The sequence below is a fragment of the Cyanistes caeruleus genome, chromosome 1 (genome assembly GCF_971803275.1).
Source record: "Cyanistes caeruleus chromosome 1, bCyaCae1.hap1.1, whole genome shotgun sequence".
Lineage (NCBI taxonomy): Eukaryota > Metazoa > Chordata > Aves > Passeriformes > Paridae > Cyanistes > Cyanistes caeruleus.
Genome location: NC_141701.1, coordinates 47,290,622 through 47,362,710, shown reverse-complemented (window position 1 = coordinate 47,362,710; position 72,089 = coordinate 47,290,622). Strand labels below are relative to the sequence as shown.

Genomic DNA, 72,089 nt, shown 5'->3' with positions numbered 1-72,089 from the left:
GAGTGGAAACCCCTAAGGTGGTGATCACCTGAAACACTGTGATACAGAAGACCTTGAGGTGATTGTTTCCAGCTACACGTTTTCCAGAAAATTATCAAAGTGCAAATTATTAAGTTAAAATAATTGCAACAGAGCTTCAAAGAATGTCATGATTAAGTTTACAGGAGATGTGGAAAAGTGACTTAAAATGTTATTTCCAGCTGACAAGATGTTACTATTTTAAATGGATTTTTTCTGATAGCAGTGTAGAGTCAAGAAGTCATCCACAGGAAGGACTATTTGATAGCCATTTCTTTCCTTCAGGATTTAGAAGCTTGTGACTCGGCATGAAAAGCAACAATAAATTTGAATATTTCTTGAATTTGGTTTTAGATGGGGTTGTATTAACCGTTGCAGCTGGTTGGTAGAGTTAATGATAATAATAGGTACACTACTGAACTACTTCATCTGTCCTGAGCAAATGCTCAGGTGGAAAACTGCACTAGCAAGGGCTAGCAGGAATCTGGAAAACAGCTCTGTGTCCTTGAGATGGCACTTGGGGACCTCAGAGCAATGGAAAGTTTATTTTTGTTCCTCAGGCCGGACTATTTTCAGGCAAAGAGGTTTTTATACTCTACACATCCATTATTGGTGGGCAAGGCAGCACAGTGTGTACTGCTGACAGATTTCTGCTCTTCTAGTGGGATGGGCAAAGAGATGAGGAAAGACATGTTTAAAAGCATAGGTATTGATTAGCATAACTGTTTTGCAGCATTACAGCAAGCAGCAAAGCCAGGTGATGAAATGAAATGAAATGAAATGAAATGAAATGAAATGAAATGAAATGAAATGAAATGAAATGAAATGAAATGAAATGAAATGAAATGAAAGTGCTAATGAAATCAGAGTTGAATATTTTGAAGCTTTTTCCTGCCATGTGATGCCATGGGATTTCAGGATATATTGTATAATTTTTGAAAGCAACCCACAGAATTAACTAGCTAGAAGAATATTTGGCATGTACTCAGCAAGGACATGTGGGAAACTCATGTCAACTTACATGTGGGTAAGTTGCAAGTGGACAACCTAGTCTCCCTGGTCCTGGCATAGTTTAAGTCCCAAAACTAAAGGAGAGCAATTTGTATTTCACATTCCTGGACACCGAGGTTATTCTTTGATGAGTAGGGTGTGTCACACTATGAGTGTGACATTGCTGGATTCACACACAGTAAGAAAAAGAGTTTCAAACTCTTCACTTTCATGTTCTCTCCATCCTTTCTCCAGCATTTTGCAATCTTTCAGTGATCTCTTACATACAGGCTTGTTCACATCATTATTTCACAAAACCTTTTTAATCAAGGAGAGAGGAGGGTTGGATAAGGGAAACTAGAAGCAAGTTGTCCTGGACGCAGACTGCAAAACATCAGCCTCCATTTTCACCAAGAGACGAGCGGAAATACCAGGGAAAAGCAGCTAAAGGTCATGGAATGGCACATTTTTTGTGTAGTTTACCAGAAGTATATGAAAAGAGCTGTAGAGAGAATGGATAAATTATGTTTTAACTTTGGATTGAACTCAGAATTTTGAACAAAAATGTATCTACCTAACCTATTTATAGCTAGTTCTGTCACAATATTGTATGCTATTGCAAATTTATTAGCTGGCAATGTTTTCTAATAAATCAGTGCACAAGCCATCCTTGTAATAAGGATGCTATAACGAGAAAGATTTTTGATTGAGTTCCTTGTTCTTTTTTTTCCTTGTGACTGTTTATCTCCTGTTGTATTAGGAAATGTCTAAGTTTATATGCCCATATGCTGAGAGAATGAAATACCAACATGCCAGTGGAAAGTTTTTGTTCATGTGGACAATGTTTCAGTGCTGGTGGCCTCTGCAAAAGATAGGGTCATATTTTTTTGACATACAATTGCTCAGCTGCCACCAGAGCATGAAACAATAATGAATTATTATATATTATGTATGGCAAAACAGCTTTTAGCCAGACACGGACTTAGTCACATGAAAATTTAGCTTAGAAGAAGTTTTGCATTCATTATTTTGCCAGTAATATTTGAGAGAAAATAAAATGTTACTAAAAAGCATTGTAATTGTAAATAAAAAATCTTGCAAATTTATATACAAGCAAATCTGGGTACTCCCTTTTGTCACCATGAGTTTTTATCAATCTTAAAAGATTTAATAAAAATAATAATACGAAGAAAGAAATCGCCCCTCAGTGCAAATATTTAAAGAATATAAGACCATGAACAGGCTCATCAGTGAACTTAACTCTTAATTTGAACTATTTTGTGAACTCTTAGAAGTCCTGTTACAAGAAAGGGCTTAGGAAAATGCTCATATTTGAATCCAAAGTCAAATTTTAATTCAAGTATTTTCACAGCTATGAGTTGCCATTCATTTCTAATAATACTGTCTTCTTTTCTTCTCCTTTTCAGAACACTACAAAAAATGAGTATTAAATTTGAATATGCCACTGGCAAACAAAGGATATTAACTATCAAATAAAATTCATGGTTCAAAAGTCAAGTTTTCTTTTGTATTTTTTTTACACCACTTCTACCCGCCTAACTTACATAATTAGCAAACATTGATTGCCTGCAGAGTTTCACTACTGAATGTGGATCATTCATTGTTGTTGGCAAACTACATATTAAACAGGCAGATTAATGAAAAAAGTTCAATAAATAATTTCAAATTTCCCAGAAGGGAGATGTCAATCTTAACAAATGGGTTTTCTCAAATTGCTTGCTCAGATACATATGCGGGATATAAGACAAATGAGCACTGTGCTTCCCCTATCACATCTCTTACTTCCTTTTTTTGCTTTGATTACCAAGCCAACAGAGCTCTCAACTGCAAAAGATACAGTGGCTGATGGAGCCCAGCAGGGCACAGTCTTTTTGTACAAGATGTAAAAGACACCAACCTTCTCATAGAAGGATCTTGACTTCAGTTCCCAGACACTTCATGGAAGAAGAACTCACTCCACATCTTCATAGAAACATCAATATGTTTCCTTTGTTTCATTTCTTACAGACTGGTAATTCAATAAAATTCCATCTGTACACAGAATTGAATGTAATCAGCCAGAAATGTACTGTGTGTATCAAAGAAAGGCAAGTAACTGTAAAGTGCATTACATTTCAAAGTCATGATTACATTCACTAAACCCTGACCTTCACCAGCAGAGCTCCACTGATGACAATAATTGTTTCAGTTTCAAATGAAGATCAGAACCAGATCTGGGCTGATTTAATTCTTCAGGGTGCTACTCAGTGCTAGATTGAGTAACTGAGCAAGAGGATAGGTAGACAAAGGGGGACAAGTCAGATCCCTGTGGTGGTGATAATAAATGTGTTCAACTGCAATGGTGAAAGGGTTAATGTTTCCCTGCTCATGTACTATCAATAATTTTATTAACTTGTTTTCATTCCTTTCTAATGTTTTTGTTCATTTTTAGATTCCATTTTTAATATTTAAATTCAGTTTTAATATTCTCCACAGGAATTTAAAAACAATCTTCTCTTTAAAACTTAATTGTAGCATTTGTTATGCCATAAAAATACATTTTATGTTTTCAGAGCCAATTTTGTGAAGTAATTGGATAATAAATGAATAATAAGAACAACCAGACCCTTATTAACTTTTTAGTCATTAAAGTGACCTAACATTTTAGAAAGAACAATAACTTTTCCAATAATGTTCCAGAATGGTGATTATAATTATAGGGTACCAAAACAAATGTATAAAATGATGCTGTCTTTCTTGGACAGTAGGATGGAAATTTGTAATTATTTACATTTTCCCCAAGCAGCATAAATTACCAGCGTTTCTGTCCCAGAAGGAACTGTGCTCCCTCCCTCTGTAAGGAACACAAACATCCATCTAAGCATTAATAGCATTGATCCCTTGTCCCCCTGCAACGAATCCCCTTCTCCTGAGCAAGTGGATGAGGCACTGGTCAGTACTCTGGGTGCCTACCCTGGGGTCAGCCCGATCCAAACCCCCTACCCATTTCTGCTATTGGAATAAGGCCCCATAGAAGCTCAGGAGGTGCCACCAGCTCAGCTGTCAGCAGTGTTTCAGCAGCACTCTGCACCAAGCACAAAAGGCAGCCTTCACACAGTTTCCCTGGTGCCAGCTCAGGATAAGGGGAGATGCCCAAAGCACTGAAGAGCCTCTTCCATCGCTTTCCTTCTAACAAAGATCTTCCATGCAGGGGCTTGGCCTGAGCCAGGGTGCCTCAGAGAGCTGAGGCATGGCTGGGCTCTCGGTGCCCAGGGGAACCCAGGCAGCCGATACTGCGGGACACCCATGCTCCTTCCCAAATGTAGATGTTAGCAGTGGTCCCACACCCCTGGGACCTCCCACACCACTTAGTACAATTTATTGTGATGGGTTTGGTCCTGGCTGGGGTCAGGAGAGCCTCATCTGGAGCAGACCAGAGCAGCCCTGCCTGGCAGTGGCCGTGCCACTGCTTGTACCTGCAGAATGGCCACAAGTGATACCAGAAAACATACTGCTATGTGGTCAAGTCCAGGCCTTAACATTGTACAAAGTACCACTTTGGCACCTCACACCACTTATCAGCTTATTCAGATCTATCAATCCATCATCCCAATCCTAATGCTCTCTCCCTAATTAAAACAGTACAGGTGAAATCTGGAGGGCAAGAGACTTGAGCAGAACTGTGGAGCCCCCAAATTATTTGTAACACCTTACAACCAAACATAAGTGGGTGCTCTGACAAAGTGTTGACTAAACTTTTCCTGTCACCCAAGCAACAGTAGAATTTTTGTACTGGAAATCTTACAGTACAGAATATCTTCTGCCTGAGCAAGAGCTTGTTTTCAGTCTTCTCAAGCAGTCCATGAGGAATGGACTTCAGCCTGGTTTCTCATCCCAGTTCTCATCCCTCATGCTGCCAATGCAGTTCAGGAGGAGACTTTAAATGCATGCTAACCCTTAATCAAGCCAGCAGAGCCATTGAAATTACAGAGGACTTAATTTTAAACACTTCTCTCCCACAGTTCTAAAATAGCCACTGATACGATAAGCAATGAATGACCACGGCGTTTCAGCAGCACAGAGTACAGGGGTATGCCTCAGGCAACACAAACTTTGGAGAAGCTTGTTTTCAATGGGAGAAAAAACACTGGAAAGAGCACTGCCCCGACTGCACAGAGCAGGACTTGGTTTTTTAAGATCAAGTAAATACAGTTCATCTCTTTGAAAAAATAAAAACAAAAAAAAAAAGCAGCAGTCGTCCATGGGCTTTCCTTTTCATACTTAGGTATAGTAGGTTGAAAACCAAGAGACAAAAAAGGACAGGTGACAACAATCTCAGCCCAGGACTATTGTGTTGGACCCAGCTCTGCTGCCCCAGCCACAACACTTGGAGGAAGTGCCACACAAACAGAGGAAGCAGGATTCGGGCTGAGAAGGATTTAGTAACTGCATTACTACGCTCTCAGCACTGATGCCTGTAAAAGATAAAACCTGGGAAAAGACCTCGGGTTCCTACTCCTTATTGTTGCTGCCTGGGATTTAGCTTGTATGTCTGAACTATGTACATATTTCACTGATTTAGGTGGGGCGCCATGAACATATTTATACGGGCTGAGACAGTGACAGGACTGCTGATGTTTACAGTAACAGGTTAGAGAGGCTTTGCCAAAGCATTCTTAGTTTTTAAAAGGATTGGTCCGACCCAGCTCCCTTCCCCCTCTCCATTGTTATTTTGTCTGCTGGATTTACGGAAGAAGGAAATGGTAAATTACAAGAAAAAAAATAGCATTTATCTTGCCAGGACGTGTTGCTTTGAACTTGGATGATATTAACATATCAATCAGATTCAGTGATATGTTAAACAAGGTTGTCCCTGGTTTATGGTTCACCAAAGCTGGGAGTTGAACCATAGCTTTGTCTGCATGGTGAGTAGGGGAGCTTAACTCCACCCGTCCAAATCCTTCACATGGCCACACAGCACTGACACTGGGCACAGGGCACCATTTATTTCATCTGAGTTATCTTGACCCAAAATAATTTTTTACAGTTAAATTTGGACTGAAAATTGGCCCAAATGAAGCAATTATATAGCAACAAATACAATGACTATGGCTGAAAATCCTTGAAGGATAAAAACACAGAACATAATATAATGTTCTGGGAATAAACTGGGATTATAATGACAGATTACAATCACTCTGCTTGGAGTAGTCATGTAAGAGGAAATATTTTTGGATGACATTTCCAGTTCCCAATCAGAGCTTGGCCAATTAGATGGAAAATTAATTCAGAAAGGAAACATTAATTAGGTCTTGATACAGATGCTAATTCCAACATTTCATGAGGCTTCAAATATTTGTCTTGTCCTCTCCACCATTTCCTTACTATGGAATATTCATTATTTTACAATAACTCTTCAGGCTGGGGACAGCTTAATTTAACTACATTGCTTCCTCTGGGGACAGCTAAGGACTTGCTATTTAAGTGTTAAATGGCAGTACTGAACTGGATGCTGATTTGAACTGGACTGAATTTGATTTACCATACAAAGAAGCATGCCATGCACCGACCAACTTGCTGCATGGAATTCAGAACAGAAGAAAGAGTGAATAAATTAAGTAATTCACACAATTAATAGCTTAAAGAAAGAAGTCTTACCCTCTCCCTCCTTGCCTCTTTTAGGAAATGACACTGAAATGAAAAAACATATATAAACAATGTTTAATCTTGCTTGTTACTGCTTTTCCTACCATATGTAAGCCAAGAGTGAAAACAGATCTCACTAAATAAATGCTATAAAACCAAATAAATAATTTCATAAACAGTTAAAAATGCCTCCAAAGTAAATTAATCCTTGGGGCTTTAAATAAACACAGACAATTTAACTCAAAAGTACATTTTTTTTCCCTCAAGGAATTGTAAGCCAAGAGCTATAGCAAAATCTTGATGTAACCGTAACCATTGCATCTACTATAAATAAGTTGCACACACGCTATTGTTTGGAAAATTAAATCAGCCCTTGGAAAAGTACTTTTACTTACTATGTTTACAAGTAGTAAAACTCTACAGTTAATCAGCAGACAGACGTCACAAATACATTTTGAATACTCAGACTTACTAGCCACACTTTTACAATTAACTTTTACATTCATGAAGTATTACAAAGTAATAGAAAAAGAGCTGCAGTTAAAAAATAAAAATGCTGTAAGTTCAAAGCACAAGATCATAGCACAGTAATAATTCTTTGGAAGTGAAGAGAGGGGAAAACCCCAAATATTCTGATTTAAGAAAACAACTAGCTACAGAAAATGAAGTCAAATTTCCTGTGGCTTTGTGTCTTGTGGTTGAATTATCTTTTGCCTAATAAGATGCAAACTCTGATTGAAACTTTTCCTGAGTTTGAGACATCTATCGTCTCCTTTTCTCTTCCATGGAGATTTCTTGATGTCCAGTAATAATCTTTGACTCATAATGAAGTCTTTCCCTCAGCATAAAAATAAGTCAGACTCCTCAACTCTGCTCAGCTACTAATTTTCACTAAACACAGAAGAAATTATTGTCAACCTTCCTACATCAAATAAACAGAAATTATTCAGCAAATTAAAGGATTGCACCAGAGAGGTTCAGATTAGATTAGATCAGATTAGATTTCAGAAAAAAATTTTCTCTGCAAGAGCAGCTAGGCATTGGAACACACTGTCCAGGGAGGTGGCAGAGTCATCAGCTCCAGAAGTGTCCAAGAGGCATCTGGATGTGGCCCTTGGGGATATGGTTTAGGGTTGATTATAGTGGTACCACCTTGATGGTTGGACTAGATGAACTTGAGGATCTCTTCCAACCTTGACAAGTCTGTGATTCTGCAAGATTCAAAAGTTACAGAGGCCTGAAAGATAGGCACCTGAGCAACATGACAACAATATGCATTTCTTTATGGAGCAGACAGAAAGTGAAAGTAATTTGGGTGCATTTTCTTTTGTCTCAGATCAAGTTTTCTCTCTCTAAATACCAAGTTTTTTCCTCATATGCCAATTTTATATAAACAAGGTGCATGTTCTCTCTGTAAGAAAAGCTAGTAATAGTGGGGGAAAGGAATCCAGCAGAGGTACATCAAGAGAGCAGGGTAAAAGATCTGTGAAACTGCTACTCAGTATAGGTAATTCTGGTAATGAGGTTAAGAAAATATTTTTTAGAACATATTCTGATGTGCATTAATGCCATCAAAAATCAGGGCTCAAATAACTAAATCTTAATTCTACACTCTTCAGGAGCTCTTTTGTTCTTAAAGAAAACTCTCTTTAAGTGGAGAACAAGGTTTCTAGGGCAATGCCGAAAAGGATAAAGGAGGATGTATTTTCTGCTTCAGCCTTTCCTTATCTCTATATTCAAATCATCACTTTGGTATTTTTGACTTGGGGAAAAAACTTCTCCTTGCTTAGCTTTTGCCTAAAATGCAGCTACATCCTTTATTGAGAAGAGCATGCAGAAGGATGAACAGCTATATTAAATTCTGAAAGTGCTTTAATAAAACATCTCACAGCAGGGTAAAGGCTGTACAGCCAAACCTTGCCAGCAGCTCCTCTGCTATTGCAGGGCAGCAGTGGCACTGCCCCTCCTGCTCTCTGCGCCAGATCATCCAGAGGGTGAATATCAATCTACTGTTAAGTGTGGATGAGGCCTCAAAGACCTTCCATGACCAGTCAAAGCAACACCACAGTGTTATTTGCCTACTCAAAAAAAAAAATTAGAGTACACTTTTAAAACTGAAGTCATCTGATTCATTCTGATGAATGTAAAGATGTATTTCATCTGATGAGACAAGTTTTACAACAGGGAAGGATTAGCAAACTTTTAAGAATACCTCTTTGTCACAAAAATTTCCACTCCTGTCTAACAGATTTTGTCTGTGTTCCCCCCCAGAAAAAGCACTAGAGGTCATGTATATTGCAACAATGGTTTACCTCAGCCAGTTAAACCAATTATTCTTTGCATCCCTCTCTTCACATTTTCCTAGGGAGATAAATTCTTCTGGGACTCTTCACTCATGGCATCTGGCTGGGATCTAGGGATAAGTTTGAAAGTCCTTTATATGAATCCTCAAGTCAAAATTAGCTTGCACAGGGATACAGAAGTAACCCACCAGATACAAAAAGCTTTAATCATCAGCTCAACTCTGTGGACAACACTTTTTCATCAAGCTTTCTTTGAGAAGAAAGGATCTGATGAGTTAAGGCACAAGTTTGAGCTGAGTCTGCCACAAGTCTGAGACCCAGGATCCCAAAGTTGTACTCTCTTCCTGAGTATGAGAAGCATACACGGGAATACACATTTAGGCAGGAATATATATTTAGGAATATACAAGTCTTCTCTCTGATGAATCTCAGCTGGTACTTGGGTCTCCATTCAGAAACATCTAAAACACATCTCTTATGGCATTTGATCCTTCCTGAGGCAAGTACATCTGGTACCTTCAGTACGAAAGACCAAATGGGGTATTCTAAATTCCATCAACTTAAACCTACTTGGCCTCAGTAGCCCAGAAAGATCATGGATAAAATTTGAACTCTTCACATACTTATTGCTGAGGTTTTGAAACCAGTTGTTGGAAATGAGCACCTGAAGGACTGTGCTTTTCATATGCTGTCTGCAAACAACCAGCAAGTACCAGTGACAACCTCCATAGTCTTTGATGGCTCTCATCTGACTGGAAGACACCTCTTGATCCACCTGGACTACCTAAACCATGAGAGGAATCAGCCAGCACAAATTTTCCATGTAATTTACCCAAGATTTTAATTACCAGCCAAACCAAACAGCAGAGAGGTCAAGAATTACACAATCCACTTGGGAATTCACCATCTGCCTGGTTCAAAAGGCACACACAAAACCACATTGTTTTATAGGTTTCAAAAAGAGGAGGATGAAAAATAGTGGGCATTTGATTGCTTTTTTTCCAGAAAATCTCTCTTTCCAGAAAATTCCTCTTGTAGCTGGATTTACCAGAACTACTATAGCAAACTGAAGCTTTTCAGTGGCCCAGACTGTAACTTTGGGTCTATCCTCCGCATTTTCCCAGAGGTAAGACTGACAGAATCTTGATATTTTTTTCTGATAAGATAGCCCATACTGTGCAATTAAGGACTTTACGGGGGGGAAAAAAAAAATATGTAAATATCATGAACATGGAAGAGACAATGTAACAGTGACAACTTATTTCTGATATTTTGTTACTTTGCAGTGCTTGACTTGCAAGCTGAATAATGTAGGTTTTATATGCAATTCCATTAAAGGGAAAAAAAATAAGGGACAGAGTACTGGAAAACTTCATGAGTAGTCATCAGGTCCCAAAAGCTAAGATCCACAGCACAGCCTACGATTGTCCTAATCTGGTTGAGCATTTGGTGACACAGTAGAAGACTATTGTCTATGCCCAGCCAGGGGAGGGAGACAAGACAGAACATTAATGAGTATATTTCAAAGCTATTTGTTAGACAGCAAATGAAAGATGAAAGTTGGGAAAGCACAGTTCAATCACAGAAGAAAAATGTATTTTCTCTTTGGAAAACTCTGCTGTTCTTGTTCTCCCTGGCTTCTCTCTCCATCCCCACATCTGTTCCCACTTAGTCTGCGCTCATTTTCTCACTGGGAAGCATCAGACAATCTTTACTGCAGGCACAAATACCCGTTCCAAGTGTCTTCGAGGGAATACATTCTTAGTCATGCTTCTACTCTACTGGGTGTCCTTACTTTACATGCAAGTCTGGGTCCACATGTGTCCCAGGCTTCGACTCAGCAAAACACTTATGCAGGGATCTCACAGTACAGAAGTGCTTAACCCCCCCAAATGTTTAGCACGCATTTAATTTTGAGAATTCATTCCACTGAAGCAGGCGAAAGTGCAGTGTTTGTCACTGTCTTCTCCTAGACTGGAGCTTGGGACTTGCATATTGCACTTATTTGTGACACTAGCAGCCAAAAATGACCATTAATTATATAGCAAATGTAACATTTCTGTTTGGTTTTTTAAAATGTAAGTTGGCAAGAAAGATTATTTCCCCCACATTTTCTCCACACGAGTTAGTAATTTTGCCCCTTATTTTGTTACACACTCAAATCCCAGAGCAAGACTTTACTTGTCTGACTTGTGACACTGCTGTGAGTTCTCTTGTGTCCTTTATGTGTCCCCAAGAAGAACCAGCAAGCCCTTGGGGGCCCCCTTCTCATTCCTTCACTGACCTTCTCCCAGAGATGGCTCCTTACCCTCAGCCCTCTAGGTGGCTCAGGTATCCTTCACAGACAAAGCAGACCACAAACACTTTGATGAAGGGGGGAAAGATTCCCAAAAACACAACACCACCCTTATTTGCCTATCACTTGTGGATAAATGATTGTGATCCACAGGAGGAATAGAGAACTGGCACAGATAGGGAAGCAACATCACGGAGCCAACAGGTTGCTATGCAAAATAATGACTTAATAGGCAATGTCTGTAAGGATTTGTTATATTAAATAATTGCAACTAATCTGTTTCAGCTACCAGGAAGATTTTCATTCAGTTAGAAATGCAAGTGTTCAGCATGCAGTAAAGCCACTAAATGTAGAAAATCATTGCTCAGAAAATCATAGTTGTGCAAGAAAAGAGCATTGTTGCCAACTTTTTTTTTCCCCCCAAGGAGAAAAGCAGCAAAGCAAAGCAGCTGATATAACAAGATGGGACATTTTCCACTTAGAAAACATGCATGCTCAGGCAGGCTGGAGGACTGTGTAAAACAGGCAGCTGTGGAGAGATGAGTAAGTCCCATCCATTCAGAGATAAAACAACCTTTCTTTTTTTTTTTTCCTTTTTTTTTTTTTTTTTTAACATAGGCTAGTCTAATGTGGAAACTGCCAATCCTTCTCCTCTCACTACTTCTTTGATGTTCATTTGCTTTAAAATTTTTCCCCGTGATGAACAACAGAGATTGCCAGCAAGTATTTGCAAGCTCAGCAGCAAAGCAGAAGGAACTGAAGTCTTGTTGCTCCGAACGAATCCTTGAAAATGACTGTCTACAATCATCCTCTTCTGTTTGCTTCACTTAGTAAGTTATGGGATAAAGGAAAGCAAATAAAGTATGATGGCAATAGCAATAATAATAATAATAATAATAATAATAATAATAATAATAATAAATTACTGTTTGTAAAACCTCTGTTGGAGGCATGTAAGTGTGCAAAGTGCACACTGTGCACTCTGAAAGGGATACTGAAGAAGGAACATTTATTCCCTCACAGGCTGCTTCTTTTTACTAATACATTTTGGGTTTTGATAGCATCATTGATTTTTATAGCAAATTTCAATGCCATAAAAAATACCACAAGAACTGCGAATAGTGTACCTAAAGCAATACAGCGTCCATGAGGGTGGGATTCTTGGGGAGGAGTGCAAGAACAGACTTAGAATATTGAAATGTGGTAATATTTCCTTCTGACAGACTCCCCATCATAGACCATCAGCTGTGTTGCACATGATGAACACAGAGAGCATAGCGTGCTCCTTCAGAAATCAGCATTCTGGGAGCTCCCCTTGCCTGAGATGTCCCTTGTCCGAAGCAGGAGGGTAGGTGGCGGCACTAGGTGGCACTTGAAGCCCTGCGGTTAAAGCAATTTTAGTGTTATTTTGGGCTTTAAGCGCCATCTGGCGTTACTGTCGCCTTTTCTTGAAAAGTCTGGTCATGAGACCCCGACAATGGCAACCTCCACTTTTCATGCTTTACAATAAATATACATAACTAGATATTAAAATACAGTACCATTGAGGTTTTTCTGAACGGATTAGTATTTCCCCTCCTTTCTTGTAATACTTTTGGAAAGGAGTTCAATATGCAATCCACTTATCAATTCTGATTTTTAGCCAAAAACATTTAATCAGAGAAGTTTTGGCTTAAAGGCATGAATGTGCTGCCAGATGCACTCCTGCTTCTGGATGCAAGAGCATTTCAATGCCCTTTCCTTCACAGCTCCTTGGCTTCTCCTCCTTTAGGCTTCCTCTTGAAAAACTCAACCAAACAGGTAAGACAAATCAGAGAGACTGCCATGGGAGGCAAGAGCACAAAGATCAAACAAAAGCACACATCCGTTCTTCCAACTCCCATCCACCCTGCCCCCCTCACAAAAAGAAACACCAAACCAAAACAATAACAAAGGACTAGTCCTTCACAAAAATCCCCAAAGCCTGGAATGTATCTAATCATCAGTCAAGATGCTGCACACGAATGGCAACCACCTAATAAGGATTTACTTCCATGCAAGTTTGTTGCAAATCTTTTCATTCCCATCTCCATTCTTTACCTATTTGGCCTGAAATGCTTTAGCAATAAATAACAACTTATTTTCTGTCCCTAGAATATTCCTTGAGGATAGAAGAGTGTATTATTTGTGTATAATAAACCAGAACAACGTAAAACTCTGCTTTGCCATTTCCTGGACAACATACAACCTATGTTGAAAGCAGTGTGCAACAGGTACACACTGAGCTTCCCAAAAGCAGGCATTGTTTCACATTTTGTAAGGCTCTTGCACTATTGTAAAAGTTAGGAGGGCAGGAGGAGGCTTCTTCTGAGCTTTGCTCATGTTGAGGCTAAAAGAAAGAGTTCCTTTCCACTTCTTTAGGAGCATACAGTGGATTTTGTCTTTTGCTACTACCCTGTAAATTGATGCTGTAAGAAGAAATTGCCGACACAGTGTGACAAGGAGAAACAGCTCGGGCTCTAGGAGCTGGTGGGTGACTGACGCTGGGGTAGCAGCTGACTAAACCACTCCAGACCCTATCTACAAACAGGGCAGGGGACTCCACTGGCTCCATTTTGAGAGGCAGAAGGGCTAACTTGTTCTTCCTGGGATTACCAACACTGGCACACTAAAGCCAAAACTCAGATTTCCTTTGTATAACTCGCCAGCAATTCATTTACCCTGCTATTATCCAACATCCCATCACCTGGGGGCAAGGATGGAGGGGGGCGGCAGGTAAACACCAAGGCAATAGGGTGGGCACTTCTGCAAACTGCCAGACCAAACAGGTTAGCCAGGGGAATTCAGAAAGGAGTGTGAAACAGTTGACCTACCTAAAAATGAATCCTCTCACAGACATAATGAAGACAGAATTTGCATTAGAAATTCATACAGCTGTTTGCAGAGGGGAATGTTGCCCTCAGGGACAAATCCACTCCCTAACACCCAGCCTTAGCGTCTCCCTCATGCCTGGCCAAGGTCCTCCCCCTCATGAGGAAGAATCCTGTCCCCGAGGCGCCTAAGCAACAGTGGAGCAATCCTGAGGAGGCTGCTTTATTAAATTAAATGTCCTCGTGGGAGGATGCAATTCAGGGTTGTTTTTTTTTTTTTCTTTTTTTTCCCCCCTCAAATGAAGTTCCCTTCTCAGAGAAGAGAGTTTCATTTGGAAAAATGAATTCTGTGTGGCATGATTCAAACTGAATGTTGTCTCTTTGTTCCTCTTTTAAAGTCAAGTTTCATAAAAAGTAATACATCTCCAAAATCAGATTGTCTCCTCCTTCAGATCTGATTACTTACTCTAAGTTCATCATTAGGATAGTGCAATGTGGATTCATGCTTTAAGCAGGACTCTCCAGTGAAAACAATGAGTGTTCTGCCTTCTGCCTAAATTAATAACACAACATGTCCCATAGAAAATAACTAAAAGATAAATCAAACCAAGTTCGTTTAATTTAGACTAAATGTGGGAGTTTTGTTTTGAAGTAAGAACACAGCAATTTGGTCTTGTTCAATTCTAAAATAAATTAATCTGAGAAACATATCCTAAATAATAAAGACAGGCAAGCATTTTGTATATAAGCAACCAGGACTACATCCCTGAAATACAAATGAGGATTATTTGCAACTTTAATATCAGGTTTTCTATACAAAATACTCAGCATGAACTCTCAAATCCAATATTACTCTTTACTTTTTATAATTAGCTTTCTTTTTATTTTTTTACTTCAGCCAGTGTAACTCCTTAAGAACACACTCATTTTGCCTACTTTGTACTATTCTGCTCAAGCTAGACCACAAAAATAAAACAATTTTGTAGAAGAAGCTTAGGAGGTCTGTAGTTTTTTTAAGTATGTGCTTTACTTGGTTTACCTGCACCACAAATAAACCAAAGTAGGAGGTCACATCATTGTGCCCTTGTGTGACTCCAGTAACAGGACTTTGGACTACACAGTCCAAAACAGGTGTGGGTGCCACAATGATCTGATTTAGACTGCATTTCAAGCTTGTGTCTCAGCACACGTTTATCAAACTTGTTTCATGTCCAAATAATTTCAATATTAACACCCAAAACAGACCTTCAGAGATTTGGAGTCGTACTATTCTTTAGTCCAGATTCAAATATGTTAACATGCAGAAAAATTACACGAGGCAGACAAGGCAGTGTAGGTGCCTTCCAAAAAGGCTGGTCTGCAGCAAGGATAGGTAGGCTGCTGAACTTCAGGGCCAGAACTGCAGCCACACAGATGAGAAAGTGCATTTTGTTTCATGCAGCTTTCTGCCTTGTGTTCTGTCCACAAGGGTAAGGGAGAGGCAGCTTATGTGGCCCAAAATTTTCTGATTCTTCTTAGAAAAAATGCAATTTATTAAGTAAGCTCTGTTTTAACCTAAGGGCCACCTCCATCTCTGCAGGACAGTCTCCATGCTGAGATTCTTTTCACAGGACAGAAAAGACAATCAGGCTGTCAGAAGGGCTTTTCAGCCTGCCTTTCTTCATTATATCTTTTCGGGTCTTGAAGGTGCTGAGCAAAGTGGCAACACTGTAATGAGGAGAGTGCATCAAAAACAGTGTGAACTTCCCCTCCTGCCAGTCTGTTCTCACTACCTGTGCTCTACCATCTTTGTATTTAGGTATTTATATTGTTCAGATATTTTACTCTTATCAGGGGATTTGTGGTGTTTTCATCTAATTATCTTCAACACTTTCTATATACAACAACTTCACATAGAGCAACTTCACGCAGCTGAGAGAAGAGGTGTACAAATAAAATTTTCACTGCACTGTAGACTGGAAGAATGAAGGGAGGTCACACCTCACCTACCCATGCTGTATAAAGCTCTTATTCATGTAGGTATGGTCACTGATGTAGAGTGGGCTCTAAATATTTTGAATTTTTTGTTAAGAAAAAATTAGTATCCGAAAAGTAAACAAAATTACAAATTTATTGACTCTTCAGCTTTGCTGAGACCCACAACCTCTTTCTCATGCCCTCCTCCAAACATAAAAGGTACCTTAACATTCTTTGTCATGCAAAAATTCTCATTTGTGTGAGACTTATCTCACTGGCCTTTTAGGACATAAATACCTCTTCTAAGTGGAAGGAAAAGGTCAGATTCGTTGAAGACTTCACTCTACCCCTGACTACCAGGCTATTGCAATGTAATGACTCCAGGAGATAGGTCTTCAGTCCTAGTGTTAAGGAATGCGATTTGAGCCGCTGCCGGTACAGACATGTCACTGATGCTACTAAAACAAAACTTGAGCTAAAATTTGTTTCAAGTCTTTACTTGCTTGCAATGGAAAGTTTGCTGGCAGCTGTTGTCATCATTAGCCTTGTGGCGATGTTTTTTTCTGAAGTGTCTTGTGTCTTATTGAAGCTTAACGCTTGTTAAGTTGGGAGGGGACTTTGGGTGATCTGCCAGCAGCAGACAATAAAGTGTTCTTTTCTCCTGTTGTAACAGAGTCGTAAGTTTTGGTTTATGGATAAATGGCAGCTACACACAGTAAATTAAAACACACACAAAAAAGAGGGAAACATGAGGGCTTTTCTCTAAGTAGTCTATTTAGCCTATTACAGGCTCCCCTCAGGTTTTAAATACAACCATAAAAACACTCTAATTTTCCACCATTAACTACTTTCTTTTCTTAGTAAGCTAAGAGCAGGCATTTTTATAGCAATGTCCCTCTCCAGGGACCCCAGCTTTACAAGCTTTGGGTAGCATTACTATCACCTCCCTTTGCTGGGGGTCCCTAGGTGCCATGCAGGGAAAGATGTGATCTGGAGAACACCCCACTCTCCCTGCACAGCTCTCTCGGAAGGAACTGAAATTCATCACCTGCTAGTATGCTGTCCCCTGGTTTTGCCTTCACACTATGGATTGCTGGGATGGATGGTGGTATAGCTTTTAAATATGGATCAACTACATTATCTTTATCCTTTAAACTGACACAGGGTTGTATCTCAAACCATGCCAGGAAGCCCAAGAACAAACCACTGAAGGAAACTCTGCAGCCCTAAACAGACTCAAGTGCATTGGTTCTATGCAGTGAAGCCTCACACATGGCTTAGGGAGGTCTGTAGGACTGCAGGACATCATATAATTTGTTGGTATAAAACACCAAATGCACCAGAATCACTTAACTTCACCAGCTTCTGTGCAGAGGCCCTGTAATGTGTCCTGCAAACAGATGGGGAGGTACAATATCACTCTGCAGAAACACACAGCAGCCTCAGACTGTTAGTTTCAAGATTAGGTTCATTACTCTAAAACAGGTCCAGTGAAAGATAATCAGATTAAAATAATTAAAAAGTAACCAGACACCTTCAGCAGAAAAAACAAGAAGTCCAAGCAAGGAGCAGCATGTTTTTGCCCATTGCTTGTGGTTTTCCTTGTTTGTTCAAGTTACCAGAGTCCTTGAAGTTACATGGAGCAAGCATGGCCAGGAACTGGCATAGTTTTAACAATATGATGAAACTAAACTGTAAAGAAATCTCTAAAGTTTGTGCGATTTAGCACAGAGCTCTGTGGGTAGGTCCTGGGCTGGAGACATAGGTTACGTGGCAAATTTAGCTCCTTACAGTAATTCCAGCTCCTCAGGGCAACCTTGGACTTGCCACTTAACTCTCTGTGTCTTTTCTCCTCCTTCACATTACATCCACAATGATGATACACTGCTGCCTTACCCTTTCCTGCCTCACCTCCTGGAACAGGAGCTCCTCAGGAAGCAAGTTGCTGGCAGCTGCTTGCAGGAGCACAACCTGTCACAGCAGGGCCACCAGAGCAGATCTTCACAGCTCCACCAGCAGCAGGAGGGTTTGTGGCGCTCCTGTGTCACCACAAGAGCACACACAGCAAGGTTCACTGTCCCTGCCACAGTTCAGGAAGAAAGACAGCAGGCAATAGCCACCTTCTGCACGCTTAATAATTTAAAGGAGGTAATTGCCAGACATAACTTAAACCTTAGGGGTAATTCAGGAAAGTGGAATTAATTAACTATCTTGGCATTTGGTCTTGATTCTACTGCTAGAATGTATTATAAAACATATAAATATCATGGAAGTGTAGTTCTATTTGTCATGCTGTGTAACAAAGTGGGGAAAATACTACCGAACAGGAAGCCAACATCTTTCCTCACTGACTTAAATAATCATCTCTTCCAGTACAGATCTGAGGCAGCAGCATTCCTGCTATTAGCTGTCTTCCAGTTACACAGGAATATGAAGTACAGAAATAAAACTCCACTTGTATCACGTCTGTCTTTCCTAAGTGGCTAGTGCATAAGCCTTGCTCAATTTAATTCTGGAATCTCAGACCCAGCCAAAAGCCAGCTCAATCTCCTCAAGGTCACTCACTTAGCAGTCTTTTGCCATGTTCATTGCACTTGAATGTTTTTCTTAATTTTCTTTCATGGTGTTTGTGTGCCTTCTGATCTTTTTGAATGATAAAACAAGGTAATCTAGCAAAAAAAGAAAAAAAAGGAAAGGAGCAGAAATTTTAGCATGTGTAACAATCTCATTGGAATTTCTCTGCAAGGCTTGTAGTCAGATCTTGTAGAGGCAAACACCTCAGGTTGAGTCCTTTTACTTGTTCTAACCCAAACATTTCCAAAAAATGGGCAGTTTTATCTCTTTTCTTCTCATAGGATCTAGATTTTTTAAAAAAAGAATATTTAACACATGTGTTTTCACTTAGGTATTGAGACAGCTGGCTGCCCTGATGGAAGTGCAGAGATCCCACCTGAGCTGAGTGTCCCGTCAAAGTAAAACTAAGGTGATGTCTGCTCAAAATTAGGCATCTGCTATGTTCTCAGTGGCAAAACATTATAAAGAGACCAGACCAAACAGCTGTGCCAAGAGAGATGTTATGTCCTTTTGCTTTTGATGTGTCTCTAAAGCTCAGGACCAGGGCTTTCCTCTAGTGCTAGAGCTCTGTAAACAGCAGTAGCATATGTATTTCAAACATCAGCCACTGCTGAAAGACAATGAACAAAGAGCATGCAAAAGGGAGGAAAGAACTCAGAGCCAAATTCTCTCAGGTCACATACCAGGTGAGATGACACTAGTTCAGGCTGTTCACTTGTCCAAACGAGGCCCTACTGCCATCTGCCCACATATTTCTATCTTTCCGGTGTTGTTGCCACAGCAAGTCCTTCATTCTTTGGAAAAAAAAAAAAAAAAAAAAAAAAAAAAAAAAAAGCCACCTAAACTATTGTCTGTGTATTGATTTGGTTGATTTGCTGCCTGTGTAACTCAGAGCATCATTAATCTGATACAGAGAGCACCATTTGAAAGGCTTTGACTAAGTACAATATCAAGTGTCACCCTGGGCTTTAGAGTACAAAAAGTACAGATAGCACAAACAAAAGGGCCATATTCGCCCTGGTTTAACTCTTCCAGCCTTGCTAACAATTGCCATAATGTGCTTATTATGGAGTTGAATCAGAGGAAAATCTGAACCAGAACAGAAATGGGAGAAAGTTGCTTGGATAAAGATGTTTTCTCAATTTCTTAAGAATGTTGCTTGATTGATGCCATGGAAAATGCCAGATGATTGGAAATATTCATGTTACTGTTTTCCGGATATTGGAATTGTCTGGTTTCTGGATAGCAACATGCTTATCAAAGGTGCTAATCACTTCCTTCACATATATAAGATTATTTTCTCTCCAGAAAATTAATATGCAGGTAGCCTCTGGCCAGAACTAACTAACTGCTTCATAAGCAGTTGGGTAACAGTAAAAACCCCTGAGAGTATATTAAGAGAAAGTAGCACCATGCATTTGCTTTCATAAGAAAAAGCTTTTCAAACTGAAATAAACCTTGTGTTCTTGTCTAGATTCCTTCCCCCTCACCTGTATTCTGGTCCATACTTCTGTTGCTGTGTCAGCTATCATCCTTGCTGTTCCCATGCCCTCCTTTTCTTATTCTCAACAATTGCTATCAGCAGCTGCCTTCTCCAACAAGACTTAACAACTACAGCACACAGGGCTGCTGTACAGGCTGCAGGTCACCAGCCAAGTGCTTTGGAGTATGCTCTGTGATCTCACATGGATTTTCTGTATGTTTCCCCTGTTCCCACAGCCCATACACATGCATCCAGAAGAGGTAGAGTATTTCATTATGCCAAAACAAGCCAAATCTCCAGTGCAATAGGGCTGCTGTCATAGGCCTGAAGCAAAACAAAACTCAGCACCATGTCCAGCCTTCCTGACCTTGATCACTCCTGATATTACTCACCCCCAGGGGCTCAGTCTAACCTTTATGTCATGCCTGTGGCAGACAGAAACTCCTACAGTTTTACCGAAGCTAAATATTATTTGAATTTTCAGTCATTTAGATGTCCCTTAAAAGAAAATTTTGCAAGGTAATTCAATGGCTTGGCCTTTGTCCTACCAATAAAATCCTTTTTATGTTGAAAACGGTATTTTGATCTGAATGACAGACACTGGACTGGATCCTGCTTTGTTTTCAAGCCAACAAGATGGTGGAGGACCAGGGCACACTTCAGCTTTAGGTTTTTATACAGCCCAGAAATGGGCAACATGATCTAGAAACTTGAAATAAGGTGAGAGGGGGAAACCAAAACAACCGTGTATGGTTTTTAAACTAGTTCTAGTACCAGTTGAAATCAACTCCATGTGTCTTGAAATTCAATGAGATCAGAACGTCTTGTATTTGTATGTGTGTGTATGTGTGTGTTATTCCTCTGGCTTAGCACTGCAAAAACATAAAAAAGGAAAAAAACCTATTTTCTAAAGAAACTAATGTTGTTGCTGACCCAGGTAGAGTACCTATGAAAAAAACCACCAACTTCTCTCTGTCATTGAATTATTGTTTCTCACTGATGTTAAGAAAACAACCTGGAGATAGCCATTGATAAATGGTTTCCATTTTCCCAAAGGTAAGTTTCCCGTTTTACGCTGCAGTGTAGACAATCGAGCCTATGTCAGATTGTCAGTAACGCGTGACAGTGGTTTCCTGTAACAAACAGGCCATGTTCCAGTCTGCACATTACAATTCCATTAATCCTTGTACTACCTTGTGTTTAAAATATAAGTAGCATGATTGGAAAAACAATAAAGATATAATCTGAGAACTAAGTATATAAGGGTGCAGAATTCTTAGAAAACAGTATTGCTGACACTAGACTGTCCCTGAGCTTCTCAACATGTAGGGAAGACGAGATCTTGACACCCTAAGAACAGGTTAACATAATTCACATACGTTGACAAAACTCAGGAACTGAGGGTTTAACCCCTGCTGCTGCAGTGAAGAAAGCAGCAGCTGCTGCAATGAAGAAATCAGAAGCAACAGATTGCTCCTGTGAAGAGCAATCAACCCTCGTTCTGCTCTGCTCTCACCCCAAAATAGTCACCATTCATCTATTTTACTGAGCCTTTTACTGAGAAGCAGCTGGATAGCTGGCTGCACAGGGGATGCAGATTCCCTTCCAGCACAGGCATTCAGGCAGCAGAATCCTTGCCAGCTCAGTTTATGAAACAGGACCTATTTAATTCCTTAATTCTGTGTGCTCCCACAGACTCAATAGAGACAAGCCTTTGAAGAGTCCTAAAACATAAAACCTAAGGAGCAGTAAATTAGTGAAAGGAGAAAGCATAACTGAACAATTTCCTCATGCACCTACACTGAGATCATCCATTTCAGGATGAAAAATTATTTTATGCACTTCCTTAATGAAATAACAATCCCTTCATTTCTAACATGGAAGCCTGATTTAACAGTAGCAGAGCTTAGATCAATACCTTTAGATGTGCTTTAACACTTCATGCTTTTGTTTCGCTGCCTTTTAAAGCACAACTCAAATATGAGTCCCTGATATTTGTTCTTAGAATTAATTATATTCTTGTATTTGCTTGAATACAAGCCAGAAAGTAATGAACTACATACCCAAGTGTCAGAAAAAAAATAAGATCGAAGGTACAAATACACTATTCACTATTCCATACATTCTTTAAATTGCTGAGGTGGGTATAAGTGTTCTCCCACTCAGATCACACATTTTCATTTACTGAATTAAAAAAGCATTTGTTGGTCAGTATTCTTTGCTTTCTTTAAAGTTCCTAGTTGCTGCACTTTACGGAGCATATTGTCTGGTCCTGACTGCATATGAGTCAGCCCAGTTTTAAGAAGGTAGGTGGAGAATTAGTGTTTGGGCCAGGTGAAGAGAGTGATAGTTGTTTCCCAGTTCGTTTCGACTATAAGTAATTTATTGAGGAACACAAGGTAGGCATCCTCAGAAATGTAGTTGTGTTAATTCTGGAGGGTGCATCAGAGTAATTTTTCTAGGTGTTGTGCCCAGGAAAGAATAGTTTCACCACTGTGTTCTGATTTTGCATTTCTAGATGCTTACATAAGAAAAACACCTTGCTGATTTGCAAATAGAAACATTCGAGGCCTCCACACTGCACGAATAAGTAGTTTTTTTAAACTCTAGATCAAACTGCAATTATTTTACTTTCAAAAAAGTATCTGTAAAAACATTCATTTCCTAAAGAAGACCATACTGCAAGAACCTGCACAAAGGATGATTAGGACAATTCCTTTTAGATAACTGAATTACTTAGCACCCAATTAAATTTCACACTTTACCTGTACAAGGACCAGTTTAGAGGACATGCTGCAGGTCAGCCTTACTGACTTTGCTGCCCACTTTTTCCTAATCATGGAGAAATACAAATTAATCTCAAGAGTGGGATATGAGGAACATTCAGTGAATTAATTCCTGCTATAAAAGGTAACCACTGCCAAAAGGACTAGGGAACACCATCATAATTCACTAGTTAGTCCACTTTCACAGTAGGATACATTGACACTTACTATAAGTGTTTGTTCAGAAGGGACTAGGGAAAGATAGCCAGTGTGCCGTAAATTCACACCTTAGTTACTTCTCTCTAATCTGCCTATGTCAGACCCAGAGATGAAAGACAAGATTTTAAACTGATTACACTAAGCAAATCCAAAAAGTTGTCTGATTACTGACATTCACATTCAAAACCAGACTTCTTGTCTTAGCTTAGCTGATTTGGAATGGAAGTCAAAGTAAGTGGCTGCAGATGAATCTGGTCTAGCTTAAGTGAATCATCCAAAAAACTCATCTACACTAAAATCCTGCAGTCTGCTTTCTCAGACAACATGACTCAATCCTTAGCTATCAGCTGGACTCTGACCTTGCCTTAGGTGGAGGCTCAGACAAAGGAGATCTGAGCCACCAGTCCTGACAATCCTGCCTTCTGTCAGGAGCTTATGGAAGCACCCAAAAAAAATACACTTTCCTTAAGGGAAATTACCACTTCCCTTGCTTGGAATTTTCAGAAGCTCGTTAGTACTTAAGGAAACAACAATACTTATATTGTGCCTGTATGGTACTGCTCTTTTTTTGATCACTGGAGCATTGAAAAAGCTGTGGTGTTATGCACAGCACAATAAACACAGTGCAAAAGAAAATTTGACTGGCATCATGTAACGAAGAAGCACTTCAAAGTTTATATCTTTCCTCTGCAGGTGAAGAGTTTATGTTTTAGCCATGCAGTTTTCCTGACGGAGGAAAGTAACTAAAACAAAAGATACTTTTAAATCACGATTACCTTTTCTGTGTTCCTTTTTCTTTTTTCAGTTGATCCCATCTCTTTATCAGTTGATCTGATAAAGCAGCTGGAAATGAGGAAATGTAGAGTATCATTTCTAGACCTAGTCCAGTAATGCACTCATACAGTAGCTGTCAGTTCATTACACAGTTTCCTCATGAAATTTTAAGGCCTTTAACAGCATCCATATCATATTAAGTAAAGTTTTGGTCATGGAGCATGTGCCAGTTTCCCAAAAGTTTGATCTCTTTCATATATTGAAAAGTTTGGAGCATGTGCCCCTCAGACATGCTACCACTGCTTTGTTTCAAAATGAAACATGTTTTGCTTTAAAAAATAATCCTGTGAGCCCACCACTTTTGTCTGCCCTGCCAAGGTTTACCAGTACTTCATCTATCCTGATAAAGATTTTGTGTGGCTGTGCTATTATATTTATTTAATAATTGTTGCTTAAAAATTCCTTTTGCTTAAGTATAAAATTTTCAAACCAGACTATTTCACTGATACTCTCCACCAAGAAAACCCACCAACACTTTCATTGGAATATTTTGGAGACAATGGCAAAGTTAGCTTCAGGATAAATCAAGAAGGTGAGTGACAGCTTCTTTGCCATTTATGAATGTCAGGGCTTCAGATGTGTGTCTCAGAGGAAGGTGGACAGAAGCTCTGCAGAGACCTGTGCTGGGGAAAGGCACTGCCACACCTTTCCCACTTCTCACTGCTCTTCCCCTCCTTCTGCCACAAGACACCTCCTCCTGGGATTTCCCAGAGGTAGCTAATCTGAAACAGGATGAAGAAGAAATACTGAATGAGGCATAAAAACAAGCCATTCTATTCATCCTGTTTCAACAATGCTGCAAGTCTGGTGTGAACTTTTTCCTTTTAAAGTCCTAAGAGAGCTGACAACAGGTTAGCAACAGGTAATGGTGTGACTGTTGTAGCTGCCAATTATAAACAACTGATCATAGATGACAGAAATTGAAGAAGAGAGAGAGGGAGGAGGAAATAGAGCTAGTGATGTGCTGGGTGATGCGCTGAACTGATACAAGCATACTTGTGGTATAAGTCACAGGCTGAAGGTCAAAGATGGAGGCTTGATGGGTCTGTCTTGATTTTCTGTTTTTATTGTGCATGGCCAGGAAGGGAATCTTGAGCCACAGTAAAGCATGGTTCTGTATAATGTGTATGGACTAGCACCACAGAGAAATGGCTACCTAAGTTTATCTTTCCCCTTTGCTTCAAAAAGTAAATAGCTCCCTTAACAGCTCAAGCCAGAAACATATACTGGAACAGTAATTTTTTCAAAATTATTTTATCATTCAAGAAAGATAACACAAGAAGATTAAAAATCTGGCTTCAATAAAGTCATTAGCAAAGCTCCTTCTAACTTCAGATGCTTGGAATTTTCTGTGAAAGACATTAATTGTAAAAGTCAAAAGCTTTGCTTCTGAAATGTTGGAATATACATTTACATCCATCTAGTGTTTTCCTAATAGCCTTCTCCTCTTGCTGTTTCTACATACAAGAACCAGGAGAAACCAACAAAGCTTTAGGTATTGGAAGAGAAAATTCTTCAACAGGACTGCTGAATGAAGTAATGGAACATAAGAGTTGTTTGGTTTCACTCAGTGTTCTGAATTCTGAAGATGCTTAATACCAATGTGGCATTTTAAGTTTTTAACAAAAGATATTGTCTCACTAATATTAGGTTTCAAAACAGAAATATATTTTCTCACTGATACTCAATGAACCAGAAAGCAACAAATAATATATTCTTTTTTTAAAAAGCAGACCTATTGAAAATTTTAGTGAGTCTTTCTTCAGTAAGAGCTTGATTTCAACTATTATTTCATTTTGCAATATGAGACACAAAAAAATGTGCTAAGAATATTTCAGCAAGACTCCTACAAAAGAAAACTATAACTCTGTAACAAAACTATCTCATGTATTTGTGAAACAGCAGACTAGTAGAGTAGTAGACAATTTACTCAGATTTTCTACAATCTTTGACCAAGGCCTGCAGAGAATACCATAAGTACAGATTAAGGGATAGGAAAGTAGTTCCCATATTTAAAATAACTGAAGGCCTAGATGACAAAACAGAAAAATAAAATATCTAATTTCAGTATGTGAAAAGATAACTGTGAGGTCCATAATATCCCATGCTTCCATGTCTTCATATAGAAAGTCTGTTCCTAAATACAGTATCATCTGAAAAAGCAGACAAATAAGAAAAAAGTGCCTATTATTCAGACACCCAAACAATGACAGCAATGCCTCTTACGGTTCCTGCTTTATAACTCTCTTTACAGCAAATACTCACTCCGCTGTAACGATTTATCTCCATGAAGAAAAAGGCAAAGCAGTCCTAAATGCCTGTAGGACTCCAAAAAATAATAACATTTCAGGCATAACATGCCTCTGAGAAAAATAGCAAGCTTTTGAACCAGGCTTACTTTTGTAGTGAGAATAGTGGTAATTCTCTTGTAATTATTTTTTTATATCCCAGTGTCTCAAACAAGGTAAAGGAGAAACTGTCATTACCAACAAAATAGTTGCAACAATTTCTAAACCCATTTTTGCTCAGGAAAGCATCAAAAGTGCTTTAGGTTGCATCCCTTGGCTGACTTGAAGGCATTTTTTTCTAGTTAGCCTCTAGGTCAGAAATTACCTGCTGCTACCTCTCTTCATTTTCCAAGGTTGAACTTGGCCTACTTTTCATTATGCCCTTTATGAACCATCAGTCTCTTGCCCTTACAGTGCTACACAACTAGTCAAGTGGAAAGAAATATTACCTAACTGTGATAGGGGGTAGGGGCATGTGTGTTATCTGAATTTGCTTGTGAATGTACTGAACAGCTTTTGATAGCTATGGGGAGGTATGTTGTAAACTCCGTAATGAATACTTGCAGACATGAATGTTTGTTCATACCTTCAGTATAAGAACAAGTTGAAGCCTGCACCATTTATATTGTCTTACTTTTCAGAATTGCACCTCTCTGAGACTCCTCTCCTGAAGATTTTATGCGATCACTGTATAAATTGGTAGAGTTCACAGATAAGCATTACAAGACTTTTCTTGATGGAAGCTGGAGATGCTAAACAACTTATACTTTATTCTCAACTGGAAAAGCATATAACAGTACATTTGATTTTGAAGAGAATTCATCTGTGAAATCCATTTAATGCAAATTATATTTGAAGTAAGAGAGAAATAGGTCCTTCAGATAATAATACCGTCTTCTTCAGAAGGAAAAACAATCTCTCTCACAGACAACTCTGAGCAAGCCTGATACTATGATATTGATGTCTGTTGTAAGTCTACATTTAGAACAGTTATGAGTTATGAGGCTGACAACAAGAGTCAACTGATGTCAAAATATGTGTTGATACATACAATAATTTCTTTGTCTTATACTTTTGCCTTTTACTTATGAAAAAGTAAATTTCTGTAATTGGTGGAAATTAATATGAAAGTGTAACTTAAAATCTCAATCCTGTCAGCAACTCTGTATGAGAAGCCCTAACTAGAGAAAAGCCCCTGCTGAATCTCTAAGGTACGTACATTGTGGGTTTTGTTTGGGGGGAACAAGAGTCTGGAAAGAACAAGCTCCTTTAAGCTCTCAAGTCAAATGAAGAGGTAGTAAACATCCCTTTTATCCCTAGGCTTTTCAGGGTCCAGTAAAGAGTCCAATGGAAAGTACAATGCCTTTAAAGACCCACCATCAGGTTCACTACAAGACTCCAAGTTTAATGATGATCTCAGGATGCAAAAAGGAACATTCCAGACAGTATATTTTATGAAACCAGCAGACATAGTTGGAAGTAGACTGGCTTTGAAGCACACCAGCCCTCCTTAAGTCTAGTACCTGAGCAGAACTTTTGCAACATTGCACAGTCTTACAGCTATTTTGGGTGGTAATTTACTTGTGTTAATCAGTTACACAGTTTATCCAATTATGCAACACTCATAAAACCAAATCCTAGGTAGACACGGTACATTCACATTGGATAGGGATTTCCAGTTTAAGATTAAGTGCTTGTGGAAAGGGCTTTGGAGTCTTAAAAAACTTACATTTAATATGGCACCAAGATTGGGACATTCCCAGAATCCAATTTCTCCATCACATTTGGCAGTGATGCCTGATTATTCAGTATAGCCCATTATTCAGTATAGCCTCCTGAATCACCAAAACCACTTCCTGCAGCAGACTTTCTGTAAATCCCTTATCCAAGTACTGACCCAGCCCTGCTTAGCTGTATGCAATCATAGCCTAAGGTGGTGTGACTGCAAGCAGAAACATCACACATCTGGCATTTCAGCCCAGTTAGCTGACATAGCTCTTCTTCAGAAAACAGTCTTTCTTTCAAGACAGTCATAAGATACAGTTTTATAGGAAGGGTTACTTTCCTGTAGTAAAATCATCTGAGTATATTCAAATATCAGCTTGTCTTTCATATTCAGGTCAATGGTGAAAACACTGTCTATACTACACAACACTGTTTGAATTTGGTGGCATCTTTTTAAAAAAAATTAGGAAATCAATTAGGAAAAATTGATGCAGGCTTCTCTTAGGGCATATGCTGACCTCTGCCTACAGCCTGAATAACTAAGCAATATGCAAGACTGCTGTGCAAGTATTCTTGCCCCACAGCCATGAACAGGAAGCAATGCAGCTGCCATTGCAGCCCATGTGCTACTGTAGCAGGGCAACTGCTGTAGTTCCTCACAGTTGTGGAAGCATGGCCGATATGTGCTGTGTTCTCTGACCTGTTTCACCTTGAAGTAGACTGTGTAGTAATTCAAAGTCAGCTTGCACAGACCTAGGGCTCCACCAAAGTCACAAGATGGATATTCCACGTGCAAGCTCCCATGTGCTGCCTCTCGTGTGATAATAAAGATATGCTGAATCCTATGCACACAGCAAATACACTTTGCACTGGAAATAAATCTGAATTTTGGGGGGTTTTAGCTTGTCATAAAAGTGCATAATTTTGGGGGGTTTTAGCTTGTCACTGTAAAGATTTGGTGTTACTCCATCATAATAAGTCTGCACAGTTAGCGTTGTAAAAAAAAAGACATTTTCTTCTCTGTTTCTCTTAGCACTTATTCTGGGCAGACCTCTAGCCCAGTTCATCTGCATATAAAATGAAACAAAATTTATAACAATAAGATCTTGCTACACTTCACAAGGATGTATCATTCCCCCACCCCTCGGTAAATTATTTTGCTGGAGGCTACATCATTCTCTCTGAGTAGTATGTTGGGAGTTGACAGAGGCGTGAATAATTCGCGGCGCAGAAGCCTCCCCAGCCGAGCTGAGCTGCAGCATGTTGGGCCGGCCTTTGATGCAGACTGGTTGGGCAGGTTCCTGGGTGCCCCGGGAACCGGTCTGACGGGCCTGTTATGCCAACAAATTCTGGTATGATTCCATGCTCTCCAGAATGCAGAAACCTGCCCAGCCAGTTAAATGAAAGGCATATTAGGTTATCCATTGCACATTGTATATATCTTAGGTGCAGCAGATCTCCTCTCGGCATTCTCTAGTGTGGTCCACAGTGGCTTCCTCATCTCACTTACACTTGAGGTTTATAGCTGGAGGGGAAGTCAATAGTAAATATTTATCACCCCGACCAAGAACAGAACTTTTCACAATTCAAACAGAAGGGTGAGTTTTGAAAATCTTTCTTTAATATTAATTTAAGATAACCTTAAGCAAAAAATTTCTCTGATGCTTGAAGTGGTATAGTGGCTATCTCCTTAATGTGTCTGAGTACTGCCAGTCTCTATGGCACTTGTTGACAGGATTTTGGTAACTGTAGCTGTTTGAGCCTTCTCTGCGCAGCTCAACATCATCTGCTCTGTCTGCAGAGTATTTACTGCAGAGACAGTTCAATGAACCCAGCACGGGAGTGAGAGATAGAAACTCCACAGCCAATGACTTGGTATTTTGAGCAGTTCACTTAGGTATTGCTTATTGGTCTTCTCTTTTATACAGTGTTTTCATAATCCCTGTCAGATAACAGCAGTGTTGTGAAAAAGCATAATGTCATTACAGTATGATGTGTGGTTACTAATTCTTATCAGACTAACTTTTTTAATTGTTCAATTTTATAGAATGAGCTACTTAAGCTTAGATTTACCTATTTCATGGTAAGATAGGAAACTTATTTGTCATTCTTACTGCTTTCTTTCTACATACTTTTTAGAAATTTACCTGTTTAAAATGAGTAATGGTGGTAGTAATGGCAATAAAAAGCAGTGCTAGTCACAAAGAGCAGGCTGACCTGAAAGTTGTACCTGTATCTGCAGCTGAATCCATTCACAGGTTCTGTGTCAAATAAGAAAAATTAAACAGTGTAAAAACAAAAGCTGTGGAATCTGGTAACTGATTAACTACTGGAGAACAGAACTACTTGCTGAGCTGAATAGAAAGGAATGAAGACAGGTTTTGTCATGCCTGTTAGGACAAAATAACTCTTTAACATAAGTAAATGTGAATCTTTTCAATATCTATATATCTACATTTTTAAAACCCCTCACATAGCTGCTTTCGTCTCAGAGGCATTCTTGATTTTGTCTAACTTTAAGCAAAACAATTACCATTTTCTTTTGTGCTGTGAAAAAAACCCATATCAGAATCAGTGGATACAAACCACTAGATACAAAATATCTATACTGGATTATGTAAGACTTTATGGTAGTCACACAACAGGAAGCTTCAATTATGTTTACTGCCAGCTATTTCTAGGTAAAATTAATATTATTCTTTTGTAGAGTGCCAAGAAAAAGGCCTCCTGAGCCTCTTTAAAAAATCAATGAATTGAAATCACCTTCTCATTAGCAGCACTGTATGTGTGTGTAAAATTTTTCTTCAAAGTGTTGATAAACAGAAATTAACATAGGAAAATTTTGTGGTCTTCCAGAAGCTGATATATTCAACAGGAAAAAATGTTTAATTTTCTTATATTCTCAGTTGATTCTGCTATCAAATATGTAAGGAAAACTTGCAAAGGGATAAACCATTCTCCAAAGAAAAATTACAGCTGGCTGAACTGGATGGTTTTCACAAGAACTCTGTGTAGAGCCTATAAAATGCTACAAGAGAGCTTTGATTTCTAAAGCTATAGGATTTTAACACAGAACATGTTGAATATATTTAGAATTCAAACAAAATAAATCACTTTTTCAAAATGCTGCTTGCCATCCTCTCTTGGGTTTATGTGTTCTGTTTTATTTGGGTTTTCCTCAGCTGCCTTTTTTTTTTTAGGGGCTGGAAGTGCAGGGACTATTATTTGGGGATTTCTTTTTCCTAAATGGTAAGTAAAATATCACTTCTTATCTGCTGTTTCTTTTCTGTCCCTGAATTTATGTTGTTCACTACAGTAAAAGATAGGTGGCATGATTTTTTGCGCAGATCTGTTAACTTTTACATCAGCCTTCCAAGGCTGAAATAAATATGCATAACTACCCAAACTGGTCATGTTACTCTGAGAAACATCAATATGAGCAAAACATTTCCATATGCAACTAACACAAACAGGTGCTGCTGCGTAGAGCTTGAAGACCAGGAACACTGTACTGGGGTCCTGCAACAGCATCCCTCATATTGCTTTTTTAAAATGTTTTTCCCCCCTGCATCAAGACTTTCTAAGAGACCTGAGAGTTTGAGCTGAATAAGCCCTGGCAGTTTCTGACTATAGATGAAGAGCAGTGAAAGCACTTAAAAGAAGAGAGCTCCTTAAAATGAACAGTGTTACAGGCATCGGGAAATTTGATCTTAGCTCAGTTTCAAATGTGGCTACGCAAGCAACTTGAGAAGAATCAAATTCAACTAGTGGGGTGATGGAGTGGCTCCTCCCTATTTTTCCAGAGAAAGCAACCACCTGTGACAGACAGCGTGGTGTCTGTTGTCTGTGTACCCTCCCAGCTGTAAGAAATCATGCTACTCAGAGCACTTCCAGTTCTTACACTTCTAGTTCAAATCCCATTTAGGTAGTAGCTGAACTGTGCCATTTAATCTTATTTTCTGCATCTGAAGTTTGGCTCCTTTGATGTCTTTATTGGCAATTGCAACATAAAGTACATTAAATGAACATGACTGGAGAATTAAACAATATATTTATCCTTCAGTTGCAGATCTGCAGGTAGAGGAGGTTGTGAACACCCTGGCCACGTATATGTACGTGTGATCTATTAAATCTGATGCAAATACATAAGGACCTCACTATTTTATTTTATACATATACACACACACACAAATACACACACACACATATATATACAAAGAATTAAGTAGTTACCTTTGTGCATAAAGCAAATAAAATATTTAAATTGTACGTCCCATTGTCATTCAAATTTAATATTTACATCTAAATTTAAAGTAATAGAAACAAAAAAATAAGCTTTCTGCTAATATATTTTAGCCTTACTCCGTATGCATATGCAGTGAAATAAAGTTAAAGGCTATTTTTAATTTTATTTGCTCTGCAACATTGCAACAACTCTTACAATAGAATTTCAGTAATAACTGAAATACAATAATAAGTAATCATAAATAAAATAAGTAATACAATCAAACTTCAGTTATTAGCTGATTTGCTGGTAAATAGTCCAGTCATCAAAAAGAAAGGCATTGCCACTAAACTGTAACTGAAAATCGACAGCTCCACATACTGTTATAGGATTAAACATTTCAGACTGTCCAGGTCTAAAATAGGATATGGTAAAATAAGACTCCCTTTTTGCACAATTGTTCATGGGTAAGTGTTGTGTCACCTAGTTCAATGTGCCACAGCAAGGGTTATTTTGAAATCTGGACATGAGCCATGATACCACAGGAAGTTTCATATCTGTTCAAGCACAGTAACGGTGAAGCATTTTTCCCACAGTTTTATTGTCTAGGTGTGTGTGTTTACTCTTACGAGGTGAATGAGATGCAGTTCCAGTTAGACTAGTCATCTTAAGACACCCCGTGTGTGAATGTGGAGTATCAGAGTCTCCAGTAGTTTTCTAGCATGTTCAATGAGCCAGGAATCTATTCAGTGGCCAACTATGTGATTATGGAGTACATAAAATCAAATAAATCTGGAAGGGAGATAAAAGTAAAGTTCAACCGTTAGTGTTAATCCATTTTCACTCGCTGTGGAGTAGATAAGGATAACACTGTAGAAGTCAGTGGATTTATATTGCTGTAAAGATCAACACAAGAGAATATGAAAACAAACAGTTCAGAGTTTATTGGGAAATAAAAGAGATGACATAACTATTTGCCAGAGTGTTTCCTATAAATAGTAAGAAAGGTACAGTTTATGGTAAAGTATCTGATCAATCAGCAAGAGGGTTATTTTATTGCTACTTATCAGATCTGTGCGTAGATTTAAGACATCTGCTTCTCTTAACATGAGGAAATGATTGCTTGCCTACATCACAAACTTTAAGATTACAAAAGTTTCAAAATTAGAATGAAAAGCTGCCAACAAGCATTATTTAATAAGACTGGTGAGTCTATCACAACTTATTATGACATGACAGCTTCTTCCAAAACACTAGCTAATTTTAGTTCCCCCGTATGTCTACTGATCTGATAACGGATCAAACTTACTATTTGATCTTACAGTAAGTAATATGCTGCTGAGCTCCTGAACAAAGTTTTCATTTTATTTAAGTTGAAAAATAAGTAGTTAAACAATGATGAGGAATGAGCAGAAAACCTAAGTACAAGATTTTTCTAAATACTTCAGAATTCATGGTACGTACTTGATGGGAAACCAAGAAAATTTTCAATCTTTTCAAACAGATTTGAAGCTTTACTAATGTGTCATCTCCTGTCTGACAGTATTTCAAAATACCTCAAAAATGTTGATATAGTATTTCAGATCCAGTTTTACTTGTGCTGTACTTCCTTATTTATGATGTTTTCTTGAGACCTGAATGATCTGAGACATTTACCTGAAATGTAAAAAGAATTAGATGGAACAGCTACTAACAATTATGAAATACTTGAACACTTAACTTTTGAAATATTGCTATTAACAATCTAGAAAGTATATGTTTGCAGCACTGCCCCTTCCAAACTGATTGCTATAATATCTTCTAGTCATGCCACCAAGCTGCCTCTGCAAGAGTATATGTATATATATATATGTATAAGTATATGTATCAAAACAGTCCAGTGGAATCATGTGAAGGCAGAATAGTAATAGTGAAAAACTGTATTTTGTTTCTATTTCATCACTAAGAACTACCTAAAATCAAGGGGTTTATCTCATTGCAGACAGCAGGGCTGGTCCCAATGAATGAAGGAACATGGATCTGCAATTCGGGCAAAAAAAAAATAACATTGAGAAGTGACAAAAAAGTTCAGCAGCCTTATACTGTACTAATTATATGTGCCTACTACTTTCCATATTCACATAAAACACAAAAATATGTCTAGACTGCTTTGTGGTATGGTAAAATAACAAGCCATGGAAACTGTTAAGACCAAGAGGGTGGGGAGAAGCCTCCCCACATACTTCTGTGTGTAAGCCCCAGCAACCAGATTACAAATCCTGGGGCACAGAAAGATTCAACAGCATAGCCTTAAAGGCAAGGCCACTTCTGGTACAGTTGTACACCCCGATGATCCTGTCTACATCTAAACCAGCAAGAACTTCTTCCAGGAAGGCAGGGACAGCATTTGTTTCAATGTAAGCTCTCGCACACACCCTTGCTTTTCCAGAGTGTTCTGTGCCTGCTGTCACACCAAACTGTAGCACCAGCCAGGCCCTGGTTTATCCCCTTGGCTTTCCTCTGGCAGCTCTCTGTCAAAACCCCAAGTACTGGGCCAGAGGAGAGGGCTGAGTCAACACCTGGTGACCTCGATGAACAAACACGAGGCAGCAGTATGCCCAGGCGGCCAAGGCCAATGGCATCCTTGTCTGTGTCAGAAATTGTGAGGCCAGCGGGATCCTGTACTTGGCACTGGTGAGGCTGTGAGGTTTGGGCCTCTCAATTCAGGAAGGACATTGAGGTGCTGGAGCATATACAGAGAAGCTGGTAAAGGATCTGGAACACGTATCCCATGAAGCGCTCCTCAGGGAACTGGCAGTGTTCAGCCTAGAGGAGGCTCAGGAGTGACTTTATCGCTCTCGACAACCAGCAGAAATGAGGCTGCAGGCAGCTGGGGATCAGCCTCTTCTCCCAGGCAACAAGTGACAGGGCAAAAAGAAGCGGCCTCAGGTTGCTACAAAGGAGGCTCAGGTTGGACATCAGGAAGAGTGTCTTCACAGAATGGGTGATTAGACATTGGAATGGATTGTCCAGGGAGGTGGTTGAGTCATCCTCCCTGCAAGTGTTTAAGGAAAGACAGGACGTTGCACTTAGTGCCGTGGTCTAGTTGACATGGTGGTGCTTGGTCGAAGGCAGGACTCGATGCTCTCTCAGCGGTCTTTTCTGACCCAGCTAATCCTGATCCTGTGACCGTGCCAGCCCCTCCACCAGAACCTCCCGGCCAGCCGCCCAGGCCCGGGAGGGGGGCGGCTCAGACCCTCAGGTTGCCGCACCCTCGCGAGAGCAGCGCGGAAACCTCGCGAGAGCTGCCCGCGCCCCGCCCCCCCGGGCAGGGGAAGGCGCTCGCTGCAGCTTTTCCTTTTTTCCCGCCGCTGGCGCGCGGAGCCGCCGGGGGCCAACCAGGTAACGGCGCGCGCTCTCCTCATCCTCCGCCGGGGAGCGACCGCGAGCGCGCCGCCCCCGCTCCGCCCCGGGGACGGGCCCGCCACGGCCCCTCCGGCCCCGGGTCCCCGCCGGGCGCTCCTCAGGCACTGCCCCCCTGCCCGAGGGAGCCCCGTTCTCTCCGTTTGGGAGGCTCGGGAGAAGCGGCGTGTGGGACATGCCATACCGCTCCTCTGGCGTCCCGGCTGCGGGGCGTGACCCAAGCCTGGCGGGAAGCTCCCAGGTGTTGGTCATGGCAGGATTTCCCAGAGCATCCCGGCGTGTCTTTCGAGTGAGTTTTCTGTGCGGTGTTCGTGCAAGAGGGAAAGGAGAGCAAAGTTCACCGCCGGGAAGTACAGGAGAGTTGAGTTTGTAGGAGCAGCCGGTGGGTTTTGGTAGGGATCAGGGCGCCCCGAATCCCCTGGTGTGCTCCCCAGAATCCCGGAGGGGCGGAGTGTCCCCGGCGGAAAGGTATCAACACCGATAAGCGGCCTCGGCGCGTTTATCGGTGCTGATGGCTTCCTGGAGGCAATCATTGATGAATCCGTGGAAAGCCTTACGGTGCCGGAGGGAGTTGGTTTGTGGAAGAAGAGGGAAATGGACACTTTCAGGTGGTTCTGTGAAAGCGGCAGTCGGCGGGATAGCAGCAAAGCAGGACATCCGGGAGAGGGGCTGGCACGGTGCTTCCACCCCCACCCCCAAGCAGCTTCCAGCTCTGCCCCTGCCTGCAAGTGTCCGTACATTCAGCTCCGGCGGTTTTTCCCCTAAGGACTGGAAAGCACTTTCTTAGGGCTGGAGACTGAGCCATCACTTTAACACCTGTGCAGCTGCCCAGACCTGTCAAAGGCTCGACTTGTATACATCTTGCGGGTCCTGTATTTTAAGGGAGGTTGAACACATGTAGGAAGCTGCGTATCTTTTTGGGACCCTGAAGCAGATGAAGCTTGGGAAAATGCCTTGCTCCTTTTTCCTATTTGTAGTCGGTTGGTGTACTAATAATTTGCAGAAACTCTGAGCGGGTTTTGTGCATTTTTTTTTTCTTCTTGCAGTTATCTTGGGGAAAAAAAAATCCAAAACAAATACTACAGAGACATTTACTGTCTAGAGTCAGATGACTTTTCCATGGAAATGAGTCATCCGACATACTTAAATCTGAAACAGTAAGTGAAAGCAAGCATGTGGTTTTCACTGTCCTAGTCCTTGATAGAGAAAAAGCTTGATCCTGAAACATCTGTTGAAAGTGCAAAGCAAGAGTTTAAAAGCCATACCTAATGTCACTAGGCAGTTGGTTCCACAGTGTTCTAAGATGGCTTAATGTGGCTGCACACAAAGTGGGGCATTTCAGCTGCAGTGATGCAAGCAGATTACTGCTCAACTTCTGTTGAAGACTTGTAGGCATTGCTAATTTCAAATGGTAATTTTATTTTCTATTAAGGTTTTCTCTGAAGACAGCATTTGCTAACTTAGAGCCATATCCTGAAATAGGCACTGAATTTGCTATGGACAGAGCAGGTTAAAACAAACGTGGAGCTGCTGGCTGCATTACTGTAGCATTCAAGTATCCTTATGTTATAGAAAACATACAGTTCAAGTGTTTCTGTTGAGAATAATGTTTTCTTCCATTATTTTTATTCCATTGTAAAGATAGCCAGACTGAAAAAAAGTGATTTAAAACAGTGCACAGAGAGATGAGACAGGAGAGTGGAACCAAAGCCTCCAGGCCCTACACTTGGTTACTGTCCACTGGACTGGACATTTTATTGTGGTGAATCTGAGGGAGCAGTTAAACCAGTAGCTGCATTCAGATACTCTGAGTTGTTTGAAGGCTCTCAAGACAGGAAATGCAGCTTCTTGACTAATCATAAATCTTGTATTATCTGAACTGTAACTTATACCTCAAAAGTTTGAGAGCAAATTGTTTCTTCCATTTAGCAGTATAGGCATGGTGGTTTGCTTGCTGAAGTTGCTAATTTAGGAATAGTACAAAATACCTAGCTTTTTTTTTTCTTACTGCATTTTATATTACAAAGTCATAGAGATAGCTATGTCCACCTGGTAATGACAGTCCCTTTTCAAGGGTGCTTGTTTAAAATTGACTGCATAAAAATGGGGAAAACTTAGAATGTCCAGTTTCACACAGAGGGAATGGAAGGACAGAGATTACAGTAGTATTTCAATATTGGACACCCAGTGCCAGTAGAATTGAATCTTATCTTGGCTCAGAGCCAGATCTGAGTACCATGCTTCCCCCGTAGTTTGCCTGAGGGCATAATCTCTGTAAGAAATCCTTCAAAACAAGTGAGAATTATGGGTAAAATGATCCTCAATTTTGCAGGCAGTCTGCTTCTAAGCTTCTAAGACAGGGCTATCTGACTTTGATAGTTCCTCTCAAATATTAATGTTTTGGAGATCTACAGATTTTTGCAGATACCCTCCAATTTTTATTTTTTTTTTAATCAGGGAACGGGAATAATTTTAATATAGAATTATGAAGACTTCAAGGGGATGTGAGCTTTTCCTTGCAAAAGGGTGTAATTTGAATCCGAGTTTATATAAAGAATGTATGTAGACAAATCCATCTCTGATAAAACTTTTGACAAATGCTTTTGCTGGCAGCCAGATTTTGCCATGATGGCTTGCTTTTGGAAAACAGGAATTCTGTATAACTGTATCTTTAGATTAGAAAAAAGTACAGACCCCTAGGTATTTTAATCATATTTTGAGTTGATAGCTTTTTAAGGGGAGGATTTTTAACAAATATGTTAATTTGTAATTACCTACAGCAAAATACATAGCATTGTCCAAACTTCGTGTGACTGTCAGTATTAAAGTATATAAATATATATCCTCAACAAGCATAGACAGCCAACTTTTCATTTCATTCATGGCTACAAGTTATACTCTCATAAATTCAAATGTAAGTGTTATCATTCTGTTGTTACAGATCTACACTTCTCTTCAGAAACAGTTTCATAACTATGTAATTTAAAATATAAAGTTTGAGAGTGAGCCAGTTCTTCAAGTCAAAGAAGCTGGGAGCAGAAATAAGCAAGATGAACGCATCTGGAGGAAGCTGTGGGAGCCCTAGTTCTGCAGAACCTACAGGAGATATCTTCAAAGAAGTGTGGTGCAAACTGAAAGAATGCCATGATAAAGAAGTACAAGGTAAATCATTGAAGGTTAGGTTTGTCAGGTGAAAGTTGGTGTTAGTTACCACAGGAAAACTTTGAACCAAAATACTCTGCATGGAACTAAATAGATCTTTAGTATTTTAAGTTATGCAGAAAGTTGGACCTGATGATTACAAATGATCCCAAGAGTTTGACCACCTCAGCCTTGTTTAACAGGATTAAACTATCAACACATATAAATTATTTGCTAGGTCAGTGAAGAAAAAGCAGCACAATGGTACGTGGAATCTCTGCTTGTGTGCAAAATATTTGTGTTACTTTACCTTTAATGGATTATGATTCAAATTTCCAAACCATGTTATTCAATGGAGTATTTCCTTCTGCTTTTGGCTTTAGTTGGTTCAGATACATTAAAATTCCTTGCATTGTTTATTTCCCCTAACTTGTGCAAAATCACAGTGCAGATTAATGTTACTGAAGTGAAAATTGTTTCTTCAGATTTTAGTGTTCTAATTTTTCTTAGCAAAATTTATAATGTTCTTATAATACGATAATTCTTACATTATGTGACTTGTACTAACAATTTTACTACAGATTGGCTGTTAGTGTCTGTTCATTCTTCAGTAATTCAGAAAAGATGAATTATTGCACCATATGTATTGTTACTGTAATATTGTTTTGCAAGGAGTATTCATAAGGGTTTTTTGTTAAAAACATGAAATAAGTTAACATTTTGTTCCGCTAATCTAAAGTCACATGATCCATTCTTTTGGATGGAATTAAAACCGTATTAGATTGTATCTTCTAACAAGTATATCCTTATGTATGAAATAGTTTTGGTTTTTTTTATTAGTCTGGAATAAAAGTGGGTGAGTTTTTGTGATTTAAGAGCTTTAGTCATGCAAGTGGATCTTTACCCAGACCATTTGAGTGGCCTTGCTTGTTTCTACCAGCCTGAAGACCTGCTTCAGGTCTGTCCATTTTGGCCCAGTTATACCATCACTTCTTGCTTTCAAAAACTCTTAGGGATTGTTTTATAATTAATAGATGTTACATGCCTCCTACTTAAAGTCTTGATGCAATAATTTGCAGCTGTCAACTGCAATAATCAGCAGCAAACTTTGTTGTTGATTATTAAAAAAAACCAGACTAAACAAGCAACCAAAAAGCATATACCAATATGGCAAATGGAAAGAAAATGATAGCAGACAGTAGGATTTCCTTACATTAACATACAAACTACAATTTTATATTGTGTTCCAAAACAAAAAAAATTAACTTTTTTAATAATAATTTTTTTTAATTGTCGATGGTTCTTTTGGAGTGGGTGTGATGTCAACCACAGATATATGCGGAAGTACTGACAGAATGGGATCTGACAATCTATGGCATGTCTGAACAACAAAAACTTAACAAACAAAAAGCTCTAGTGTAGAAATTAATGTTAAGTGACCCTTTCTCTAGTTTCTTGGGGTGTGCAGCACGTGATTTTCAAGTTTGGGTTTTCTTTCTGCAAGCAAGGTACTCTTTAGCATGCATGCAGGGTGTGGCCAGGTAATTTTGCCACCAGGCAGTCTTTTTCATGCCTAGCCCTTTGTCAGTATGTCCCACACTGTGTTAGGTAAAATTAGGTCTTCCATGATAACATCAAAGGCATGCCTGAAGGATAGTTAATTTTTTCAGAAGGTGGGGATCCTCTTAGAGAAAATGGTACTGGAAGATATTTTAGAAACATCAAACACAGACTTGCCTAGACTTTGCTTGTTTCTGAAGTCTATAAATAAGAATTAAAATTGACTCATGAGTTTCCAATCTGAATGTCAGCAAAAATTATTTTAAAGGTGGTAGAAGGTGGATTAAGGGAAAATTAGTAGTTGTTGAAAAAGCTTTTTGCATGTACAAGGTACTAAACACTAAAATGGTGAAATTCTTTTTATTTAAAATTCATGAAAAGTAGAATTCATGAGACATGAACTTGACATGGTCAGACATGTTATACAATATAGAATGTAGACTGAAGAATACTATAAACTCATGCAGTTTGAAAGGAATTCTGTTGAATTTGGATATTACTATATAAAGGGTGTGTTTACTATATGTAAAGGATGTGTTTTTCCAGCGTTATGTAAAGAAATCCAGTTTCTTGTTCTTTTAAACTGATCATTTCCAAAAAAATTCAAATTTTGGCCTTCTTCAGCCAAAATGGCTATTATTTAACTTAAATTCATTATGAGACAATGGGTAGGACACCTACATCCCAGTTTCCAAAGATGTTTGGTATGATCAGTGTCAGTTGACTTTTCATGGAGTTCAGAAGTACTCAACAACTCAGAATAATGGTCATTAAAACTATTTGCTCTTATTTCCTATCTGTAGAATGTGTAGGATACTTACATAGTGCCCAGAAGATTCAAAGGAATTTAATAATGCTTTTGATAAACTGATTTATTTCTACAGTTGGTAATTATTACTTCTTGATTGAAATAATTATATAGATGCTTGCTGCATGTGGATCTTATCAAGATGGGTTCGAGGATTAATTTGAATCTAAAACTCTGTACTAAAAATATCAGCATAGAAATGAGAGCAGTGTTTTATGTACAAGAAATAGCTTTGCTTTTTTTAATTATTGCTTACCTCTGAAAAGCAGAAGCTATCAATAGAGAAAAAAAACTGTGGTTACAGAAGGAGAGAAACCTATGAGGAAAACAATCTCATTGATAGATTGCTGTAGGAAAGGAAATGGCTGGAAGTTCCTCAAAAGTAAATAATTACAGAAAACAGAGCTGGAAGGGATTTTAGGAGGTCATCTAGTCCATCTCTGTACCCTTGAGGTAGGATTATGTCTGCGTCATTGCTGACAGTAGCTTGTCCAACTTGTTTCAAGAAGTCTTCAGTGATAAAGATTCTGCAGTCTTCCAAGGCAGTGTCAGTTTTAAGGAAGTGCATTCAATGCATTTGAAGATGCATCAGAACAGAAATTATCATAGCCATTAATTGAAATATTACAGCTATGTAGTCTAATCAAATAGCAAGTTTCATTAAAAAAGTATTTAGTCTGCCTAATGATAGTTTAAAGAAGGTCTCTGTTGCTTTAACAGGTGTAGAGGGGTGTCATTTACTAATGCACTTTAGAAGCATTAGGCAGTGTAGATCTATGTAGCCTACAGCTTGTCTATTCCATAAAAATATTGCGCAAAAGATAAAACTGGATTGGGAAGGGACACAGTCTAGTTCCACAGAATTTTACGTGCTCCCTATGTTGAAACTTGAAAAAGCAAAGCTCTTTAAATGAGCATGCTTAGAAACTCTCAATACTCTGGAAAAGCAAAAGGAAGAGACTACAGTAGATGTAGTAATTCAAGGCTCTTGGATAAATGTAACAGGCTGGTTTCCTGCCTTCTCATTGCAGTCATTTGAACTAAGAAAAAATGCAACCTTTAAGTAACTAGTTTAGTTCTTCCTGAATTCAGGTGAGAAGGGAGATAGTGTTACCTGTAGCACAGTACTGGGCCTTTTGAGCCCTGCCTCTTCAATTGGTCGCTCAGGTTGCCAAAGTTACAATCCTAAATACTTGCTGAACAGACTACCTGTTCATACAGGAGATGCATTGTTGTGCAGCTTCATTCCTTCCGATGGGCGTGGAGCAGCTTTAAAGCAAGCTTTATAGGGGTTCTAATTGCAGATGCCTAATTGACTTGATGAATAGCAACTACTTAAAAAAATAAACCCTCTTTCTGTGCTGATCTGCATGATAGAACATAATGTCTCACAGGTGCTGAACACTTGGAGATAAAAGAAATCTTGCTATATTTCCTAAGAATTTTTTTAAGTAGTCTGTCTGCATTTTTAACTCATTGTCTCACTGGCATCTTGTAGCAAGTATGGGTTCACTGAGTCTGTGGCTGGCTTGACATTTTAAGTGGCCTGAAGAGTGAACCTTCTCAAGCAATTAATTTTTCCCTTTGAGCTGTTCCTAGTTGAGTGTGGTAGGGGAGAAAAAATAGTCTGTTAGCTGTCCTAATCTACATTTTCTATAATAAGATGTAGTATCACCTATGTATTTAGGCTTAAATTCAAAGTAGTCTGAAGTTTTCTTACAAGTATTATGGTTTTATAAGTTTTTCCTGAAATTCTATATGCATAATGCTTTTGCAAGAGAGCTTACAGGAAGCCTGATGTTCGACCTAAGTTGGTAGCAACCTTTCATCATTAGAGGAGAATAACCATGCTAGGAAATACTATGTTATTTTCTGATGTGATATGAAAATTTCTCTTGGATTTCTGTGTAAGAAACTGTTCTATCATGGGAGTCTGATTATTCCTGTTTATTTAGAACAGGAATGACCTGCTTGTGTGTGTAATATCACATAAATTTCCATAGCACTGTGTCCTGATTGTTAAACTGTTTTGTACATAAATATCTTCTTGTCTCTGTGCACATACAAATGCACCCAAGACCTTGCAAGCAGTTTGGCTGGACAGTGTTCTGTCCCCTGGGCTGTCAGCTGTCCACTCCTGCTGAAAACACCACTTGTATTTGCAAACCTTTTCACTTCTTCTCAGGATATAGTTAGGAGTGAAGTGAGTGTGGAACTTTTAGTGGGAGAAGGGCCACAGATGAAATATCATTCCTCAATTCACCTTCAGATATTCCAAGGAAGCTTTGACTGAGAGAATCTGGTAGCACATCTCCAAAGAAGGATGTCGTCCTGTGCTTTAAAGCCTTCAATCACGTATTTTTAATGTTTCCTTTATGCATATACACTGTAAAGCATTTTTCAGTTCAGTGATTGGATGCTTCATTTCCAGTGTAGTAGTATGACAGAACCTATTTTATGCTACTTATGTGGGCATAGTCAATGAAAATATATTGACAGTGCTGGCTATTCATGTGTGGTTATTTCACAAAGGTGTTTGTTTACTTGTGTTAAATCTATGTGTTTGTTTAAGAAGTCCTTGTTTCCTGGAGATCACAATGACTATATTTGTTTCTAAGATCCTGTAGAACACACTCAAAAAGCCCAGAAGCAACCTTTTGCTCTCCAGATTAGTGACATTTTTTGTCTCTTTGTAGATGACAGTGGAAAACGGGGAGCTAATTTATTGGTCTTACTCATTTTTTTAAGTCAGAATTCTATAACATGTAATTTCTTTTTTCTACTTTTCAGGCTTACAGCTGAAAATATCTAAGTTGAAAAAGGAAAGATGCTTGTAAGTACTCATCTTAATGATCTAATTTATTAATGAGCTGCAATTATTGTAAGATCAATTAAGGTTTCATGGATTCTTCCTTTAGATGTATAAAAAACTCTGCTTACTTCGGTAATTCAGCTGAAGTTATCTGAAGATGTATGGAGCTCTTTACAATGTGTGTTTTCTCTTGAGTATAATTTATAAATTAAGTAATTGTTCAATTTTAATCTGAAATAATGAAATTATCTCTTGCTTTTGATATTAGCCTGGTGTATCATAAGTTGCTTCCATGTTCCAGAATCCTAAATTTCTAAATGAGAAATATCAGTGCTGTGGCTGAACAAATACCAGATAGGTTAATCATTGTTTGTTGGAATCTTTCTACAACTGCCACATTGTAGATACAGTACTGTTACATAGGAGGTCTTGTTCTCCTTGCTGCATCTGAATACCTGGGGTTTAGTATTTCAAACTTGGTAATCAGCTGACAATGAGCACCTTATTTTGTATCCCACTCCAGCATTGGAGCTAATGACTTATAAACTCTAGGTCAGACTGGCCATTATGCAGTGCCTTCATAGCCAAAAATGTCTGTCATGTTTATCAGGTATACTGGAATTTTAAGGAAAAAAACCCCAACCAACAGCCTAGTTCCTTCTGTCATTTTACTGTCTTTATGGGGCACTTTACAGGGTTTAGGTGAAAGGCATGTAGTATTAGTGTACATTTATGTCTTATTTATTGGAAATGACTTAATGCCATAGAATGACTTAGAATTAACTAGGAACAATTTTTAAATTGGCTATATTAAGTCTCCCGTGAGTGGCATAAACAGAAAAAAATGAGGGGATATTTTGTGGTTTTAGCTTTTTGTTGGAGGGATTATTTAATGTCCTAAGCATCAGGAAAATACAGCCTGCTTTTGTCAGACTTCAAATTTTGCCATGGTCTGTCTGTACTTGGTTAGTGAACTGAGGTAAAAAAAGTTTAACATTTTGTCCTTCCCAAGTAAAAGTAGAAGCCTTAAATGGTCCCTGATGGTGTTTGCATGTAACAGTTTTATAGGCTGAATATGCAGTTGGAATGGTGTATATGGGTCTGTGTACAGGAAAAATGAAGCATCTGTACTTAAATTTAAGGATTAATAAAATATGTTTGTGATTGTACACTGTAGAAGCTTCCAGCTGTGCTGTTCACTTTATGACCCATGAGTTCTAGTTTCTTGTACTATTGTAATGCCAGCAGTATGAAATGTGGTTGGCTAAACTTAAGTTAAAGGGATAGTGCCAATTTAAAAGTATGTTTGTGTAAAAGAACTGTATCAACAAGTTAGTAAATATGTTTTCATTTCCTGGTGTGTGTGTGTGTGCACTTAACAGCTTTTCATGAGCCAATTTCATGACTTCCACAAGTAATCCATCTCAGGCACACTGAAAACAAACAACTGCTTTCATGGATATATACAAAGGATTCCATGGTAAAAAGAAGAGCTGGGAATTTCTCAGAAGTTAGTCATTGTCATGTTACACAGATTCAGGCGCTTAGCTTTTACTGAACATTAATTTCCGTGTAGAAAGTAATTATGTGCTTGTCGCTCATACCTTGTTTGCATCTTGAAGAGATGTGATCTGATGATAAAACTGAAAGGGAGCTAAAATTGGGAAGTTAATACTACTACTTTTCCTTAGCTCTTTTAAGGAGAAAATATTCTTCGTTAGTTAATTAATTAGTTCTGCTTTTTAGAGAAGGTATTTTCTACAAGATTATCTGCTTCTGAGGGTTTTGGAAAGAGACTTCTCTTGTCTTTATTCATATTATGGGAATATGTGCTCTATAGAGAATTTCTTCTTGAGGAAGTAAACCTCTAATGGATCTAAAGACTTTTCAGAGGTTTCCAAACTTAATGTGGTTTGCCACACAGAATTTACTCACTGATAAGACCAAAATGACCTGATTGTGAAAGCTCCCATTAGATTCCAAACAGCTCCACAACACAGTAAAGTGTAAGAGAAGGGTTTGAGTTTGTTCTCTGAAATTGTTGCTTGAACATTGTTAGCTTTAATGTCTTGATTGTCATCAATTCTGGTTTTTACCAGAACAAAATTCAGATGTAACAGAAGATCACCTGTATTATGAATTAGAAACTAGCTGCATCTTTTGTCTGACATTTGTAAATTATTATTAATCAGAAACACTAGCTTCGTTTATCTTCAACTTAATATTTGTGCTGATGATAATCATGTTTCCCAAGGATATGAAACAAACATGCCAGAGAAAATTCTCTAGTGAAAAAGTAATTGCTGCAATTTAAAGCTAGAACTAATTTTTCCTCTTTTCCTTCTCAGGGATGCAGAAAGGCTTGAAGAGTTCTATACCAAGAATCAACAGCTCAGAGAACAGCAAAAAGCACTTCATGACACTATCAAGGTTTTAGAAGACAGGTGAAGTAGTGTCTTCTGTCTTTTGAGTTTGCTTTATTTTGCTCTTAGAGAGTAGCTCTGGATGCTTTGAGTTTATTGTGTTTTGGTGTGGGATTAATGATCTGTCTTTTTAGTGAGCCAGTCCTTTTCTAATGCAATCCAAATAGTGTGTTCTAGAGCAAGGTGTAGAATTTGAATTTTTTCAACTGAAGAGCAATCATAAAATATATTACATATATATATATTTATTTATCTCATCTATATAACTAAATATAAAATAAATAGAAATAAATAAAAATTCTGTTATGTTGTTATTTTCAAAGTGTTTATCTTGTTTAGTTCAGTTAAGATCAATAGAAGTTAGAATGGAGCAACATGGGAGACAAACAGACATTTTAAAGTTTTCTTTTGTATCCTTCTTTGTATAGTTAAATTTTATATTGATCAAGATATAAGTACAAAACCCAAAGACTTTAATATGTTGTGAAACTAGAAATAACTCACTAGGAAATGTTTCAGATTTGAGGGGGTCTTTTTTACCAATTGCTTGTTTTACCTAAATTTAATCACAGGTTCTGTCTGTTGCCTTTGTTTGGACTTGGGTGTTCTCCTCACCTTTTGATCCATTCTGCCTTTTATTTGTTCCTGTTTAATCTGGTACTGCAAAACAAAACTAATAGACATGAAATTACAGTGCAATTTTTTTATCTTTAAAAACTATACCTGTTTTGGAGAGTGTATGTTAAATTTGCTATCAATAGGCTCTCAGAAGCTTTCTGGGAACAGATCAACATTACATAGTAAATGGTTTTCCACCATTCCAGTGTTACCTCAAATTTTAAAGCTGTGATACTCCACTTTCATTCCACACTCCATTTCTCTGTGAAAGGCATTAGGGATAAGCTTGTAGCCAAGCAGGTAATAAACTTTCATACCATGTAAGTAGAGAGGCATTCATGGTGTGGATGGACTTTTCTAATCCCTTAGCAGATGAATTACATTGTGAGTAATTTTGAAAAGAAAAGTATTTCAACTGATTTAATACAAGGAGATTGTACTACTGTGTTTGTTATACATTCAGATAAGATAGTATGAGGAGGTGTTTCAATATTTTACTTTTGCCATAATTCCACAATATTAAAACACCAATAAACCAGTATTTGGCAGTTGTTACAGAGTGGAATTACTCTTTGTCCTTTTTATTTTATAATTTTGCTTAATGACAGTACATATCCTTCTTAGATGAAGTAGTAATTCTATTTACTGTAGTAAATTGCTTATTTGTATTTTCTTTAATGAACTTTACTTAATATGAATGGTGATTTATATCTGACAGTACTCTTAGTAGGAAGTCTCACAAAGGTTTTCAGTGGCAGGGTGTAGCATGCTCCACTTTATTAAATAAAGTAATAAATAAAGCATATAAATAAATAAATAAACAATAATGCATGCTGTTTTAGAAGTATCCAGTACCTACAATCATTTATGCGAATGTTAGAGCACATAGTATTAGATTGTTCAGAAATCTCAAAACATTGCTATGTGAACATATAAAACCACGGTACTTAGTGGTGTTCTGCACAGCTGTCAGAAGTTTTCTGGTTTTCATTGTTCAAAAGGTCTGTTAAACATTGGTATCTGCTTCATGCATGGCAATATTTTTTTTAATAGAGGGACCTTTTTCTCTTCATTTTATTGTAGATTAAGAGCGGGGTTATGTGATCGTTGTGCTGTAACCGAAGAACATATGAGAAAGAAGCAGCAAGAGTTTGAAAATATCCGGCAGCAGAATCTCAAACTTATTACTGAGCTTAGTGAGTTTTATCCCAAACTGTCTGAAGACAAAACATGCTATTTTTTAAACTAGTTCTCCAGTAATTCCTGTGAATTGATACATTTTTTATGTGGTGTATTTAGTAAGCCCAAAAAGTTCAGTTGGGGGATACTTAACTGTACAGGCTGAAAATATGTAGCATACCAGTGACTAGTCATTTGACCCACCTTCTTAGATTGAAGTGCTGATACTGAAAGTGAACTGACGTGGAAAATCTTACACTGTAAAGTAGCTACTTTAGATAAAATGTGACTGCTTCTGTTTATTCCTACAGCTAGAATGATTGCCAGCTTTCCTAAGAAAACCCTGACTTCAAAAGGAACTGGTGGTTGCAAAGTATCAAGTTCAGACAGAAGTGGGTCCAGCTTGTATCCTGTAGTTGGTCTTGGACTGTAACTGCAGTAAACCCATAACTGTCACAAAACCAACTGAGGCCACAAAAAATAGCTTTATACCAGACAGCTTGTAGCCAGCTCATTTTGAAATAAAGAAATAGAGCATGTGAGAGAAATTAAACTGTTTGTAAGGTGATACACAAGCAGGACACAAATATGTTCATAAAGACAGTTTGGAAAGATGGATTGTGTAAAGCATAGAATAATACAGGACAGAATTTTAAAATGTTAATGATATCTTTACCATTAATTATTTTGTATCATTTAGTTGTCTTGCTTGGCCAAGAACAAGCAGACATTAAGTGAGATATAAAATATGGAAAATGCCAGACAAAACATAGCTTTTTGGTGTGTAATTAAATTATGGAAATATTAGGTTCTGTGCTAACACAAAACACATCAGTGTTTCGAGGACTTCTAGTATTGGGCACTTACATAAAAATACTCTGATTTCTGAGTTTAATGATGAACAGCAAACAGGGTACAACCAATCTCTAAATATAGCTCTGACCCTTAAAAATCAAGGTTTCATCTTTAAGCTACAAGTCTTGAATTGTGACACAGCAGTAGGATCCCATGGATTTGGGTTGAGATCTATATAACAAAGAAAAAGATCAGTTGAGGAATCTAGAGGCAAAATAGACAATAACAGAATAAAAACAAGAACATAAAAATTAAAGTGAAAAGGAGAGTTGGGAGCTATCAGTACATTAGCTTGAGACAGCATGGAAGAAAGACTTAATGGTTGCTTTAGTGGCTGAAACCAAATTAAAATTATTTTATATTTTATAGGATAATTTTAGTCTAAGGAAGAAATTTTGTCCATGGAGACAAGGCAGTCTCACTTGTGTGTACATGGACAAAAGTAATTAATGATTGCGTAGAACTAAAGTTGTGATACAGTACTTGTGCCACCTCTGCCTTTTCTAACATGTAATTTTACTACGTTTTTAATGACTAGCATGAAACTTTATTTTTGTAAACCATAGAGAAGTTACATATTACTACATTTTACAATTGGTTCTGTTTCCTTAAAGGACCTGATAAGATTATCATGTTAACTTCTGTGCATTGATTTTTTTAAATACTTTTTTCTATAAATTTCAGTGAATGAAAAAAACAATTTACAGGATGAGAATAAGAAGTTAACTGAACAGTTCCAGCAGTTACAGAAGGAGCTAGGGTAAGTTTTGGGTTGTTTTGGATATTCCCCCATTCCTCAGTAGAAATGTCTGGGGAATATAATAATTTAAGTCTTTAAATCTTGTTTCCTCTTTCTGATAGATAGACTGTGAAAAGATAGCCTACAGCCACTATAACAACATAAGCCAAATTTCCTTCTATTGTGCAGATTTTTATTTTCTTTTTACTGTGTGCATCTTGTTTTAAACTGGGAGTAAAACTGGGAGAAACAAATTTATCATAGATATTTGCATGACTTCTGATCACAGTGTATAGCAAAGCCTTACATGTCATACTTTTATTCCATGGTTGCCTCTTTACCATTTGTTTGCCATCCTAGGCTAAGACTTCAGAAAAGCAGTTATTCAGATAGTCAAGAAAGTCCCAGGATCTTGAAATACATTTTTAAAATAAGCTTATTATAATTTTGCAATTTTAAAAGAACAATACTAATTTTTGGTAACAAGACAAAAACAAAGGGCTACAAATTGACTGTGAAATTTTAATCTGATATAGTAAGAATGTGCCATCTAATGTAGTTAATAGGTGAATGTGGTGTACTGTGCAAGGCAGAGGTAGTGTTCTTTACTTCTTGTGATCTGACATCATCTGAAACTTATCTCACTTTTGCCTATCTGTGACTAAGTTGTGTACATGCCTGGGAGAAATGGCACAGGATGTGTGGACTTGATACAGGTTTTTAATGCACGTGGTTTATTTTTTGTCTCTGACAGAATTCAACTTCAGTAGGGAGTAAAACTGCTAGAGTTCAGTTCAGAATGACTGTAGTCCTGTTGCTTTGTATTTCTTGAGTTTGTCTCCCATCTTTGCACCTTCGTTATCCTTTCTTTTTTCTGTATGCATTTAATCTTCTTGGGGTAACATACTTCATGACCCCAGCATCCACTAAAAATCTCTGGCACATGTAGGAAAGCTGACAATAACAAATGTAACAATAAGTTATTTGCTCTGCATGTTAGATGATCATTCGAATAAGTGCAGAGTTGAGTGGATAAAGAGTAATTTACAAGGATGGTACTGCTGTTTTAATACAGTCATTGCTTTTGATTGCTTTGGTTAAGCTATAGTCATGGTACTTCATTTAGAATTGGCAACCTAGGTCAATATAATATCACATCATAGGTGCAAAGTAGCAGATTGTTTCTAGTGCATTATGTGAAATCAAATTTTTGCAGTCTTCCATATTTTGTAACCAAGTTATAATATTAGGAATAAAAATCTGAGAATTCTCCATAGAAGTGAAATCATTGAAAGTGTAGAAGAATTGTATTGTCTGATCATTTATAATGTTGAGATTTGATTATGCATGGATGAAAAGAGCAAGGAAATTTCTACAAAAACCTTTTCTGGAGTCTCAGACAAATCCATGAATCAGAAATTATTTATTACAGAGTTATGATGTACAGTACATATGGCAGCTGCTGCATTTGATGTTTTATTTCTGTGGTGGTATGTAGAAAGTACTGCTTGGTTTGTATAGAAGTGCAGAAAAATATATTTTTAGTAGGTTAATTTGTCAAACAAGGCCGCATATGCCAGTAAATTTAAAGAGAACTCAAACAACTAATTTAAATTTGCAAAGCAAATTGATGAATATATTGCTCTGTTGTTTATTTTGTTTTGTGTCTTAAGCTATTGCTAGTAGATAATACAGTTTTCCAGTGCTTTCTTTGTAAATCTGCTAGAAAAGAGGAATTGCAAAAGCCCACAAGAGGATTCATCAAGACTTGAGAGCATCAGTGCATCAGTATTTGTCATTAAGTGTTCAAAGTTAGTAGCGGTAAAAAGCCTAACTGCAAAAATGCTTTTTGTCTCAAGCCAGACAGCTTTTTAAAGTTTTCCATTACCTTATTGTATATAAGATATTGTGGTTCAGCCTCAATGCAAGCAAAAATTTATCTGTATTTCCTCTTCTTCCCTTAGATGAAAACCTTCTATCCTCCTCTTTATAGTTAGGAAATGATCTTTTGGCCCTTGTTTTCTCTTGAGACTTGTAAGAGAAAGTGCAACTGCAGGAAGATGACCAAGCAGGCAGAGTTAGATTTCTGTGTGCTGTTCTTTTACTGCCTCTTCCACATCTCACTGCCACCACCGTAGAGCAGATAGCCCCTTGTGAAGTACTAAGCAAACTATTTAAATTCAAAGATCCAAAATCAGTCCTTTTTTGTTGTTATTTCCTCACTATGTCTAGATAAGAGTTTTTGGAGAGAAAAGACATAATTATTTGTTACGCTGATTTTTATATACTGGCTCTCCAATAGGCTGCTAGAGCTGACAGTGTGAGAGAAGGTTAACTTCATAACTCGCCTCATATTTTCCATTGCCTGTTTTACATGTTTTTTTTATGTTATTCCCTTCAGACCTTTTTGAGTTTTGGAGAGGGATTGCTTTGAACACAGTGCTGTTCATTACTATTTAAAATTGTCCAAAAGCTTTTGTTTTGTATTTAAGACAGTATTTCCAGATCACTGAATGTATTCAGAATTGGAAAGGACCCAACAAGGATCATCAAGTCCAACTCTTTAAGTGAATGGCCCATCCAGGGATTGAACCTGGCATCTTGGTGTTATCCAGCACCATGCTCTAACCAATCTCAGGATCATAAACCGTGAAGATACACAGGGATTTCCATACAGAGGGAGAAATGCTGATCCATCAATTTCAGCATTGTTTTGTTAAAGGAGCATCTGCTTCAGAGAACAAGCTATAACCTCTACAGTACCTAGCTTCTTCTGGGGAAAATGGGCTTCCATAGTGCAGTTGTATGTTGACTTCAAATGTGAAGAGCTAGGGTTGTATGTTGTTATTTGGCTGGATGGAGCAATGATTAATCTTTTCTTAGATGTATTAGGGTTGAGTATTAGTTTTTAACAGTGTAATTTTATTGAGGTTGCTGTATTTCTAGAATTACTGTGTTCTTGAACTGTGTGATTGTCCTCCTTGCTGAAGTGAAACCTCTCCATCTTGCTGACCTGGGGTTTTATTTGACCACCTGATTTGGTCTCCAGGGTTCAAAAGCAGCAAGCAGTGGAGGAAGAAGAAGGAGTCATTCCAGATTCTCCAGTTCTAACATCTTCATTTTCTGTGGTGAATTGTATGAGAAGAAAAAAAGAGAATAGGCATGTCCGATATACAGAACATACACCCCCAGATCTGGAACTTAGGGAAAGCAACAGTGGTAAGAGTTTTTTGGGGGGTTTTGGGTTTTTTTTTTCTCTAATTAATTAAGGGCTAAAGAGACAGATGGTGTATAAACTTGATTGCAAAGGGCAAAATTTTTTAAAAAAATAAATAATAATTATTTTTTTTTGCATTTTTTTCCCTTTGCCTTTTCTCTGTTTATGTGATAATGCCTGAATCCGGGGAAGAAAGTCTACAGCAGTAACTGTTACATTAGTGATATGCTCAGAACTTATCTCAACCTTTTACTTTTATTCATCCACATGCACATGCAAATGTAGCAGTTTTCCAGCCTATATTTCTTCACTTCGAGCAAATTGGCTGAAAAAGCATCTGTTCAGGTTTGACTTGTGCATGCAGCAATGTCACCACCTAGTGGAAATAGATGTTTTGCAACATTCTGAAATTATTCTGCAACTGAAGTAATGTTACTGAAACTGATAGGTATCTACATGATCTCTCTTTGTCTGTATTCTATGCTGTTTGCATTTGTTTTGTGCCATAAATTCAGAAGTATTGTGTTCATTTAATTTCCAGACTTTGTTCTGGAAAATTATAGAAACTCTAATATATTTTGTCTACAAAAAGTGCTTTGGTGAAATAAGGCACTTTCTGTTTGTATTTTATTGATACACAGTAAATACCATAGTCCAGGTCAATTTATCTTGTGGTATTAAAAAAAAGATATTTTAAGTATGAATACATCTAAATATTAGTTTTGACTAAAAGCCTCTTCCTAAGAATAAGAATAGGGTAACAGTGGGATGAAAAGGGTGGGCTGGTTATTCATGCCCTTTATTTTTCATTTGAAGGTTTTAGTGCTGTAATTTCTCCTTTCTAAGCATATCGATCCCTTTCCATATAATGTATAAAAAAATGGAGCTACTAAATGAATCCAAAGTTTAATAGGTAAGAAATGGTGTAAATGCCTGTCACAGTTAATGGCTGTGAAAAGCTATTGATCATCAAGGTAGAAAGAACTACATGGCATATGTTTGTCATAATTCAGATCTCAGGTTTTTCAGCTTTTTATTGCCTAAGCTGATGCAGAACATTGTGGCCTTGGATGGTTTAATCTTCAGTAGTTTCATTAACAGGTCAAAAAGCTTGAATAACTATTTTATGTGGTCAGACTAGATGGTGGTGTCATTTTGTGATAGTACTGTTTCAGGGCTGGCTGGCTGAGATCATATTTGTGAGAAAAAGGGTTAATATAAAATTTTTATAATTTTATTTTTATTCTGACATATGATTGTCACAAGTTATCAGATGTGCTTAGATTTCCAGATCTACTGACATATTAAATCTTACATTCAAGTGCTTTTAAGATTAGGGTCATTGCCTGTATCTACACAAAATTACCACAACACGATACCTAATTTCACTATATGAAAATGTTTCCACATTCCTTAGAGACTGGAAAACTTCCACTCTTTTCCACACAAGTGAACACTCATCATGGAGGAGAGATACTAGTGGCAGACACCTGTGATCCACAGCTGTCCCCTGTGCCAAGTAAGTGTATGAATAGATTGAGTTCTAATTCAATTTAAAATAAGGCAAAAAGTATTGTAAAACTGTTAAAACTCTTCAACCTTTTTTTAACACAGAAACCTGATGAAGCGCAAACCTTTTAAAATTCTTTAATGACTGTGAGAATCAGCATGGAATTATTCATGCAAGTCAGGGCTGTGGTGGTTGCTGTTCTTGTTCTTTCCAATCATACTATCTTGCCCCCGTTTAATGAACTGAGTAATGTTAAACCCCTCAAATAAGGGAAACTCATCTATTTGTTTTTGTAATAAAAACACATGAAAAATAATAGTGACTGTCAGTTATGAAATATGCAATACAAGCATTGTATTATAAATACACGTTATCTCTGTTCCACATGCTTTTATCAGACTATTTGTGCCCTGGGCCAGGAGTGTGAAAAGCAACTTTTACATTGATTTTTAATTTGGAGGGGCTGTATTCAAATTGGACACGTATTTCTCTGTGCTGATACAGCAGTTTGCAGTCATCAGAAATTCTTTGGCCACTTACTATTCCAGATAAGATTTTTTTTCTGGCAGAGATCAAACTATTTCCATGACTGCCAGTTTTAATTTGTGATCTTTTAGTTCTGTGTTTGTACCATCTCTGTGAATCTAGCAAGGTACTATAATGCATATGTAACTTAATGTGATCTTTCTACTCACAAAGATAAACCAAAGGTGGGAGGATACCCTGTTCCAAAGCCATCTTTTAACTTGGCTGCAGTCGTTGCAGAAACAATTGGACTTGGTGTTGAAGATGAATCTGTAAGTATTCCTAAATGTCTTACATAACCATTTTTTTGGGCCAGTTGTTTTCAAAAACAGTATTTTTCTCTTTTGCATTAAAATTCTGCAAAAGTATTCTGAGTTCCAGTAAGCTCACTTTGGTTTGCTTATTCTTAGTGTTTACTGAGTTGGTTTTTAGCAAGAAGAGATATAACTGCACTGACCTGTCTGGGGGAAGTGAGGAGGAGGGTGGGGACATGGTTCCTTTTTTCAAGTTTTTTTTAGTACAGTGATTTAAATCCTTGGGTCTGATAAATTCCCTTTGTGCACTAATCAAATCTAGGACATTGAAAAATATTTCTTGGTGTTGAGACTGGTTGGTGACTCAGGTGAGATGATTTAATGATTTTGATTGGTAACTACCATGAAAATTACAGTATGCAGAATATTTTTGTGTCCATGCACATGAATGAATTTTTTCAATTTCTATTTTCAATTTAAAGCTGGTGATCCAAATTTCACCTCTTAGCTTTTATTATTTTTCAGAGTTTTGGATGTTTTGATTTGAATGGGTCTTCAGAGTATTTATGCACCAACCAAGCATATTTCTAATTTTAAATCAAATATCTTCTCACACTTCTTTTCTTTGTTTTTCTTCACCACTTGCAAGGAGTCTCAGAGTGTACTGAATCTTCCCCTCACTAATACAGTTACGAGCCAGCCCTCAGAGAGCATGCAGTCTGAAGACTCAAGAAAACATCCAGCTTCTGAATCAAGAAATGATGACAACAATTTAGGGTGTGTTTCCACTCACACATATATAATAATATTGTTTTTAGCAGGCTTATAGAAGTTTGGGTCTTCATAGAACTACAAACTCTGTGGCATTTTGCTCTAAAGGTATAGAAATGGAAATAAGTATTTTCATATCAGAGGGATTTCTTCCAAGTGAATAACATGAAAAGCAAGGAATCTGATAGAATGCAAAACTGTAGGCTTTTACTTAATTCACAATCTTCTGTTTGGGCTTTGTGTGTACACAGTCCCTTCTTTCCTGACTTCTCATTATTGCAGGGTATCATCTGAGGCCCATAACCCTGAGAATAGTGGGCCTGGAGCTGGAATGCAAGAAGGATCTTATTGCTTTGGTTAAGTGTCAAACCAATTGACTGTTGCCCTTCTCAGTATCCTCAGGATACTGTGGTCTAAACTGAATTTTTTTTTTTGGCCCTATTTGTCCTCTTAAATGTATGTTTTGTTGATGACAGGTGGAAAACAGCACCTGAAAGGAGCTTGCACTTTTTTCATTCACTTGCAGAAGCTTTGAGAATCTGTTGTGCTTTTAAGATGTATACAGGAACGTAAATAGACTCCTATCGCAACCATTCTCACTTTCTTCCTTTTCATTGCACTAGAAGATAGGGACTCCTTGTATAGAAGAGTTTCTTAGGCAGGTTTAATTCTATCCTTGATTCTCAGTTGAACATGGAACAGAATTTCGCACCATACACCAAAACAAAGGACGAGACCTTGTATTTTGTTTGCCTTCTTCAGCTCTAAGTACAACAGTACCTATCTGTAGAATAGGTTAATTTTTATTTTTCCTTCTGTTTTCAGTTGGTACTAGCAGCTCAGACAGCTTTAAAGCAGATCAGCAATAGGAAACATTACCTTTTTTTTTTATATCACTTTCTCTCCTTCCATCTGTCCACCAAAAAAGTCTCTCATGTCTCATTGTATTCAGTATTTCAGATCCATCTCATAACACTCCACCACGTGATGGCTGGGATTCTCGGGTAGCTTCTCCTGTTTTTGGAGCTTCTAGCAGCATGAAGAACAACTCAAGTACAGTTCATGCTCCTTGTATTTTAGATTCAGGATCAAAGCCTCATCTCAAAACCAACCTCTTCAACAATCCATCCAATTCCAGATCTCATAAAAGTAGATCAAAATCTGAAGATGTTGCTTTTGTTGCACCACTGAATCTTGGGACAGAAATCAACTCAGTTATCAGTCAGGCCTCTGTCCATAGGCAAATGGTTGTGAAAAAGAATTCTAATGAGGCTGTAACTTGTGTTGGAAATACCTGCACAGCTAAAAATCAGGTGATCAAGAGCGATGTCCTTCTCGTATACCAGAAGCAGCTAGAAGGCAGGTGTGCTAAGAGAAAGAAAGTTGAAGATGATCATGCAGTTAGCTGTGAGAAAACATCATTCAGTAAAGAGAACTCTGTACCCTTTCGATCTGATGTTCAGCAGGTCAATGGGGAACATACAGGTGATAAGCCCTTGGATCTGTCTGATCGCTTCTCTGGAGTTCGTGGTCAAGAGAAAAAACAAGGAAGTGAGGAGACGTACAAAAATAAAATGAAGCAAGTGACTCTGCATGACATTTTTTCACACGTAGGGAAGACCATTCCTGAAGGTTCATCATCCGTTCAAAATGCCAACAATGAGAGCTGTTTGTTTGGCAGAGATTTACAAGAGGAATCCTATGTACAAGAGGCAGTATTGGGGAAAACATTCCCTGACAGGAAAAACCAGATCCCAATGAAAGAAGAAGTTCCGCCCTTTAAATTTGCACCACTGCTGGGTTCTGCAGAGACAGAGGAACTTTTTGATGATGTAAAGGTATGTTTTTCTGACTCTTTTTCTTCTCCTTTTAAGTATTTTATTTAAGTTTTGGGAAATAGTAAAATTGCAATATGTTGTTAGGTTGCCAGTGGCCATGTACCAAATAGAAAGAAAACAAGGACAGGACATGGAGAGTCTGAACCAGCATCTGTACTTCAGCCAAACCCTTGTAGACTATCAAAAAGTAAAGCACAGCAAAATGAGCAAGGTAACTTAATGAAAATATTCCTTTTACTGCCTCCCTTACCCCCTCAGCCTGTGTTCTAATTGAATAGAATTTTTCCTATCTTCCTTTCTTCCATTTTAATCCCTTTGTTCTGCTTCTCACTCAGTCACATTCTCTTTGGGATTTCTCAAGATCACCCCCAACATTTACAAGTCTGTATCCTCCTGGCATATTTTTGCCACTGTATAATAAATATATCATTGGTATTCAGGTGTACATTCAACAGGCTAGGAATCTTGTTCCTTCTTGTTTGTTTAGCATTGTTATTTGTTGTAGTGTAATAATAAAATATCAAGAAGTTTGAGTTTAAACTATATCAAATACTTGAAAACTACTCAAGTGTAAGCATAAGTAATTTTGTTATATTTTTCATTATTCCTAATGATCAGGTAAAGAAATTTGTACCTTTATTGGTAATGAACACAGGCTGTCATGTATTCTTTCTGGACCATGTATCATCTTTCCTCTTAAGTGCTCCCAGTTGGAGAACTACATTTTTTTAACTAGTATTGTAGAATTAAAACTTGTGTACTCCTCAGCAAAGCTGTTACACTGCATACTTAGAAATACTTGCATTGTGAATTTAAAAGCTGCTTGCCAGTAGTTGGTGTGGCCATGTAGCTTGGAATCTAAATATTCCCCTCAGAGATAAATTAAGAGGCATCTTTGGAACAACAACCTGACACTTTCGTGCTCTTTGCTTAGACCTGACACTTGTCATTGATCTAACTTCAATAGTAAACCAGCTTGGGAAGGCACCCCGTGGTCATGTTGTTTGTGAGCAGAGGACTGGTGGGTAGAGAATTGGTTGGGGGCCATCTTGAGTATGACAGTCACAAAATTATAGTTTTCCATTCTCAGGGAAGTGAGAAGTGGGAGGTAGCGGAATGGCTACCTAGAACTTTGGGAGGACAGACTTTGGCCTGTTTAGGAGACCAGTTGACAGTCCTCCCTTGGGAGGCAGCCCTGAAGGGCAGAGGAGTCCAAGAAGTCTGGACATTCTTGAAGAAGGAAATCTTAAATGTATAGGAGTAGGCTGCCCCATGTGGTGCAAGGTGAGCTAATGAGAAAGAAGGCCAGCCTGACTGAACAGAGCATTGGCTAGAACTCAGAGATAAAGAAAGAGTTTATGACTTTTGGAAGAGGGGGTAGGCTTCAGGAGAACTACAAGGATGTTGTGAGATTACACAGGATGAAAATAAGAATGTCCAAAGCTCAGCTAGAGCTTAATCTGGCTATTGACGTAAAAGACAATAAAAAATATTTCTGTAAATCTGTCAGTAACAAGAGGAGGGCTAAGGAGAATATTCTTGCTTTATTGGATGTGGGGGAAATATAGGGACAAAAGATGAGGAAAAGGCTGAGGTACTTAAGTGCATTTTTGCCTAAATCTTTAATAGTAAGATGAGTTCTCATGGTATGCAGTCCCTGAGCTGGAAGACTGGAATAGGGAGCAGAATGAAGCCCCCATAATTTTCCCCCAAAGGGGAAATTGTTAGTGACCTCCTGCACCACTTAGACACACACAAAACTATGGGGCCAGATGGGATCCACATGAGGGTACTGAGGGAGCTGGCAGAAGTGCTCTGTGAGCCACTTTCCATCATTTATCAGTACTCCTGGATAACTAGGGAGGTCCCAGTTGACTGGAGGTGAGAAAATGTGGCAGCCATCTACAAGAAGGACTGGAGTGAGGATCCAGGGAGCTACAGGCCTATCAGCCTGACCCAGGTGACCAGAAAGGTTATGGAGCAGATCACCTTGAGTGCCATCATAAAGCACATATGGAAGAACCAGGGCATCAGATACTTCTGGCAGAGTTTGATTATGATTATTTGTCTTTTTTTCTTACATTCTGTGCATACAGACCTGAAAGATAAACCCTCTTTAGAAAACTTCCAGTGGAGCATAGACCCAGGAGCTGACCTTTCACAGTACAAAATGGACATTACTGTGATTGATACGAAGGTGAACTTTTATAATAAGTCTGCATGTTCTATGATGTTGAAAAAGCCTGTAAAGTATTATAATGAACATTGTTCTAGGCAGACCAAACCCACTTTGTAACAAAATTCTGAATTTGGCTCATTTGATACTTGTTCATGCTACAGTTATCCTAAAACATTTCCACTGTTTAGTTGTACTTCATAAACTCATCAGGCATATTCTCAGTATGAAAGTGGCCAAATGCTTATGAGAAAGAATTCAAATGAGGCTGTAACCTGCAGGAAAAAACACAAATCAGTGTCCAAAAAGAAGCCAGTAACTGCTTTGAAAGTGTTTCAGATACACAGCACTGACACTGACACAACACCAGTTGCTTCTGGGTGCAATTGTCATGTTCGTTTTTTTTTTCCTAGAGTGGATCTCAGACCACAGTTGGAGGGGAAGTTGTTGATATGGATTATACATATGTTAGTGACAGTGTACTGTTAAAAATGAAAAATCAAGAAAGCAGTCCACGTAAGACTTTTTTGTTTTTTCTCTTTACTTTGGTTTGCTTTTTCATGGTATGATGGGGTTTTGGGGTATTTTTGGAGTTTTTTTGTTTGGTTGGTTTCTTTGAGGAGGAGGAAAGAGTTAGTAGGGCTAAATTGTATGGCTAGATAGTAGAACATGGTTTGCACTAAAAAAGTGGTGATGTATTTTTATAGGTTACCCAGATCAGTCTGTTTCCTAGAGAATTGGTGGTGGGTTTTAAGGGGCTTTTTTAACATAGATTAGAAAAAAAGACAGGATTTGTGCTGAGAGAGCGAGTAGCTATTCCTTTACAGTGCTTAAAAGGTGAAATACTTAGCCATGTAACAGTTCTGATTTCACCTGCAGTGAGCAGCTCTTAAAGTTTTCTATGTAATTACATCAGACGTTGTATGAGAATACTAATTTCATTTTTAATAACATATAAATAGAACTAGTATGTTTAAAATAAATCCAAATGTGTTTATATCACTTTTAACATATGTTATGTGGAGAATCATGGCTGCAGGGTAGTGACTATTTCCTACCCACAGAAAGTATTTCCTTCTGCTTAGGTAAGTCCATAATTACAAGTTTTGTGTATCCAGTATTAAGGTTAAAGGTGCCTCACAATGATTTAGCAGTTAATCAGATTTTAGAAATGGGATACAAGGTATCAGAAAAATAAATGAGCATTGGCCACATTTGAAAGTTTGACAAAGATGTTGCAGCAAGAATAAAGATACAGCTCTTTTTGAGTTAATTGACACTGAAGCAGTAAGTGAATGTTAATTCTTTTGATACACATTTAGTCAAAATGCAATTTCTTGACTAAAACCGTTGAGACACTGATTTGGATGTTATTCGTGCTTTTAATAACAGGCGGAGAAATAACAGATATGTTTGATAGGACAACCCATGAAGAATATGAATCCTGCCTACCAGAAGACAGTCTTTCTGCATGTGATGAAAAAGAAACTCTTCATGATGAAGAGCAGGATAAGGAAATAGCAGCAAGCAAGAAACTAAAGGGTGGGATATAATTTGGTGTTATCTTTATTTGCTTACTTAAAGTACAAGAGTTGATTTGAAATCAGATTCTGTTCTTAAGGAACAAATACGCCAAATTAACCACCATCTTTTTGCATAAATTTGTGGTAAAATTGATTACTTGTAAGGACATAACATAAAGCAATATGAAATATTTTTTGGTAGTTCATTTATCACCACACAAATGTGTAATGTGTAGTGGAAGTTGGCACAGCAGAACACCAAAGTGACTCTTAAAAGAAACACCAGGTTTTGGCTACAGTTATTTACTTCTTTTCTTCTCACTATTCTAAATTCTTTTGAAGATTTTACAGTATTTTGTATTTTAAGCAGCCTTTCCTTTGACGTTCTTCTTGTCTTTTTTGCTTGACTAACTGCTGCTTTCCTGCTCCAGTAATGCTTTTTGATTGCTGGTTCTATCAATTCTGTATTACTGAAATGTACATAGCATTTTTATATTTCTTAACAGTTGATTTATAATTTTACAGAAGTTTCTGCAGGCAGTCTGTTAACCTCATATTTTGTTTTGCATGTGTATTTACAGAGCATGAGGATAAACAAGATAAAGCCAAGCAGAAAGCTTTTGTGGAGCCTTATTTCAAAATTGATGAGAGGTAATTTAAGGGTTATGGACATTTTTAGGTTCTTTGTATCTTCCCTATAGGGAACTTGATCCTCCATGAAATAAATGTGTTTGTTTGTAACAGACTAACAGTTGAAGATGCAGAGGTAGAAGATAAATTAGATAAAAGACCAGATAAAAACTGGGGTAGGAGGAAAAATGTTGAGATGCCTGTTACATTTGTTGAAGAGAAGGGGTTGCTGCTGCTTTTTATAATTTTAGTGAATGCAGTGTTTTGTAATCCATGTGGTTTCATATAGGCATGTGGTCATGCCTGAATTTATGAGCCAAGAACCGGTGGGCTCCTTGTACAAATGCGTTGTACAAATCTTTCCTTCTGTGGTATTTTTGCCTCTTGCTCTCTAGTGCCTCTCTCGTAGTGCCTCCTCTGTTGCCTTCCAGTATAATCATATTTGGAAGTCTGAATCTTCATTTTGTAGTGATACTTAGCCCTTCAGTTAGCTTATATTTTATCTCAATGCATGTTTTCTTTGTAGAGGAAAACATGTTTACTGTTTTGAGAGCAGTTAAGTTGAAAAGAGCCTACTCATCCTGAGCCCCGACATATGTTTCTCTTATGGAAATCATTGCAAGCACAACTCTGTCTTAGACAAAAATAAATATTCTATAGAAGATCTATATTTGAATAATTTCTGTATAGTAATTACTTTTACACTATGAAAAGCCATAATAATGAGACACACATCACTAGTTACATAAAAGTTCATAGTATGTTTGAAAACTGTTTTATTTATAAAAATCGCCTTATTCAGCTATGAATGGCACTGTGATTTGGGTTTTGTAGACATCTTCTGAATTATTTTTGTAATTTGACTGTCCATCATTGTGTTCTAAATAAATGAAAATTTCCAGTCATGTTGAAGAAATAAAAGTACTGTTTAAAGTACTGTGAAAACATTCTTGTTTTTCAGAAAGAATACTGTGTTAGATTTTCCTCATATTGAGGTTATTCGAAAAAAAGAAGAAAGAAGAAAATTGCTTGGCCACACTTGTAAGGAATGTGAAATAGTAAGTAGTGCTTTAAAATTTGTCAGTCTTTCATTCTCCTAACTCAAGACAGTATCTAAGTGCTGAAGTGCTGTTTTTAATTATTAATCTGGTTGTATCATCCTCATTACCTACAGTAGCTGGGAAGTTAGTGTTTACCAAAACTGGATAACCAAATTTGCAGGTGGTTTGTTTGTTTTTAGTGTAGTAGCTGCAGATAGTATGAAAAGTCTTGGGTGTGATTTTGATGTGTGTATCTGTATGAAGGAAGAGCATCTTATATCATGATTCCTGTAAGATTACTGTTAATAAAAAATACATTAGCTGGTCAAAGAACTATTACAGGTTTCCAAACTTTAGATCAAAAGCTCTACTGAACTTTATGTGAGCTGGAATAAATAAGTTCTGTATCCTGTTGTACCTTTATCTAGATAGACGGATCTCGTTTTGGTTTAATTTGTTTTCTCTTTGTTTACTGGGTTAATTTTTTCAGGTAATTGCACCGGCATAGGTGACAATGTGTGTATTTATGCAAATGTATGCAAAAATGTTTAAAGTTACCTGTTCAAAATACTTGTTAAAAAGTACAAAAATTTAGGTTTCACATTACACGTTTTTTTCCTCCCTTTCTATTTAGTAAACTGCTTTCAGATACTTGGTGTAGAGATAAAATATCAACGCAATTATGTGTGTAATAAGAACATATTTTATTTGGCCATTAATAGACTTCATGATCTAATAAATGATTATTCAGTAGATGTGTGGATTAATGACTACAATGGTGGATTTTCTGGAATCTTTTCACTTAATTTCCGCATATATGTATAGAACCAACATTTTTCAGAGATTCTCCTGCTATTCACTTTATAGGCAAGTCCCATTTATTTAGCTGAAGAAATTTATTACAATATGTTTTTAATGAAAGCATTTTCTGAAAAACAGTTTTGGTAAAACTTATTAAATATAAATACTTAATTTTTATAGTCAGCTATAAACACAGTTTTAAAAAATGATTGATTTAAAGAGTTTGAAAGAAAAAAAACAAAATCCAACTGTCAGTCTGTTTCATGGTTCCAGAGCCATGTGTTGTGCTATTTAATTTCCTGTTTCTGTAAGCTACAGATCTTCCTTCTGCAAATCCAGTTCTTGTTACTTTCTGTCAAGTTGGAGTGATAACTATGGTCTCTGGAAACAGTCACAGCTCCAGTTTTGTAACAGTACAAAACTTTTTAAAATTTTAATACATTTAATACAAAATACATTTCTACATTAAATACTAGGAAAGTTTGGGTGAGTTGTTGGTTTTGGCTTTTTTGGACTTTTTTTTTTTTTAAGTCTATACCATTCAAGGTTAATGTCTTGGAATGTGTGGAATGCTTGGCTGTGTCATTGCACAATAATAAAACTAGCTTTGAATTAAATGCCTGTGGAAAAAGGGAGTATTGGATAAAGCATAAATGATGCTTTACAAAAGTCTTGGCTTGCTGATTTGCCATATAAGTTTGAAAAGCTGCCAAAGTCTAAGGGAATATTTAGGGAGTGGGTGGAGATCAGTAGATTGATTCTGGCCTGGTACTGCAAGTGGTGTGAGTGGGTTCAGTTACTGTCACTCTGAGAAAACCTGAGATTTAACTTCTGCACATTCTGCAACAGGCTGGTTAAAGTCCTTTATAAGTGCTTATCCTGAAGCTTTGTGGAAGCATCTCATTCATTTTATAGTGTAGAACTTTTGATAAGAAGTCTTGTTTTGTTTTTTTATGACCTTGTGATGCTATCAAAGATAGTAGGCAGAAGTTACTGGTAGCTTGTAAGAGTAACATTTGTTAGTGTGGTTATTTAGTGTTGCTATACTTAGGTGAGTAGGAGAATTATTCAGGTGTTTTTATATGCATTTAGATTACAGGAATTATTCTGCAAGTTTTTGCTAAACTAGAAGGAGGAATGTTTTTAGGGTTTGTTGCCTTTCTGAAACCGCAAATTGTAGAGTTCTATAAACAATTATTTTACAAGGAAGACAGGGTGAGATTGAAGTATATTCACACATGGAAAAGCCTTGCTCAAATGTTTTGTGTGGATTAAAAACGCTGTGGACAGTGAGATCAATCTAGAAAACAGCTGAAAGTTCTTTTAGCTGTTTAGCTGACATATGTAACTCTCATTCTCTGTTAACCCTAATAGATTTCTTAATAAGCCAAATAAGAAAAGTTTCTTTCTAATTTATTTTTAAAACATGCTTATCTTGATTTTTTGATTGTTATTATTTTCTATTCCTACTAAACTGTTCTGTATTTTTCATTACTGGATCTGTAATTATTCCTTAATAATCACAATTCTTTAAATTAAAAAAAATGCAACACTACCAACTTTTAATAGATGAATTTCTAAAGCTTCAGGCTATTTACAGGACAAAATAAGGAGCACTGCTAATTATCCCTAAATAAATCTCAGCAATATTTGTCATACACAGACAGTGAATTCTTTTAGTTAATTTTGTTGATTTAACACCTCTTTCTTTTGTAAAAATTGAATGAGCATATTTTACAATTCCAAATAGGTTTTCTAAAATCCTGCCAGGAGGTGGGAGCAGGAAATAATCTCTGTTGTCAGAGGTATCCTGTTCTTTTCCCGATTTCCCCAGTCTAGGTCACTTTCCATCTGACTGATTGTGTTATAGACTTTAATTTGCCTTTTTGAATTGTAACAGTGCCATTTCAGTAGAATTATTTTACCATTTTCACAAGGGTTAGATTTCTTGTGTGGCTGTGAGTGTTGACTTACCACTTGAATGAAACAATGCATTCATTTCCAATATATTTTGACCCTTTATGTACTCTAAGATCTAGATTTGTATTTTTAGGAGATACAACTAGAATTAAAATTAAAACACTAGAAAATTGCACGGAAAAAAAATACCCTAACTTTCTATGATGCTACTCAGGGGAACACCCAGCAAAAAGGTTTGGAGAGAGTATAGACTTTTCTCATTGCAGTCCCCAATACAGCTGACAGGGGTGAAAGAGCAAATTTACTATAGAGAATGGTCAGCTGGCAGATAATTTCTGGAGTTCCACTGTCAGTCAGCTACTTAAATGAACTCTTTATTTACTTCTAATTTGAGAGTAAGTAAGTAGGAAGCATTTTGACTTCAGTTTGCAGTTACTACTGTAAAATTGGATACTGGAAATAATTCTGCAGCATGGGGTTTGTAGTGGGTTTTTTTTCCTTTTTAAATTTTATTTGTAAGTGGAAGCTGACACTTAATAAATTAAAACATTCCAATCTCTTTCAACACCTGTGCTACTTAGCTTTGTAAAATCCGTCAGTAAACTGTTGACATAAGTTATTGTACACATGCCTAAACCTTGTTACTTATGGTATGTTAAAAGATAGAAGGTTAACAAATTTGCCATGATAAGGTTATACTTAGTCTGTAAATTCAGTAAGCTTTTAGGATAATTGCCTGGTGTTTGTCACTTGGATAACGAATCTCTACTCTGGCTGTCCTCACCATTGTTTTTAGATAACTGTGTTAATAAACATAGTGATTGATAATGTCAATTGTGTAAAGCAGTCTCTCTATTATGTATGAATTTATTAACTGGGATTTCCACCCCCCCCCTTACATTCAGTATTATGCAGACATTCCAGAAGAAGAGAGAGAGAAGAAACTAGCTTCCTGTTCCAGACACAGATTTCGCTACATTCCTCCAAATACTCCAGAAAATTTCTGGGAGGTTGGATTTCCTTCCACCCAAACCTGTGTGGAAAGAGGTTTGTGGACAAAAAAAAAAAAAAAAAATCTTGAAAAGAACTTTTTAAAGCTCTTTTTTCTTTTTCCCCCTGAAATTATCTCTAGTTCATATAGCAGCGTTTCTCACCCAGTCCTGATGAGGTCTGTTTATCAGCAGCCATTATTTTTAATAAATATTGTCTAGTTTTAGCATTTCCTGTACTACTAAGAAAGCAATATAAGGAGAATTTCTTACAGCCTAGATGGAGAAGGCAGAAACAATTGGCATTTTCATAGAACTTAATTTAAGCCATACATATTTTTGACCATAAGCAAGAATTGCATTTTCAGAGGCAAAGGCCAGCAGATTGTACTTACATAGGAGAGACAGACACCAGTATTGATGTCCATTGTCAGTGTTTTTAGGGCTTCATAATACCCAGTGATAATGGAAATGTTGCAGGTAAGGTGTAGTTCAACAGTTTTTCATACATATACCCTGCTTGTTAGTGACAATGGAAAGATGTGGTGTTTGGTTTTGGATTTTTTTTAACTGGTCTTCACATAGAAGTTTTTTCTTTCTAAATAATTTTTTGAAGTTTTAGAGTTTGGTCTAAAAATGAGTTTTTACAAATTCTATTAAAACACAGTGAGTTTACAGTGTACTTTATGTACAATTCTTCAGAAGTGTTGAAATGCTGGAGTGAGGAGCCCTAAAGGAACTCTCTGAGTTACTTATATCTTTACTTCTGCATTAGCTGTGAAACATGAATCTTTTCCTGTAACAGTGTCAGGTCAGGCATAGGAAAATGTAGCCAGAGTTGTGTATGTGTATTGTGTAATAGTGTTGCAGGATCATCATTAATCTTTCAAAACAGGGAGCCTTGATTTTTGTGGATCATGTAACTTGTTGCTACCCATTTGGAATCTGCTTGCAGCCTCACTAAAAATGAGCTTCTCCTTGTTCTGCTGGAGTAAGAGCTGTTCAGTTGTTAATGGTCCTCAACAGCATATCAGAGGCAGACTTTAGATCAACCCTCCTGTGGAAAAGAAAATATTTTATAGCCATGCAGCAAGAGAACTAAAACAGGAGAGAGTTCCCACAATGAGCAATTGCTCTTGTCACTCCAAAGTAGTAAAAATATTTTCTACTTCTTATTGGTATCTTGAACCATCTGTTTGTGTTGTTTCGTGGGGTTTTTTTGAAATAACTGCATTACATAGACAGAATTTTCCAACCATTAAGTAGAAATCTACTGTTCTCATTTTGGTGAATGTTGTTGCTGATAAATGGTAAGGAATTGACAAAAACCAGGTGCTGAAACTGACTTGCATAAAATATCTGTTCACTGTTAATGGTAGCTAAGTTGAGCATGTTATAGAAATTTTCTATACACTTTCCTTATCAGAGAGCTTTCAAGGTGTGTTTGAGCCATGTTTGGCTTTTTCCACTCTTTAATAAATCTGGGTTGCTCTTAAAACAGAAGGAGGTACTGTTCAAACCTACAAAACACATGTGCCTGAAGTTTCCTCTGTATGACTAGGATTTGTTTTTAAAAGTGATTTTTAATAGTGAATTGAATTAGTAGTTCTTCCATACTTTGTTACTCTTATGTAAAATCCTTGGTAGAAAGAAAATGAAAATTGCAGTTTTGTTTTGAATAGATGAACAATTCATAGTTTCCCTTCTGTTCTTCATTGTCAACTGTCTGTATTGCATTACTGTGCAGTCACCTACTAGAAAGCAGCTTGTATTTTATTGAATAATATTTGCACACTGGGATCTCAAAACTTCTGTGTGAAGTCAGAACCAGTTGCCCCAAAAGAAAAAAAAAAAAATTTACAAGTTATAATTATTATTTTTGAGGCTGAACACACATTAAAGCTAAAGTTATGCCTGTTTTTATATTATATTTCTTACCTCAGATTTATTCTTTTTAAGGCTACATTAAAGAGGATCTTGCTCCCTGTCAACGTCCAAAAAGGCGGCAGCCTTATGCTGTAATGTTTTCTCCAAAAGGCAAAGAGCAGAAGACATAAAGGATGGGGAAGTTAGGAGTGCCAGTCTGAAGTGTAACTTTCCTGTCTGTAGATATTTATAGTTAATATAAACTTGAAATAAAGAACTGTGTTTTTCCACAATGATAGATAAATTGTTTAATTGAATATGTAAGTTTTATAAATTTCATTTGCAAGTCTGATGTATCAGGAAACAAAACTATTTAATGTATGTTTGTTTCATATTGTGTTAATACATTTTGTATTTGTTTTTGCACCTGTCAGACAAGTCTCCTACTTTTTTTTCCTTCCTTAAGGCCAGCAGCTGAAATTCCAGCTATTCCTGGCTAAACTTTATGTCAGTGAGTGACTGCTTTGAAGTCACTGAAATCAGTTGTTCTTTCAAGGGTAAATGTTTGTCAATGGGAGCAGAAATGACAGTTTTCTAGGGTGCTTTTATTTTGCTCTGGATTTTCTCATATTTCTTTTCTCTTGTTGCAATAATGGTTATATCTCCTTGGAATAAAGCTGTATTAAATATGAAATCTATCTACTGTTCATAGTTTGGAGGTGTCAAAACCAGGAGGTCTAAGTGTCTTTCTTCAATTCTGGTGTTAAATGTATAGTACTATGTATTCCTCAGTGTTTAAATTAGAATATCCAATATTCCTTTTATTTTTCTGTGAAATCTCTTTGCATATATGTGTCACATTTATTGATAGAGATAAGCATTGTTATTTCAAAATTTGGGTGACAGCTCTGCCCAGAGTTCTAGTGGACAGCAATAGTCATCACCTAGATTACTAAGGATTCTGCACAGATATTTTAAAGTAATCTTTTGTAGCTGGGGATACATTTCCATACTTGCATTGGGAAAGTAAGATTATACAGTATGACAGAGGCAGGGTAATACCTACATAGCTAGGTAGGCCGAAGATCACCGTAAGATCCCTAGGAATAAAGAAGCTACAATTGGAGTGGGATTCAACCAGTGAGAACTCTTTTAAAAAGAGTTTGTAAAGCAAGCAGCTGTTGAAATCACTTAAGTAAAAATAAAATAATAGAAAGTACAGATACATCTGGAGGTTTATCTTTATATATATTTATATATATAAATGTATCTGTAATTTCTATTCTTTTACTTTATGTATGGGTATAAAAATATATTTAAAAACTTGGTGGATAGGACCATTTTAATTCAGCTGTATTTATATAGGAATGGTGGCAGGTTCTACTGGTGGAGAGGTTGTAGCATAGGCCCAAGGAGAAAACTAAAATTAATGTGATCAGTTTAACTGTAACACTAAGTGACACAAAATCCTTTTAGGCTGAAATTACAGGCCTTGCAGAAAAGTGGAAGAAGGTATAACAGTAGGCACTGTCCCCATCCTACCTGCTTAGTTGGTTTACTTACTTCAGCATTTCACAGGGGCATACCCTAAGGAATGCCAAAAGCATAAAGCCAAATAACAATGATAGTCTTTAATTATTCCCATATATACTGATACATGCTGACAATAAATGTTTACAACACTGTAAAATCATTTATTGGAGCTGGCAGTCAAAGAACACATGTGAAGGTAAGTCTGGTTTCCTGAATTTTTTTTAATTGAAAAAAATTAACAGGTGCTGCCAAAAAGTGGAATTCTTGCAGGTATCTTGAAAATTATTTAAGAACAACTATTATATGCTCTGAATAAATATTTTAAAAAGTTTTTAACAAGATGAGTAGGGTAGGACACTGCTTTTAACTAGGGAGAGCCTTTACACAGAAGAAGCTACAGCCACCAAAAGAAAAGTGGAAGCACATTGCAACGTATCAAATGTAAATTTTGCTATGAAGTAGGCTGTTTGAGAAAGTTTCTGAAAGAAATAACTATAAATCCTATTTTAAAAACTATCAGAACAAACTTTATTAATAAAAGTGAAAGGTAAAGTAAAAGATCAAACAATAATGGGAACATTTAAATGTAAGATGACAAGAAAAGATGGGATTTTTACAGTGATGTTCGTTATGGAAGTGCCTGGGAGCCTTTCTTTGCAGGGTGGGTGGGCAGAGCTGTCAGAAGCTGAAATGGCAGAAAAGGTCAATGTGTGTTGGCAAGCAGACAGGATTGGAGCCTGCTCCCATGGATTGCAAAGTGAGAGTAGACACTGCTGAATCTGTCACTAGAGCATGGAAGGAGACACTCAAACCAGCTGTATGGGTCAAGGAGAGCAGAATAACGCTTCTGCCTTGAGGCTTTAAAAAAGACTTCAAGGAGATAAGTGGGGCTGCAGCCTAATGAGTTTTATGGAGTCATGGGAACTGGGCTAATCGATAGGAGTATGATGAACAAGATTTTCAGACCTTTATAAATACAATGTGAAAAGATGACACTTTTTGCAGCTGCTGTTCTGATGGCCATTTTGACACTTAGAAGGTGTCAAAGTATGATTTATCTGGCAGCTCACAGTAGAACCAATTTGTCATGGTGCAAAAGTTCTCTCCTAGAGGATGCCTGTTTAAAGGTACATCAGACATTACTGTGGGATTATGCATTTTATTCAGCCTATTTGTGTTCTGAGAAAGGGTGGAGGGAGAAGTCTGTTAAATTATTCACTGAGCAAGTGGAACTGGGATATAGAAGAGGGGGGGAAATTGCAGAGCAGAACCCCTTCACAGACAAAAAAGGGATATGATGGATACTGATAGTGTCATGAAGTGTGGAAATAGCAAGGATTGCTCTCCAAGGGTAGCAGGTTTAGTTACAAGAAGAAAGGAGCAGATAATGTCTATGAGGATATTACTGCTCCACTAGAGGACAGTAAGGAACTATGTTTGAGCTTAAAACAGTGTAAGAATTACTCTTTCTTACCCTTTGATAGTTGGCCAATTTTATTGATTTAAATTGATTTTAAAATTGTAGCTCTCTTGTCTAGCTCTTCTAATGCTAGAAAACTATTTCCCTTCATCTTGAAAAGTGATCAGTTGTAAAAATTGAGAAACAAAAATAGAAACAGATGGAATTCTCCTCCCAAAATAAGAATAAAGAAATACCAGAAGTCTAAGAAACCTGTGTGTACCAGAAAGATTATTGAAGTTTATAAATTTTTAAAATTTAGTTAAATATTTCTATCTGCAGAAGTTTCTAATTATTACTTACCTGCATTTTTAGCACACTGGGAATAA

The 72,089-nt window shown here is 37.6% G+C and overlaps 1 protein-coding gene and 1 long non-coding RNA gene across 4 annotated transcripts; one reads left to right on the top strand and one right to left on the bottom strand.

Moving 5' to 3' along the window:
• The first annotated feature begins 29,228 nt into the window (after nucleotides 1-29,228).
• RBBP8 (RB binding protein 8, endonuclease) lies at nucleotides 29,229-69,462 on the top strand. Of its 3 annotated transcripts, XM_086890400.1 has the most exons (20): nucleotides 29,229-29,544; nucleotides 31,147-31,195; nucleotides 38,515-38,735; nucleotides 43,873-43,915; nucleotides 46,243-46,338; nucleotides 48,019-48,131; nucleotides 49,654-49,729; nucleotides 52,758-52,927; nucleotides 54,343-54,444; nucleotides 55,135-55,232; nucleotides 55,864-55,991; nucleotides 56,938-57,823; nucleotides 57,908-58,034; nucleotides 59,920-60,020; nucleotides 60,413-60,515; nucleotides 61,392-61,541; nucleotides 62,104-62,173; nucleotides 63,114-63,210; nucleotides 66,819-66,960; nucleotides 68,862-69,462. In XM_086890400.1, the coding sequence occupies exons 3-20, from the start codon at nucleotides 38,624-38,626 to the stop codon at nucleotides 68,957-68,959; spliced, it is 2,712 nt and encodes a 903-aa protein (XP_086746526.1). In that variant the 5' UTR covers nucleotides 29,229-29,544; nucleotides 31,147-31,195; nucleotides 38,515-38,623; the 3' UTR covers nucleotides 68,960-69,462. The 3 variants fall into 3 exon arrangements, with proteins under 3 accessions (XP_086746526.1, XP_086746521.1, XP_086746516.1); XM_086890395.1 differs by lacking the exons at nucleotides 29,229-29,544; nucleotides 31,147-31,195 and adding an exon at nucleotides 34,824-35,552; XM_086890390.1 differs by lacking the exons at nucleotides 29,229-29,544; nucleotides 31,147-31,195 and adding an exon at nucleotides 35,518-35,862.
• On the bottom strand, nucleotides 33,093-35,408 carry LOC111924937 (uncharacterized). The gene is made up of 2 exons (XR_002861940.2): nucleotides 34,586-35,408; nucleotides 33,093-33,827 (listed from the first exon to the last, which is right to left on the bottom strand). It is a non-coding gene; the product is annotated as an uncharacterized LOC111924937 (long non-coding RNA).
• Nucleotides 69,463-72,089: the final 2,627 nt, after the last annotated feature.

What these genes read in the sequence shown, in the direction of transcription:
- RBBP8 (XM_086890400.1), top strand. Translation starts at nt 38,624, where the DNA reads ATGAACGCATCTGGAGGAAGCTGTGGGAGCCCTAGTTCTGCAGAACCT. An exon ending in CAAACTTATTACTGAGCTTA is followed by an intron (nt 48,132 to 49,653) that starts GTGAGTTTTATC and finishes TATAAATTTCAG; the next exon opens with TGAATGAAAAAAACAATTTA. An exon ending in CAGTTACAGAAGGAGCTAGG is followed by an intron (nt 49,730 to 52,757) that starts GTAAGTTTTGGG and finishes TTTGGTCTCCAG; the next exon opens with GGTTCAAAAGCAGCAAGCAG.